At 39.5% G+C, this 72,089-nt stretch overlaps 1 protein-coding gene across 1 annotated transcript; it reads left to right on the top strand.

Annotated features, from left to right (window-relative positions):
• The first annotated feature begins 31,656 nt into the window (after positions 1-31,656).
• LOC140746711 (uncharacterized) lies at positions 31,657-40,637 on the top strand. Its single transcript, XM_073078808.1, has 2 exons — positions 31,657-36,481; positions 40,531-40,637. The coding sequence occupies exons 1-2, from the start codon at positions 31,657-31,659 to the stop codon at positions 40,635-40,637; spliced, it is 4,932 nt and encodes a 1,643-aa protein (XP_072934909.1).
• The last annotated feature ends 31,452 nt before the right edge of the window (positions 40,638-72,089 follow it).

Here is a 72,089-nt window from a genome sequence, read left to right as displayed (position 1 = left end):
CCAAAGACTGCATTTCGCCGTTATTAGTAGCTTAAATCCGAATAAATCAGCTGGTATAGACGGTATAAGATGTATAGATTTAAAATCTTTTAGCGACACAATATCAAACGTTATAGTAAAATTAATAAATACAAGTATAGAATTAGGCAAATACCCAACAGAACTGAAAACAGGAGTTGTGAGACCTATTTATAAGAAAGGTGCACACGACAAATATGAGAATTATAGACCAATCACAATATTACCAATTATAGACAAGATCATTGAAAAACACATATGCAGTCAAGTACAAAATTATTATAAAAAAATACGAAGTTCTATCTAATGCTCAATTTGGATTTCAGGCTAATAAGTCAACATCAATATTGCTCTCAAACTTTACTGAAGAAATTAATCAGCAAATTAATGATAGAAAACACGTGTTACTATTATTCGTTGATTTCAGTAGGGCATTCGACACATTAAGGCACAATACACTAATAACAAAACTTGGCAACACGGGAGTGAGAGGACCCTTACTAAAATGGTTTGAAGACTACCTTAGAGACAGACAATATCGGGTTAGGATAGAAAATGAATTCAGCGATGATATAAGAGTGACATCAGGTACAGCACAAGGATCAGTGCTTGGACCCTTGCTTTACTTAGCATACGTTAACGACATGCAAAATATTATTAATAGATGTTCAATTTTCCAATACGCTGACGATACATGTCTAATTGCAGCCGATAGAGATGCTAAAAAAGCTGCGAGGTGGTTACAAGACAATTTTACAAAACTTTGTAGATGGTCACATAATGTAGGACTTCTAATTAATACCAGTAAAACAAAAGTTATGCATGTACGTTCAAGTTATTTACTAAATTACAAAGAATCAATCAAAATACAAGCACATGAACATGACTGCTTACATAAACCTGTTTCAGCTCCTTGTAAATGTGAATTGTTGGAACAAGTGTCTAACTACAAGTATCTAGGTTTAATCGTGGATGATAGATTTTGCTGGAGTCATAACATTAATTATGTGTGTGACAAATTAAGAATAATATTAATTAAATTCAATATCATAAAATATAAAGTACCTATGAAAGTCCTCCTTAATATGTACAACGCCTTAGCTGAATCAATAATATCCTACGGTCTTACAAGTTACGGTCGGACGTTCAAAACTTATCTAGATAAGATATATAGGCTCCAACTAAGACTTCTTAAAACTATATTACCTAATAAAATAAAAAGCACTTTGGGCGGTAATGAAAACTCAATTTGTGTATTTAAATATTTTAAAATATTGCCGGTACATATGAAGGTAGACTTGCTTCTTCTAATCGAACATTTTAGCAATAAAGAAATACAACATGAAATAAAGCATAACAAATTAACAAGAAAGATTGTACAAAATAAGCTTCACGTACCGACAGTGAATAATTATTACGGAAAAAGGACAATCAAATACATTTTACCTACCCTAATAAATAAAATCAATCATGAAACTAGGAGAGAAATAACAGTGGATAATTATAAGTTGAAATATAAAAAACATTTTCTTTAAATCTTAGAACAAAGTACGTAATATAAACATAATAAAGGAATATATATATAATATATGTAAATAAAAAAAAATATACATATAAATTACATAAAGTAAAAAACATACATGCATATACCTATATGTATATTTTATAAATGATACAGACATACATATTATATATATATATATATATATATATAGAAATTTAATATGATTACATACTTAGTCAACTTTTCATTTACACCTGAACTAAATCGGAATGCCGAATGTACCCGTGTATATAAATAGATTGATACCTACCAATGTGTATCTCAAGTATCAGTAAATATTGGTAAATAGATATTATAAGCTAACTAATACTAAATTGGAATGTTTTATGTCCCAGTCGTTTATGTTTTTATGTCCATGTCGCTACATACAGGAACAGTAGTGATCACAAAAATAAACGAGTATTTTTTTATAATTATTTTTCTTATATAGAAAATACTCGTGTCACAATGTTAGTTACCGTACTCCTCCGAAACGGCTTTACCGATTTTCACCAAATTTTAAATGCATATTCAGTACGTCTAAGAATCGGCTACTATCTATTTTTCATACCCCTAAGTGATAAGGGTTGTTCACCCTTAACATTTTGTTATTTATATAACATATTATGTGCTTGTGAGGGCTTTAACGCTTTCTTCGAAAGTGTTTTCCAAAAACCTGCTTCATCATATAATAGTTTACCGTGCGTAGACACCATATCAGGCGACACTATTTGTAATTTAAATATTTCTGAAAAATCAGTTCTCAAACAGTTAATATCACTTGATATAAATAAAGGGCCGGGTGGTGATGGGATACCACCCATATTTATTAAAAAATGTGCAGCAACCTTGGCGAAGCCTCTGCAAATAATTTTTTCACTTTCCGTCAACACATTTAGGTGCTTTCCGGACACTTGGAAGGAAGCAAAGATTGTGCCTATACATAAAGCTGGTTCCCGGAGCCACATCGACCTTTATCGTCCTATATCAATCTTAAATACCTTTAGTAAGATCTTTGAAAAAATTATACACCAGGCAGTCAGTGCGCAAATTCTTAAATCGATCCCAGATCAGCAACACGGTTTTATAGGCAAACGTTCTACTACTACCAACTTAATATATTTCACTAATTACATCCTGGATAATATGGACCAAAGTACACAGGTTGATGTGATTTATACAGACTTCGAAAAAGCCTTTGATAGGGTAGATCACGTCATCCTCCTTCAAAAGCTGCATCTGTTAGGAATTCGTGGTGACCTGCATAGATGGTTTACCTCATATATAAGTAACCGAAGACAGGCAGTAGTAATTGGTAGTGCACGTAGTAATTATGTCACAATCAGTTCCGGAGTTCCTCAAGGATCCGTCCTTGCGCCCTTGCTGTACAATGCGTACCTTTACGACATTAACACCTGTTTTACTAACTCAAATTATATTATGTTTGCGGACGATAAAAAAGTATTCTTAAAAGTTAATAGTATTGCAGATTGCCGTAAGATGCAGCAAGATCTAGACAAACTAAATGATTACTATAGGAACAATAGAATATCTGTAAACCTTACTAAATGTGTACATATAACTTTCACTCGAACGCAGAAGCCTATAGAATATACCTACAACATAAATGATCACCCTATTGCAAAAGTTAGCTCTGTACGCGATCTAGGAGTTACATTGGATTCAAAAATGTTATACTCAGAACATATTAACATAATTGTCAATAAAGCTTACAAACAACTAGGGTTTATAAGACGTGTCTGCAACCATTTTACAAACATCGATTGCATCAAAGTCTTATATTTTTCCTTTGTAAGAAGTCTGTTAGAATACGCTTGTACAGTCTGGTCACCATGTTATGTTACCCATATACAAAGAATAGAATCAATACAAAGAAAATTTTTAAAATTCTTAGGTTTTAAAGAACATAGATCATTTGATTCATACTCAGAAGCGTGCAAATATTATCGTATAGACTCATTGGAGCGGAGGCGCAAGCAATACGACATCATGCTATTGCACGACCTTTTGTCGGGTACAATAGATTGTCCTGACATACTGTCAAGTATTTCGTTCCGAGTGCCACCCTACCGCACACGACACACGGCCCTTCTTGACGTTTGTCAGGCAAAGACAAGGTATGCTGCAAACTCTGCTCTTCGTCGCGCGGCCCGCACATATAATCAATATTACTCGAATCTGGATATCTTCCATTTATCCAAGAACAAATGCAAAAATGAAATAAAAAAGTTACACTATAACGTTAACTAAATACACACCTTTTTATGTATACTATTAAAAAATGCATATACACAAACTACACACACACGCACACTCACTCACACACACACACACACACCCATATGCACGAACGTACGCATAAACGCACACCGTCAATTGTCTACCTATATCTACTAATTGTGTAATCCTGTTTTGGCTTAATTTAAAACATACTGTATATATTGTGAAAATATGATATGTATCGCTGTTGGATTACCTAATAAATAATAAATAAATAAATATATGGCAACACAACGTTTGCCGGGTCAGCTAGTAATTACGTTAAATTGAATTGATAGAATATGATTTTAGATAGTTAATTGTATCAGGCGTTACTTTGCGGAAATCCATGCTATTAAGTTAAGATTAAAACTACTTCGCAACAATCCGCTACAAATATGTATGATGGTATATATTTTAAACCATGCAGTATGTACCACCCTCCCTCCCTCAAAGGATGCATGCAGATGCAAAAATTAAAAATATACACCACCATACATACCACCACCAACACGTCCATCACCATCACCATCACCATCTCGGTCCTATTTCAGAGCGTATTGCTAAAACACTTCGCCGTCATAACATCAGCGTTGCCTTCAGAACAAACAATAATATTAAATCCATCTGTAACTGTAAAGAAAAAAGAGGTAGACATGAACAATCAGGCGTCTACAAAATTGTTTGTTCTGATTGCAATGGCGTTTACGTCGGTCAAACTGGGAGAAATTTTAATATTCGTTATCGCGAACATCTAGCCGCGTATACAAGTGGTCACGCAGACAAGTCAAATTTCGCTAAACATCTAATAGACGCGGGCCATAATGTGCCAAGTAACCATACGTATGAAATTTTACACACGGGTGACAAGGGCTGTAGACTTAATATATTAGAACAACGGGAGATTATTAAGCACAATAACAACAGTAGGATTACACTGCTGAATGAACAAATTAATGTGTCCAGCTCTCCTTTACTTCATATTTTTACCAACAATCAATAAACAGATGATTATTCGCAGATTTAATGCGAATAATTAATCTATAACCTTATTATCACACAACTGTCATCAGTTGTTTACATTTCATTGTGGAGGGGAGGGTTGGATACCATTATAAAAGGCATGCATTAGGTTGACAGCGTCACTTAGCGATTAACCGTCGTAGAGTCAACTTACCCTGATGATGCTCCGTTTTGGAGCGAAACACGTGTTGGTGGTGGTATGTATGGTGGTGTATATTTTTAATTTTTGCATCTGCATGCATCCTTTGAGGGAGGGAGGGTGGTACATACTGCATGGTTTAAAATATATACCATCATACATATTTGTAGCGGATTGTTGCGAAGTAGTTTTAATCTTAACTTAATAGAATATGATTTATTACAAGTACACTCAAACCCGTAAAGAAAACTCATTTACTCGCAAAGATAAAAATATCTACAAAAGTATAAAAACGATACCTTTTATTTGTTACCCCAGCATAGATTCCCCCTCATGGACTGCCCATGACAGCGTAAGGAATCCAAAATTTAGCTCCAAGGCAATAATTAAAATTAGAAGGGTTTGGTCATTTTCGTCACGTCATCGTAAAAGTATAAAATTTAATATTGTGGTACTGATATAAGTCTCAGTTTCACGTTGCTACATTTAATAAAATGTAGCTTGTTAGTAGTTTTATAGTCTAGATTAGTTTAGTTCAGTTTAGTAGTTTTAGTTTAGATTTACTTTTAAGCAATCATTTAGTGAACATTGTGTGACATGATTTCGTGATATTTAAATGTTATAATTTTTAGTACCCCTATCATAAGAGAACCAATCAAGTATTGCACTTAACTAAACTTGCCCAATAATATGTAAAATTTATACAATTAAATGGCTTCTCACTTTTTCCAACTGTTTTTGCATTTTATTATAGACTAGCTGACCCGGCAAACCGCCTTTGTACCGCCTCAAAATCTATTTATCAAATATATTTCATATAAAATATAGCCTATGTTACTCGTGAATAATGTAGCTTTCGAATGGTGAAAGAATTTTTAAAATCGGTCCAGTAGTTTTTGAGCCTATTCATTACAATCAAACAAACAAACAAAGTTTTCCTCTTTATAATATTAGTATAGAAAAGGGCATTGTTGTTGTTGGTCTATTCGATAACTGGTGGCATAGCACCATTTTAGCTTTACAATACTATTTATTGAGATATTTTTTTACCACAAACTAATTAATTTGAGCTAGAAAAGACGTAGACATTCATCGCACTGTCCAGGTTAAAGCGCGCATCCGGTTTCTCAATGTTGTACGCCAGTTAGAAACTCATATTATTCTAAGAAATGTCTTGTCTGCATTTTCATGTTATTGAGAAGACTAACAACCGTCGGTTGGCAAACACGATATTTACAGGTGGATTTCTATACAACTTTAGGCAGTAACTTTGAAATCTTTTAATGGTTTCGTCAGATGCAAAGTTTTGCCTTTTCATGTTCTGCGTGAATAACGATCATAACTTTACGAACAACTTTTCCAGTAAAAGTTATCTCGCGTTAAAGAAATTCGAAAATAAGGTGAGGCTTCCCATGCTTTTTAAATTCGAGCGATACTTCTATTTTGCTTAGCTTTTTCAGATCTTGTTAAGACTACCTTTGTCTGGTGCAGGGGTCGGCAACCATTTGGTTCAAAGCACACATTCTATAAAATAATAAAAATCTAAACCTGTTACTATTAACGTGCTTTTAACTTAGTGTATGTATACATACGAGTAAATAGGAAAAATCGATTGTAATCGCATAATATATTTTATGTTTATTTTATTAATTATATTTCCAATTATAGCAACAGTACAAATACTGTAACGACATTATAATATAATTTATAAACATAAAAAAATAATTTTAATACATATTTAATAATTTTAATAATTATTATTTATAGTTCAACAATGTAATAACTTTTTATAATTTCAAATTTTATTTAGGATAATAAATAATTCCACATATTATATAATGAACAGTAACATCAATTCGAATTTCTCGTATAAAATATCCCATCGATCAGAGACTTGTATGTATATCTAAAAATAGCCGGAGTTTTCTTTTGAGCCAAAGGTTACGAACGTCTGGCTTCGCGACTTTAATTATATTGAAAAAGTCGACATCCAGGGATTTTATTAAGAATACCAGTGTATTCTGAAACCAAGTTTAGTGCTTCATTTGATTAAGTTGATACGAAAGATATTACAATAAATGTGCTTATTTTATTTAATGTGATTAATATCTTGATTTATTATATTATCTATACAAATAAATAAAATTGGACTGTCTGTTTATAATGTCAAATAGCTTATAGTAAATGCATATAAAAGTATATACACTTATAATAAAAAAAAACAATTATTATTTTCTTCGTCTGTCTGTGTGTCTATTTCATCCAGCTAATGTGGTAGGTATATTCCAGAAACGTGGTACGTATATTACGAGATATTTTGATTATTAATTTATTTTTCGTTATAGTCACCTGAGTCTGAAGAGATACAATTAGGTGGTAGAACCCTTTGTGATTTGATTTCAGAGGCACCCGCCACCGACTAGTTCTGCCTAATAAAAGCAATTTTAAGCGTTTCTGTTTTCTGATTTAAAGGGTGTGGTAAAATATACTTTTCTGAGGCGTTCCAATTCAGTCTTCAGGAATAACAATTTCAGGTAGAATCCTAATCTTAAATTAATACCTACCTAATTATCCGGGGTCGGTAAAATATGTCCACAGGGGGCAGTAGCGACTTACTTCGCTACTTCAAGAACAAAATGATTACAGAATTCCACACAAACAGACAAAACTCAAAGGGAGTTTAAACAACGTGATAAAAAATCGTGGGGTTGTTAGAGGGTGGTGTAGCGGCGAAATCCGTAAATATAGCAAGGCCATAGACATGGAATACCACAACCAATAAACACAATTAGCCCAGCTAGTTGACAAAGGGCGGCTGATTGGGACGGAATTCATAGTAATTGGAGGTAATGAGAACAAATTGGGATACTGATTCGTTGTACAAATTATTATAAGGGTTATTGCAGTTTGTGGTGTGTGTGTGCGTTCAGGAAATGTTTGTTTTGAGGATCAGGTTCTACCGGTTAATATATTGCATTTAGAACCGTAATATAAATGGACACGCGTGGCCGAGCAGTCACTATACCGTCTGACGCGCAAAGGGTCCCGGGTTCGATACCCGGCCAGACAGAATGATGAATTTAGATTTCTGTCCCTGGGTGTGGGTGTTTGTGTATTTGTCTATGTGTGTGTCCATAGCACCCAGGACACAGGGTGCGCCGGCGCTAACAGAAATAGGTGTGGCGGTGTCGTGCCGTCGTCGTCGCAATGAAAGAGCTCAACTACATATTAACCTTATTTTCTCATGAGATATGCGTGTGACATGATACTACTTAGCTACTGCGTGCGTACAATATGTATTTCTTTCAAATAAAAACAATTACTCACATAAATCAATAGTCAATGTAGTTTCAAAGTTGAACAATACAGACATTAATATATCATGTGTGAATATGTAGAAGGGAAACTCTAGAGTCGGGTATATTGTGATATGCCTAGATAAGTTTAATATTGTAGAGAAATTTATTATTGTGTCATAAGCAAACTTGAAAATTGTGGGCAGATTTTAGCGTATTTGTGTTTTTAGAAAAGTTAAATATTTTTATATTTATTTATATTTTAGGTTGTCAATATCATATCATCATCATCATCATCAATCCATTACTGTCCCACAGTTGGGCAAGGGTCTCCTCTCAGAACGAAAATGAATTCTTAGTTTCCTCACGATGTTTTCCTTCACCGCTTAAGTAAGTGATAATTAATTAATATTATTACGCACATTTTTTTTTAATTAGAGGCCTGGGATTTATACCCTTCGATCAAGAGGCCGACTTTCTTAACCACTAGGCTATCACTGCTTTTTAATATTATGAATTTATTAGGAAAACCAAAAAGTAATCAAAATATTGTTTGCTTGCGAAAAATAGTAATTTATTAAAGAAATCTTAAAAGCTAATCAATAAAATAATTTCTATCAGTTTCCAACAGCGGTTAAATTGTGTTAGAAAATGACGAAATTTCTAGGAACTTTAAACGTTCCGTCAATAACAAAATATTCTTAAACAGGGCTTTTTATCAAATTAAAAAAACGTAAAATCGTAAAAGGAAGTGTAAAAAATGCTGTTTTTACTTTTATTTAAAAATCTGGATATTTTACAATATGACACAATATTCCACCTACCTCTTACACGACTGAACTATCTGAACACATCATTAGTGTGATATTGATGGTAAGAAACACCATTGTTTGGTTTTTAAGTTAATAGAGACTCCGTGGGATTTGATCCGGATTCTTAAACTAGGTTTGCAAACTGCTTTACTTACTTTTTACCCGCGAAGAGTAATGTTTTTCGAGGCATTTTCTAACACGCTTCTATTAGCTTGGGTTGTACGTTTGTATGTATGTATGTACGTAACAGTAACGGAATCTTTGAGCCCGATTTCTATTCACTTTGAATGTTCAGTTTAATTCAAAATTTTGAAGAATTATCAAAAACCGATGACAATACACGATTTAAATAATTTTGTACCATTGTCCTTATCAATATCCTCAGGATTAACGATTTTCGAGGCGAGAGAAAGCGCCTTATGGAGCGTTCAGGCAAAGTTACTAGATTGATTTTTAGCTTTGGAAAATAATAATGTTATTTCCCTATAATTCAAATTTACTGAAACATGTCTATAATGCCATCTTGTAGAATAATTTTTAGGATTCCGTACTCAAAGGATAAAACGAAACCCTCCGCTGTCTGTTCGTGAGTCACACGGCTTTATCTCTTAAACCGTAATAGATCAACCCCAGATAGGATTAGATACCTAACTGAGGTCGGCCCCAGATGCGCCGCTACCCCTGAGGACTAAGCTGGAACGCCTCGCAAAAGTCTGTCTCCCTTACCACACACTTCAAAACGGAACACAGCAGCGCCTAACACTACTGTTATTAGGCAGAAATAGGTGTGGCGTGGTGCCGCCGGAGTCGAACCACAAAGGGTTCACCTTAAAAAATGTTATATACGAGTACGACTATGTTAAATATGTATTTATTTACAGATGTTTAGTTAAATATGACAGCTGTACATCAGCTGGACAGCATATTCGGTACACCAATTGTACTAAAACACGCCAAAAATATTTAGATACTAGCTGACCCGGCAAACGTTGTGTTGCCATATAAATAAAAAAAATGTTTAGGGTGAACAAGCCTTATCACTTAGGGGTATGAAAAATAGATAGTAGCCGATTATCAGAACTGAATATGCATATAAAATTTGGTGAAAATCGGTAAAGCCGTTTCAGAGGAGTACGATAACTAACATTGTGACACGAGATTTTATATATAAGACTAATGGTGCCTGCGGCTTCGCCCGCAATCCAATGTGAAACATTCCAAAATCAACAACTACTTACGAATTAAAAATCAATTAAAAAAACCTTTTCCCACGGACTTAATTGTGAATCTAAACCATTCTCAAGTCCCCTTGAACACACACAACAAATTTCATCAAAATCAGTCAAGTCGTTTAGGAGGAGTTCAGTGACATACACACGCACATAAGAAATATATATATATAAAGATATTCAAATGATTGCATTTTTTGTAACTCCATACAATATGGATGAAAAACAAAAGTTTTCTAACGGTGTTGGCCCGTTTTGTCGGAATATTTACGACGGTATATTTAAATTGAAATAACATTGTTATTTTATGTTTATTACTTAAATATTTTAGTTATTAGCAGGTTATAAAAATGGATTCAACTTTTACAACGTATTATTTATTGTAACTGCTGTAGTTATATCTAGTTTTCTATAGTATTTATTTTAATAATGGTTGATGTAAATTTGATATGAATGTAATTTATTTCAAATGTTTTATACGTTAAAATTACTGTAGTCTTTGTACTCAATATATGTACATAAACAAAACATAAGTACCTAAATAAGTTTAGTCAGATATGACAAACAATTAATTGTTTACTTCAATTACCACATAAATAACCGAATAGTTCGGAATAATGTATGATGTAATCCTTTTTTTATTTTTTTAATATAAAGTGAAATATAAGAAATACTCTGAAACCATCACTACCCCATAACTAACCATAAACTTAAAAATAAATATAGTTCAAAAAATTAAAAAACACGCTTTTATGATAAAATTAACTAAAAAGTAGAAAATAATTTTCAATCTAGGAATCAATTAAGGAACAGTAAATTGTATAATTGTGAAAAAAGCGTGGGGTGCTCCACTTATCAATTTTCGAAAAGCACCCCACACTTTTTCCAACCCAAGGTAATAAAAGCGTGTAACAACTCCAAATACCAAAAAAATATCGTATATGATCTTTTATTTTCTGAATACGAATTAAAATATATTCTAGAAATCGCTATTTTTTAACAGAAAATCTGTACACCTTTACTACAATAGTAGAACCACGACAAGTTTCGCCTTTTATAACGTAATCCGTGGCAGAGGCAGAGGCGCGGCAGAGGTGGTCGCCATACCGGTCTGACGCGCAAAGGGATCCGCGTTCGATCTGAATGATGAATTTAGATATCACTTCTGGGTCTGGGTGTTTGTGTATTCGTCTTCGTGTGTCCATGGCATCCACGATATAAAGAATCCTAGTGTGGGGTTGTGAGTGTAGAAAGCGTTTATTTATATTTAGCGTAAAAAGCTTTGCCGTAACGGTCCAACACCACAATGACTACACGTGTAAAGAATTTTAATGTTTATTTTATGTTTTTGAGAGTTTAAAAGGAAAACGAGCGTGCAATTTATTTATTTAATTGGAAGTATTGTGAAAGTTTCACTATAATTGATTCAGTAATGTTATCTTACATCTGTTGATAACATTTTTGTGGACTTTCGCTTTTCTCTCAAATAAAATAATTTCTTAAAGATCTTTATGATACGTTCTAGTATAGAGGTCCTTAATTTTTTTGTTTTATTTTACTTGCTATATACATATTTCTGTTTTGGTTATTTTTTAGGTTTGAAATAAAATTAAATGAAATATTTATTTATTTTGTATATGCCAACGGCGGCACTTACAAATTGTCAGTTACAATATTTTCTTAAACTACTACCGGATCAGAACGCGACCTCTACTGAGAAGATCCGGTAAGAAACTCAGTGGGTTTTTTTTTTTAATAATAATTATTCTCTTTTTCCCTTTTTTTAAATGCCATCATTTTTACATATAACTAGCAAAAAGCGCAGCTTTATAAGGGCTCGCGTATCGTGAATGGTATATTCAGTTTAAGATCCTATATCAAAGATGATGTGGTCACTTATTAATTAACAATAAATTATTAAATCTATCTTTCGTCAGAAGACCTATGAAGAGCAAAGCTACCTTTGATCCAGAACCAGAACCACTTTAAATGCTTGTGGTGGATAACTTATATTAGATCCATTTTTTGGGATTGTAATTTTTTTTTTTTTGCGATTTATCCTTGGTATCTTTTTATTTACTCTTGAATTTAAACTCCGCCATACTTATAAAATTATTGCGTCTGATTTGCAAAAAAATATTTTTTAAGTATATATAGGTATAAGCTATTGTGGATGTCTGAAACGCAGTACATTATAATCTAATCTGGGGTCTGTTACCAATCAACAAGATGGTGAATGACCTTTATGACCTTTTGGTGTCTACGGATTCCTCTCGTTCAGACCATTCCAACGATACCTCATTTGTTTCTTTCCGAATAATAGTTTGTTAAATAATTCAATTCCTAGTTTTCGCATTTTTCACTTTCAGTTTTTCACCTATTTCTTCATGTCGATTTGGGTCATTTATCAGTGAATGTTGAATTCACCACGACTTCTTTAATTTACTAAAGCCCCGAGGGATACATTCCGTAAAGCTGTTCTATTAAATAACATTTTTATCAATTGTTAAATTAACTATTAAATTTATGAATTAAATTAATGAATTATGTGTGTGGCCTGCTCAATTAGTTTTGTATTTTCTTTTATATTTCTACCTAACATAACCAATTCTATACAAAACAGGAACGAATTTCCGTAAAACACAATGTGATAGTCGCTAAATTGTAAATTTGTCACTGGGCTTTTTGTCACAAACAAAGTATTTTTTGACAATGGAAAATGAAATTTGCGGATGGATTCTAAACGGGTAGTATTTAAGCGAGTGACTGCAAATAAAAGTTTTGAATGACAAAAATAATGAATTTTGGTTATAGTATTACTAAGGGAGCAACTGGCTGCGAGTGACGAGAAATCAACAGAACAGCAACTTACAAACATTAATTTGAGCGACCTAATATTTTTCTAAGTGTAAACTGAAATCTATCTCATCTTGTAGGTCTTGAAGTCATGTAATAATATAGTCACATAAACGGTACAGAGTAACGATATAACAATTATACGTAAGTAAGTTCACACTAGTGATTAGAAGTATTATAACTACACAAGTATCTCCGTTATTCGACTGCTCTTGCTGAAGTCTCCAACCAGAATGTCGCTCTCTGTTAATTCGAGCGCCGCCAAGGTGTCGTCCCCACTTCACCTACCCGCATCTGTTTTTAAACTGTAGTATCAAATGAGTCACTTATTACTTTAATGTAACGTTATAAAAATGTGATATCGTTAATATCCAAGCTTCTTATTAACGACGATAACATTCGGCCGTCCTGCTCACACGTTCGTCCTCGATCGTGTATGGTCTGATGCAAGAGCTGCAAAAGAAAACCAGTTGTTTAATGCCTAAGTCCAGAAGAGTTACACATTTTCTTGTAATACCGACTCGCACGTAAGAGGCCCGAACTGTTTATCAAAAACATGGCTTAAACTCTACGCATTTTCTTGCAATACCGACTCGCATGTAAAAAGCCCGAACTGTTGATCCGAACCAAGGCTTAAACTAGGTGATGTTCATATAGAATCACACTAGTTGTGTATTACCTAGGTTATAAATCTGCCCCAACAGTGTTCACCACGGATTTCTGTTGCAGGCATAGTTCATAAGGACTCTTTACATAAATGTCATATGCGCGACAGGTATTGAAGCGAATGCATTAGACCATTGTTAAATAATAAAACACACGGTTTAAACTAGGTGATGTTCATATAGGATCACTCTAGTCATGTATCACCGCAGTTTTTATACCTTGTTTACGATAACATTCGGCCAGTGCTCAACTCAAATTTACTCTAAAAATGCAATATTCACTCAATGTAATACATCCACCCAACATACATACATACATACACCCAACCATATGCATCACCAAGAGACACCCGCGAACATTACACTGCTCGAGGCATCTGCACTAATCCATCTTAACTACAGATAAATAAAAATCAAACTAAAAAAAGTTTCCTACACCTACAGTAATGACAACATCTAGCTGCCCACTTTACTTATGTCTGGATTCTAAGTCCAATAGTTAAATCTCCAACAACTATTGATTCGATAAAGTTACGCATCAGAATAACGACGTTTATCTTATTAGTCCATTTCGGAATGCTCAACAACCTGTTCAATAACTGTTATACTGATAGATAGATAGATCTATAGTTGGCCACTAAATGAATCTGTGCGACTCAAAATACTATTATAAAATTATTTTATTACTACTTAGTACTTCTTTTAATTATTACAATGTTATTTTATACAAATAGTTGCCTTTCCAATGTACGTCTTTTATCAACTGATGAAGCAGTATCAAAATAATAATATATCGTGAATATTTGAAATGAATGATATCAAAGTTAAAGACTAAATAATGGTAAACTAACCATGAATTTCACACAATATAACACGTATAAGTTGTATGAACCCAATTTTTTTACGTTATTTATCACAAATTCAAATTATTTCTTTCAAAGTAGGGCCACATAATCCACTTTTGAAAGTCAGAAAGAAATTTCATTACATTAAATTGAATTTATATTCAGTTATAATAATACATACTATTACATGAATTTCAAAATTTAATTAACAAAGCAAAGGACCCATGCGTTCACGTCAGCGACATACTTGTCAATTGTGTATGGCTTAACTACTTAACTTTTTTTTTTTTTTTTTTTATTTCACCAAAAGTTTTAAATTAAGATTCCCATAAGGAAGTTATAGTTTGGGCTATTTTACTGTAAAAGTTATGCATTATACTAAGGAAGATTTGCTAGACTTTACGCAAACGTCGTTTTTAAAAAAAAATCAAATAATGTTATGGAAAGAATAAACACATTAAAATGGTCCGTTAATCTAAACGGAGTTTAAACAGACCTTGTCTTACATTGAGTTCCTCGGAAGCGGATTTTTTTTTCCGTAGGTAGTTATCAAACGGATAGTGTTATTGAATACACACTCGTAAACTACCTACCAAGAAAAATGACTTCAGAAACCGGCCATTATTTAACTATACTTATTTGTGTCTACAACTGATAAAAGATTTTTTTTAAACACGCTTTTATTTTTGCCACGCTTTTATTAACTTGACCTGTATGTATGTAACGGAATATTTGAATTCGATTTTTACCTACTTTGAACGGTCAGATTTATTTAAAAATTTTGAAATACCTATGACATGACATGATTTTAATAATCTTGTCCGATTCTAATTTTGTCTCATCACGATCGTCAGATTTAAAACTATAACTGTTTTACATAACATGTGGCTCCTTATCAATCACAACCTAAAATTTCTATGACCTGAAAAAGGTCTATTAAAGTTGATCATGATTTTATACCAGCCAGCCAAACAAACAGTTAGTCAAACTATCTTATGATACACCTTATTACCGAACAATTCATATTTATTATATATATTTCAAACGCCTCGGCTTCACCTGACTTTTATATAGTTTGTAATAAAAATTATATTAGTGCGTAATATCTATATAGATTATATTAATATAATATGTATCATTTACAACCAACACTCTCAAGGAGATGCTCGATGTTTCTATAGAGAAAACCTAGACATGACGCAATTGTGAACCGTATGAAATTTATATGAAAAGTAAATTATTGTATAAGAAAATCCCATCGAAATGTACCTATGCTTTTATTTGATTACATTATTATTCATTTGGCTATGATATACATATAATAAGAATGAAATCTTCACGTGTTTACATCGAATATATTTGAAAAAGAAAAATTGTCTGTCGGTTTGTATATTTGAAAATGCATTAAAACCAAAACTACGAAGTCGATGTCAAAAGTATACATTTTTTTTAAAAAAACATTACATGACCAGGTAATGGACAATTCCAAATTACTAACGTACTCCGTGATCTTGACAGAGGGCATTGTATAATTCAAATTATATTTTGAATCCACATGAACAAAGTCGCAGGCAAGACTCGTTTTAAAAATGCAATTCAAATTATATTTTGAATCCACATGAACAAAGTCGCAGGCAAGACTCGTTTTAAAAATGCAATTCAAATTATATTCTGACTCCACATGAACAAAGTCGCAGGCAAGACTCATTTTAAATATGGTATACAAGAGACTATCTAAATTTATGTAGGCTTCAGTGACCGTTTCTCACTTAATACGTATAATAACTTAATTGCTGTAACTTGTAAATAGAACTAAGCTCAAGTTATAAAAGCATCAATTTATTATTATTATTATTATTATTTTACTTAAAATAATTTATTCTCAATCCCATACAAAGTGGATCCCGTTTATTATTTCGTAAATGGCTCACATAATTAATAATATCGATAGTCTAAGCGTCTCAACGTTTAAGGTACAAACTTCATTTACCAGTATTTGATAGTGCCCAATTTTCAAACCAAAAGGACGTGTAATGTGTCAAATTCAAATTGAAATTTAAAGATTTAAAATTACGAGATGTAAAGAAATATTAATACAAAACGAAACGTTGCATACTAAATTTAAACATTTAATATTATGTATAAGTGAGTCAGTCTGAAGTAGAATGGGAGATAAGAGAGATATTTTTATATATAATATTCCAAAGACCGCTGCGCATAAGTTTCTCAGTTTTCTTATAGATCATTAACTAATGTGCATTTATACTTTATGGGAGTCAAAACACAGTAGTACACAGTACTGCGTGAATTCGCCTAGAATTGATGGAAATCTAAATTTGGCAACGTACGTATGCTTCTTTCATAACAACTACGTATCAAGTATATGAAATCAAAAGGAAACTTTCATTGATTTATAAAATGAAAATGTGAACAATGTAGATGTGAATGCAAGTTTATTTTTAAATATAGTCAATTAATATCCAAAAAAAAAAAAAACAATAAACCTTAAACTCATTTACCATTTCCCTCCTGGGTACACTCAGCCACTCAATACCGTGGTCGTGATACTTTTTTGCAGGCAGTTAAATATGTACCACGTAGATATTATACATTTCTGTACAATTATGAATAATCAAAATTTTGCAACTTAATAAACGTGTCACTTATATCAAGTAGGTATACTGTACTCTGTAACTGCGTTTGTTGCTACCGCATAGTCCCTTCCATACAATAAAAACAAACGCATATACGTAAACCCCGTTTGAAACATTAAAAGTTATCAAAAATAAATTCAAATCTAACCTGTATGCAATTTCTGGCGTACATTAGCCTATATTAACAACCATTAGGTTCCCATATCTATAAAGCCTGACATTTAAGATTAAAGATCCTTAAAATATTTTCATAAGTACGTGTATTTCTATATATTTCAAAGTAGGTGTAACTTTAGAACAATTAGGATTTACTTTTTACACCACAGAATTTAACCAAATGGACAGATTTACCACAAGAACTGCCTTGCAAAATTACTTTTAGACACTTCTTCACAGAAAATGCACTTATTTTGAAGTAAACACCTCAGTTTACAATGTTAACAAGTAATTTGATAAGAGTAAAGTTTGTTCACAAAATTTAAGTATATCATTTTCAGAGGGTATTAACATTTCATTGAATTACTAGTCTCAATCTATCCATTTTCTTAATTCAAATGAGTTTTCCCTTACATCAACGACATTTATCTACCCCCATTTTTACTTATTCTACCAAGATGAATTCACATATGACATAATAATGTTTTAACTCACGGTTTTTATTCCTGTGTCAAGTATGTTCGTACTTACGAATCGCCGTCCATGATTGTGAGCTGGTTCTTGTACACTTCTGATGAAATCTATCTCATCTTGTAGGTCTTGAAGTCATGTAATAATATAGTCACATAAACGGTACAGAGTAATGAAATCAAACTCATCTTGTAGGTCTTGAAGTCATGTAATAATATAGTCACATAAACGGTACAGAGTAACGATATAACAATTATACGTAAGTAAGTTCACACTAGTGATTAGAAGTATTATAACTACACAAGTATCTCCGTTATTCGACTGCTCTTGCTGAAGTCTCCGACCAGAATGTCGCTCTCTGTTAATTCGAGCGCCTTTAAGGTGTCGTCCCCACTTCACCTACCCGCATCTGTTTTTAAACTGTAGTATCAAATGCGTCATCGTTAATATCCAAGCTTCTTATTAACGACGATAACATTCGGCCGTCCTGCTCACACGTTCGTCCTCGATCGTGTATGGTCTGATGCAAGAGCTGCAAAAGAAAACCAGTTGTTTAATGCCTAAGTCCAGAAGAGTTACACATTTTCTTGTAATACCGACTCGCACGTAAGAGGCCCGAACTGTTTATCAAAAACATGGCTTAAACTCTACGCATTTTCTTGCAATACCGACTCGCATGTAAAAAGCCCGAACTGTTGATCCGAACCAAGGCTTAAACTAGGTGATGTTCATATAGAATCACACTAGTTGTGTATTACCTAGGTTATAAATCTGCCCCAACAGTGTTCACCACGGATTTCTGTTGCAGGCATAGTTCATAAGGACTCTTTACATAAATGTCATATGCGCGACAGGTATTGAAGCGAATGCATTAGACCATTGTTAAATAATAAAACACACGGTTTAAACTAGGTGATGTTCATATAGGATCACTCTAGTCATGTATCACCGCAGTTTTTATACCTTGTTTACGATAACATTCGGCCAGTGCTCAACTCAAATTTACTCTAAAAATGCAATATTCACTCAATGTAATACATCCACCCAACATACATACATACATACACCCAACCATATGCATCACCAAGAGACACCCGCGAACATTACACTGCTCGAGGCATCTGCACTAATCCATCTTAACTACAGATAAATAAAAATCAAACTAAAAAAAATTTCCTACACCTACAGTAATGACAACATCTAGCTGCCCACTTTACTTATGTCTGGATTCTAAGTCCAATAGTTAAATCTCCAACAACTATTGATTCGATAAAGTTACGCATCAGAATAACGACGTTTATCTTATTAGTCCATTTCGGAATGCTCAACAACCTGTTCAATAACTGTTATACTGATAGATAGATAGATCTATAGTTGGCCACTAAATGAATCTGTGCGACTCAAAATACTATTATAAAATTATTTTATTACTACTTAGTACTTCTTTTAATTATTACAATGTTATTTTATACAAATAGTTGCCTTTCCAATGTACGTCTTTTATCAACTGATGAAGCAGTATCAAAATAATAATATATCGTGAATATTTGAAATGAATGATATCAAAGTTAAAGACTAAATAATGGTAAACTAACCATGAATTTCAAACAATATAACACGTATAAGTTGTATGAACCCAATTTTTTTAAGTTATTTATCACAAATTCAAATTATTTCTTTCAAAGTAGGGCCACATAACCCACTTTTGAAAGTCAGAAAGAAATTTCATTACATTAAATTGAATTTATATTCAGTTATAATAATACATACTATTACATGAATTTCAAAATTTAATTAACAAAGCAAAGGACCCATGCGTTCACGTCAGCGACATACTTGTCAATTGTGTATGGCTTAACTACTTAACTTTTTTTTTTTTATTTCACCAAAAGTTTTAAATTAAGATTCCCATAAGGAAGTTATAGTTTGGGCTATTTTACTGTAAAAGTTATGCATTATACTAAGGAAGATTTGCTAGACTTTACGCAAACGTCGTTTTTTTAAAAAAAAAATCAAATAATGTTATGGAAAGAATAAACACATTAAAATGGTCCGTTAATCTAAACGGAGTTTAAACAGACCTTGTCTTACATTGAGTTCCTCGGAAGCGGATTTTTTTTTCCGTAGGTAGTTATCAAACGGATAGTGTTATTGAATACACACTCGTAAACTACCTACCAAGAAAAATGACTTCAGAAACCGGCCATTATTTAACTATACTTATTTGTGTCTACAACTGATAAAAGATTTTTTTTAAACACGCTTTTATTTTTGCCACGCTTTTATTAACTTGACCTGTATGTATGTAACGGAATATTTGAATTCGATTTTTACCTACTTTGAACGGTCAGATTTATTTAAAAATTTTGAAATACCTATGACATGACATGATTTTAATAATCTTGTCCGATTCTAATTTTGTCTCATCACGATCGTCAGATTTAAAACTATAACTGTTTTACATAACATGTGGCTCCTTATCAATCACAACCTAAAATTTCTATGACCTGAAAAAGGTCTATTAAAGTTGATCATGATTTTATACCAGCCAGCCAAACAAACAGTTAGTCAAACTATCTTATGATACACCTTATTACCGAACAATTCATATTTATTATATATATTTCAAACGCCTCGGCTTCACCTGACTTTTATATAGTTTGTAATAAAAATTATATTAGTGCGTAATATCTATATAGATTATATTAATATAATATGTATCATTTACAACCAACACTCTCAAGGAGATGCTCGATGTTTCTATAGAGAAAACCTAGACATGACGCAATTGTGAACCGTATGAAATTTATATGAAAAGTAAATTATTGTATAAGAAAATCCCATCGAAATGTACCTATGCTTTTATTTGATTACATTATTATTCATTTGGCTATGATATACATATAATAAGAATGAAATCTTCACGTGTTTACATCGAATATATTTGAAAAAGAAAAATTGTCTGTCGGTTTGTATATTTGAAAATGCATTAAAACCAAAACTACGAAGTCGATGTCAAAAGTATACATTTTTTTTAAAAAACATTACATGACCAGGTAATGGACAATTCCAAATTACTAACGTACTCCGTGATCTTGACAGAGGGCATTGTATAATTCAAATTATATTTTGAATCCACATGAACAAAGTCGCAGGCAAGACTCGTTTTAAAAATGCAATTCAAATTATATTTTGAATCCACATGAACAAAGTCGCAGGCAAGACTCGTTTTAAAAATGCAATTCAAATTATATTCTGACTCCACATGAACAAAGTCGCAGGCAAGACTCATTTTAAATATGGTATACAAGAGACCAGGTATCTAAATTTATGTAGGCTTCAGTGACCGTTTCTCACTTAATACGTATAATAACTTAATTGCTGTAACTTGTAAATAGAACTAAGCTCAAGTTATAAAAGCATCAATTTATTATTATTATTATTATTATTTTACTTAAAATAATTTATTCTCAATCCCATACAAAGTGGATCCCGTTTATCATTTCGTAAATGGCTCACATAATTAATAATATCGATAGTCTAAGCGTCTCAACGTTTAAGGTACAAACTTCATTTACCAGTATTTGATAGTGCCCAATTTTCAAACCAAAAGGACGTGTAATGTGTCAAATTCAAATTGAAATTTAAAGATTTACAATTACGAGATGTAAAGAAATATTAATACAAAACGAAACGTTGCATACTAAATTTAAAACAGACATTTAATATTATGTATAAGTGAGTCAGTCTGAAGTAGAATGGGAGATAAGAGAGATATTTTTATATATAATATTCCAAAGACCGCTGCGCATAAGTTTCTCAGTTTTCTTATAGATCATTAACTAATGTGCATTTATACTTTATGGGAGTCAAAACACAGTAGTACACAGTACTGCGTGAATTCGCCTAGAATTGATGGAAATCTAAATTTGGCAACGTACGTATGCTTCTTTCATAACAATTACGTATCAAGTATATGAAATCAAAAGGAAACTTTCATTGATTTATAAAATGAAAATGTGAACAATGTAGATGTGAATGCAAGTTTATTTTTAAATATAGTCAATTAATATCCAAAAAAAAAAAAAAACAATAAACCTTAAACTCATTTACCATTTCCCTCCTGGGTACACTCAGCCACTCAATACCGTGGTCGTGATACTTTTTTGCAGGCAGTTAAATATGTACCACGTAGATATTATACATTTCTGTACAATTATGAATAATCAAAATTTTGCAACTTAATAAACGTGTCACTTATATCAAGTAGGTATACTGTACTCTGTAACTGCGTTTGTTGCTACCGCATAGTCCCTTCCATACAATGAAAACAAACGCATATACGTAAACCCCGTTTGAAACATTAAAAGTTATCAAAAATAAATTCAAATCTAACCTGTATGCAATTTCTGGCGTACATTAGCCTATATTAACAACCATTAGGTTCCCATATCTATAAAGCCTGACATTTAAGATTAAAGATCCTTAAAATATTTTCATAAGTACGTGTATTTCTATATATTTCAAAGTAGGTGTAACTTTAGAACAATTAGGATTTACTTTTTACACCACAGAATTTAACCAAATGGACAGATTTACCACAAGAACTGCCTTGCAAAATTACTTTTAGACACTTCTTCACAGAAAATGCACTTATTTTGAAGTAAACACCTCAGTTTACAATGTTAACAAGTAATTTGATAAGAGTAAAGTTTGTTCACAAAATTTAAGTATACCATTTTCAGAGGGTATTAACATTTCATTGAATTACTAGTCTCAATCTATCCATTTTCTTAATTCAAATGAGTTTTCCCTTACATCAACGACATTTATCTACCCCCATTTTTACTTATTCTACCAAGATGAATTCACATATGACATAATAATGTTTTAACTCACGGTTTTTATTCCTGTGTCAAGTATGTTCGTACTTACGAATCGCCGTCCATGATTGTGAGCTGGTTCTTGTACACTTCTGATGAAATCAAACTCATCTTGTAGGTCTTGAAGTCATGTAATAATATAGTCACATAAACGGTACAGAGTAACGATATAACAATTATACGTAAGTAAGTTCACACTAGTGATTAGAAGTATTATAACTACACAAGTATCTCCGTTATTCGACTGCTCTTGCTGAAGTCTCCGACCAGAATGTCGCTCTCTGTTAATTCGAGCGCCTTTAAGGTGTCGTCCCCACTTCACCTACCCGCATCTGTTTTTAAACTGTAGTATCAAATGCGTCATCGTTAATATCCAAGCTTCTTATTAACGACGATAACAGTAACGATATAACAATTATACGTAAGTAAGTTCACACTAGTGATTAGAAGTATTATAACTACACAAGTATCTCCGTTATTCGACTGCTCTTGCTGAAGTCTCCGACCAGAATGTCGCTCTCTGTTAATTCGAGCGCCGCCAAGGTGTCGTCCCCACTTCACCTACCCGCATCTGTTTTTAAACTGTAGTATCAAATGAGTCACTTATTACTTTAATGTAACGTTATAAAAATGTGATATCGTTAATATCCAAGCTTCTTATTAACGACGATAACAAAACATTACGTCCTGCGTTTTATTCAATATTTAGCAAATGTTTTTTTTAATACTGAGCAGCATTTTATTTTAAATGAAGTGTTTCGAATACAAAAATCACTTTGAAAAATACTATAATAAGTAGAATATTGTGTGCTCATGTCATTGATCATGAATAAAGGTAAGGTCTGAATTCATACAGATTGGGCCCACCCGCTCGCTGGGCGCTGTCGCGCCCTGCTCGCTTCGTTTTATATTGTCTTATATGTTCCAACCTAACCTAACGAATTCAATTACAAAAACTACTTAATACTAACTTACTACAAAAACTACCTAATCTATCTTAATACTAAAGTTGCCTCTCTATATTTCCAGTCGCTCACTTAGTAATGTAGTCGCACAAGTTATTAAAACAGTATGTCATTATCAGTCGCTAAGTTTTTTTTATTTGATTGTTTTATAATTTCCCACTGTAAACAAAAACTTAGATTAATCGGATATGTGGAGTTTTTGAAACTGCACTGCGTCAAAACATTTATAATATCCAACGAATATTATAAAGGCGAAAGTTTGTGAGTATGGATGGATGTTTGTGCCTTATATTAATCTGATTTGAATGAAACTTTACAGTATTACAGTCTATAAGTACACCAGTATAACCTGGAGAATACAATTCATAAAGATATGGCTATACTATACTTAGTTGTCAGAGCTATATTGATGTACCTACCATACGATGATACGTAAATTTTATATGAATGGATTAATAGTAATTAATTAGATACATTTTCGGTACGCATATTGTAAATACATTAACTTTTTCTTTGACACTAAATAAATCGGACGGATAGTTTAAATTAAGGTGGTAGAACCCTATGTGGTTCGACTCCGGCGGCACCACCGCCACACCTGGTTCTGCCTCATAACAGCAGCGCTGTGTTCTGGTTCGAAAAGTGTGGTAAGGGATACATGGTTTTTCGAGGCGTTCCAGCTTAGTCCAGTTTAGTCCAGGGGTAACGGCGCATCTGTGGCCGACCTCAAGTAGAAATATGTAATCCTCTCTGGGTTTGATTGCAGATGTCCATGGACAGCTGCAGCCACTTACTACAGGTGGACTGCATGCTCGTCTGCTACTCATATATTATTAAAAAAAAACTTATATGAGACGTTCCAGTTTAGTCCTCAGGGGAGCGGCGCTTCTGTGGCCGACCTCTGTTAATTACAGATGTCCATGGGCGGCAGTAGCCACTTACCATCATATGGACTGTATGCTCGTCGGCTACTCCTATATTATAAAACCAAGAAAAACTTGAAACAAAACGCTTTTAAAATACACCGGTGAAACCTCGGTGAAACGCTGCCACGTTAGCATTTTCATATTTTTGATTGACATAATTATGTCATAATTCATATTCAACATGACGTTTTCTTTTTATTCTGCCATTATTTAAACAAAAATAATCCAAGTCATACAGCCATCAATGTTACACTAAATTTAAATTTGATAAAAAAGTGTTTTTTTTTTGTGTACAAAACCTTATTTCAATCGTGTTGGTCCAATCTAGACATGACCTTAAGTAACTATGTTAAGTTTCAAATTTATAAGCCCTGTAGTTTTTTCAAAAAAGGGATGGAAAGCTTGCAAGATTTTCGAATTATAGAGGACTCGCTTCGCTCGCCCTAACAATAAATTATTAAATCTATCTTTCGTCAGAAGACCTATGAAGAGCAAAGCTACCTTTGATCCAGAACCAGAACCACTTTAAATGCTTGTGGTGGATAACTTATTGTAACGGACACTTAGTCTCTCAGTTTTATCTCTTTTAATTTTGTATAATTGCCTTATATTTTGAAGTGTTAGTATTAAGAATCTCTATTGGAATTTATATTAGTTTTTAATGTGTTTTGTTTATATTATAAGATGGTTGTATAAGCAATAAAGAATGATACTCCGTGTGTAGTAATTAAGTGAAAGAGATAGAAGTAAGATTAGAGCGAGAGGCCTATCGCTGTCTCCGTCCGATAGATAGTGCTGTCTCTATCGGACGGGCCCTCGCAAGGTCGCGCGCACCTGTGGCGCGCGCGAAACAAATATAAAGAGGCATTTTTTCTGTATAAATGGCACTCTGCGTTTGAACGCCAGACCGAGCAGCCCCGCCTGCTCGCGCTCTAAGTGTTCGCTAACCCAGATTTTTTGTCTGGCCTTTCGGCCGGTTCTCGCCTATCGATTCTTATCGGTAGCGGTCCGTGCTTTGTTTATTGCCAATTTATTGGGAATAAACAAAACTCACGTCCCGACGCGTTTGAGTTGGTGGATACCTAACGGTGCCAACGAAACCAGCTAGCGTTGACCCGGTGCGCTTCTCAGACCTCTCGGCCTGAGAGAAACCGGCAGACCCGATCCCACTGCACTTGGGCTATCCCAAGGGTGACGGTAGCAGTCACTTTCCCTTAGGGGTAATTGCATTTCCCTCCCCCTCCCCGTTAGCTCCCTGCCTCGGCAGGGAGGCATCTCAGGTTACCATGGCCTACGTGGTAACAGACAGGTTTTTCGAGGCTCTGTCCTCCCTCTTGAGCAAGGAGCTCAATCGCCCATTCGACTCAGTCAAACTCCGCTCCCTTTGCGAGCCCTTAAAAACCGTAACGGATCCCCTGTCCGTTACTGATTCACCCGCATCCCCTGATGCCACCCCGAGACACGAGATGGACTTCGATGCCATCTCGCTCAAACGCCCCGCCTCCTCCGACGAATCGTCGGAGAACACTCTTATCTCCGTCGCCTCCTCCGACGACGACCAGGGTTTCACCCCAGTCAAGTCGAAGAAGACGAAAAAACGACCGGTGAAACGCGTCGCTAAGGCGACAAGTGAAACCTCTTCCGAGGCCTCTATTGAAGCCACCCCAGCCCCAGCGGCCCCCGCTCTGGCCCCCGTGCCAAAAGCCTCCACTCTGGCCCCCGTGCCAAAAACCTCCACCGAGCCCCAGAGCTCAACCCCCGCGGCTAAGCCCGCCAAGCCAGCCACGCGCTGCGAACCGGCACTTGCCAAGTGCAAACCGCCCCCACACATTTTCTTCAGAGATAAGTCGAAATGGTCCGACTTCTCTAAAACCCTAGTGGAAAAACAGATCCACTACACCAAGGCACGTAACCTTCGCGACTCTATTCGCGTTTCATGCCCCACCACCGAGGACTTCAGGAGCCTCATTAGGCTCCTAACTCACCTTTAACTCCCGTACCACACGTACGCTTTAGAAGAGGACCGCAAAATCAAAGCGGTCCTTAGGGGTCTCCCCTACGAGCTTCCCACCGACGAAATCCTAACGGATCTAGCCAACCAAGGGTTCCCCGTGGAAGGTGTACACAAGCTGTACAACCGCAAAGGGGTGAAATACCCTCTAGCCCTGGCCATTCTAGCCAAAACTCCGTCCTCCAAGGACATCTTCAAGGAGAAGGAGCTCACAATCTGTGGCCTTTCTGAGATCAAGGTGGAACCACCTAACAAGCGTGGCTACCCTGCCCAGTGCCACCGCTGCCAGCTTTACGGCCATGCAGCGGCGAACTGCACTGCCCCCCCAAGGTGCGTCAAGTGCCTAGAACCCCACGCCACACGTGAGTGCAAGAGGACTCGTGAAGACGAGTCCCCTCCTGCCTGCGTGCTATGCACCACTTCAGGGCACCCGGCTAACTACCGTGGCTGCCCTAAAGCCCCCCGTCCCGCTCAAAAGAAGGTTGCTAAAAAGCAGCCCTCGAAAGCAGGCCCACCTCCGGTCAATTCGACCAATTTCCCGCGGCTAGGGGCCTCCAAAACCCCAACCGCTCCCATGAGTTGGAGGAAAGTCGCACCCGCGACCGCCCCACCAACCCCGGCCCCTAAGGCCACTCCCACTCCCCGTCCCACCCAAGACGCATCGGTAAGGGAACATATCATGTTCCTTAAGGACTGCGTTAAGGGTGTGAACCTCGACGAGATCATACTCGTCTCGCAAAAGATGCGTAACGCCAGCCAGGCGGAGCGCATCGCAATCTACTCTGAACACCTAGCGTTGTTCAAGTCCATTCAATGAGTAACGTTCATACTCAACCCCTTCATCCCGGTCGTCAAAAACCTAAAGGCGTCTCGCTTATCTCCTTCAATGCACGAGGTCTTAAGCCTTGCATTCCCGAACTCAAAGAGTTCGTCCGCAACAGGGATATCGACCTGTTGCTTGTTCAGGAAACTTTCCTCAAGCCCTCCCTTAAAGGCGTAAGTCTCCCCTCTTACGCGCTTGTACGTAATGACAGAGCCGACGACCGTCGTGGCGGAGGCACTGCCATCTACTACAAGAGATCCTTCCATTGCACCCCTCTGGAAACACCCAAGCTCACCAATATGGAAGCCACCATATGCAAATTAGGCATGACAGGACACCCGTCCCTGATCATAGCCTCAATTTACCTCCCCGCCAATAAAGCCCCTCTCCAAAGCGACTTGGAGGCCCTCCTCTCGCTCGGAGACTCTGTCGTACTATTTGGAGATTTCAATTGCAAACATACCGTTTGGAACAGTCGTCTGACTAACACCAACGGTAAGAAACTCTTAACCATTTCCCGCGCACTGGACTTTGATATCTTCTCTCCAACAGCGCCAACCCACTACCCCGATCGGGAAGACCAAGAACCCGACGTGCTGGATTTCGCCCTCCTTAAAGGCGTCGCGCTCAATACAAGAGCGATCGAAACACTGGACGATCTGGGCTCAGACCATCGTCCAGTCTCTCTACAGTTAGGTCCCTATGATCCAACTCCCCATACCTCCTCGAAAACCTTCACTAATTGGGAAGGGTACGAGAAATCTCTCACCTCGGCCATAGAGGCCCCCGATTCACCGTATACTATTCCCCCAGACTACCTTGTTAGCTCGGAGAAAATAGACAGTACGGTGAACTCACTCACCCAGCTAGTGTAGACTTCGCTTCATGACAACGCGAAGGTGGTAGAGGTCCCGAACCGCAAACTACCTCGTGAGGTCAGGAAGCTAATCCTAACTAAAAACGCAGCCCTCAGATGGGCCGCCAAGTATCCCACCCCTGTCCTTAGGAGGCGCGCTAACGCCCTCCAAAGGAAAGTCAGATCCCGGCTAGCCGAAATGAGGGACTCCAACTGGAACTCTCTCATGGAGGATATCCAACCTTCTCATAAGGCATTCTATAAAATCGCTAGACGATTTCGTACCGAAGCCTTCTCAAGCACTCCCCCTCTCACGCGTCCCGACGGCAGCATAGCCTTCGAAGACGCTGAGAAGGCCGAATGCTTCGCAGATAGCATCGCTGCGCAGTGCTCCCCCAGCACTCAACCGTGCGACCCTATCCACATTCACAAGGTGGAGGAGGAGGTCCTTAAAAAGATCTCTCTCCCTGTCACCTCTGCTCCCATTAAAATCACTACAGACGAGGTCCGGACCGTCATCCGCGGTTTGAAACCTCGTAAAGCCCCAGGTCCGGATGGTATCTCCAACCTGGCGCTCAAACACTTCCCCGAGCAGGCACTGACCCTTCTGGTCATTATCTTCAATGCCTGCCTCGATCTCAGCTTCTTTCCAACAGCCTGGAAGACAGCAACAGTTATCGGTATTCCCAAGCCTGGGAAACCGAAACATATTCCCTCCAACCACCGCCCCATTAGCCTCCTCAATGCAATGGGCAAGGTTTTCGAACGGGTGATCCTCGTCCACATAAGAGGGCACCTCTTCCCAATAGATGCTCCCCCACTTATCATTCCTCACCAATTTGGCTTTCGCCTCCAGCACTCGTGCCCCCAACAAGTCCACCGCATTGTCGAGTACATCACAAGCGGGTTTTATCCAAGACGTAACAAGACACTAGCAGTCTTCTTCGACGTCGCCAAGGCTTTTGACAAAGTCTGGCATGGAGGACTGGTATACAAACTATACCATTCTGGTCTTCCTGATCGCCTAGTCCGCATCGTGGCTTCCTACCTTCAGGACAGAACCTTCCGCTACAGGCACGAAGGTATCCTCTCTCCCCCACGCCCCGTAACAGCCGGAGTCCCTCAAGGCTCAGTGCTCGCTCCTACATTATTCATATCGTACTCCAACGATATTCCTATCCCCAAAAATGGGGTGCAGCTCTCACTCTTCGCCGATGACACCGCCCTTTACATCCAAGGGCAAAAGGAGTCATCTGTCCTCGCCAAACTCCAACGCTCGGTCAACGAGTTAGGAGATTGGTTTAGGAAATGGCGCATCGAAGTCAATGCGGAGAAAAGCTCCGCAATGCGCTTCGACCACAAACGCAGGCGCTTAAACAACCTGCCCTCCGTCAAATTACTTGGGGCCCCCATTCCATGGAGGCCCACAGTAAAATACCTAGGAGTTACCCTTGACCCGGGCCTCACCTTTAGACCCCACGTCTCTAAGGTCACCCATACCGCCCGCTCTTACATGAGCCGCCTTAACGCCATGATTGGCAGACACAGCAAGTTGTCAGCCAGGAATAAGCGAACGCTGTATAAGGTTTGCATTCGACCGGTGTTAACATACGCCTCCCCAGTCTTCGCTCACGCGAATCCCACCATCCTAGACAAACTCCAGGTCATACAAAATCTCTTTTGTCGTCGGGCACTTAATGCCCCCTGGTATGTCAGAAACGCTGACCTCCACCGCGACCTGGAGCTCGCTCCAATACAACAAGTCCTCAGACAATTCTCTGAAGCGTTCTTCGACCGCTCAGAAAACCATTCCAACCCCTTAATCAAGGGTGCAGCGGACTATGCTGCCCCTCTTCCTACCCGTTACAATTGCCGTCGGCCAAGAAATATCTTGACCGACGCTCCTAACAAACTCTCCACCGATGTGGAGAATCTTCTGGCCGCCCACAGGGGCGTACAACTCTCCATAGAGAATCGTCTTCCCGACGATTCTAATCTTATTCATGATACGTTGACACCTTCAGTGTCATCTATCCAGCGGTAGCTCTCTAGGGAGCGCCGCTAGCGCCTCTCGCTCCGCAAACGAGAGGTCGCTATCCGATGTCGGCTGTACGGTCCCCTAGGACGAATGCCTTTAAAGGAGTTTTTAGTGGGATGGTACTCCCTTCAGGAGAACCTTTCAGTCAGTCCCACACGACGCAGGCACCGGCCGTCGCGGCCTGTAAGTGCTTGGATGCATTTTTTCCTCCTCCCTCTCCGTAGAGGGTCAGCCCTTTTTCCACCTAATATCCGGGCGCCAAAAAAAAAAAAAAAAAACTGTATAAATTCATTCCCTCCGACGCCTCCGATGAAGAAACACGCTTGTAAAGAAAAATTTGTAAAGAAAGAAAATAAATACAGTCCACATATTGAAGCAAGAAAAATCTTTTATTTCGGCACCCTGGACCTCACAATTTCTGGTCCATCGAGTGCCGGATTTGGAAGCAGCGCTACAAGGCAACGAGGCAACGGGAATCCAGACACCGCTACGGGCAGCATAGCCAGGACGCCTCCTCGAGCAGCACAGCCAGGACGCCTCCTCGAGCAGCACAGCCAGGACGCCTCCTCGAGCAGCACAGCCAGGACGCCTCTCCGAGCAGCGTAGCCAGGACACCTCTGCGAGCAACGTAGCTTGGGCACTTCGTGTCAGCGACTACACAGCTCTACGGACCTCTGCGAGCAACGTAGCTTGGGCGCCTTAACGTCAGCGTCTACACAGCTCTACGGTCCACGAGTCCACGGGTCTGAACACGGTTTATCCGTGGCTCTGTCGTACAACCACCTAACGGTGTCAAACGGTTGTAAGGCACGAGTTAACGCCTCAGGGCGGTGTGGTGCATTGTGCGACACCACCGGTTAAAAAACGTCGACCGAACAGCACTTTCTCGCCAGTAAGGGATCTGTGGTGCGGGGGCCAGACTGTAGGCACTGCCGACAGCAACCGGACATTCCAGCCGGTTGCCGAGCACCCCGTTAACCACACATCCCCTCTGCTGGGAGAACCCCACCTATACCCAACCCCACCTATCCATCCCGGAAGGAGCGAACACTAGCTTGCGAGCTAGTACCTCCCGACGGACTGTTAGGGATTGTTAGGGATTGATAGGGATTGTTAGGAATTGTTAGGAATTAGGTATAGTGTTAGGGGCAAGCAAGAGCCGCTACGATGACGACGTGCAGCCCGCCAGTAACTAGAAGGAAGTTAGCCGAGGCGCGGGCATTTACGGATGCACCCGCATCACCTTCCGAGCCTACGCGAAACGTGCCACCATCTGGATCCGCGAGTGCTAGGGAACCGTTTCATACAACCGCGCAACCCGCGTTAGACGCACAATCGGTGTGCTCTCAACGTTCTACCGATATTAGGCGAAGCGAACTAGAAGCAGAAAAGCGTCTTCTAGAAATACGGTATAGACAGTTGCGTTTAGAAGCGGAAATAATGGAGAAGCAAATAGCGATAGATAAGGTAGTCACGTCCCGCGAGGAAACTGATAGGGAGAGCGTAGGCAACCAACGTAGGGCGAACGATAAGCGCGTCGAAACCTGGTTGAATGAGAGTCAACCACGGGGGGAGCGGCACGAGGTAGACACGGTCCGCGAAGTAATATTGGAGCCGGGCCAACCAGTACATAGTAGCGAGCCAATAGCTAAGGCGCCGACGGCGGCCAAAGACGATGTGGTAGACAGGCTAGTTTTCGCACTAGAAAATATGTCGCGAGGTCGTCCTTCATCGCGGCAAACGCAGGAATTGCCTATTTTCGACGGGGACCCGAGGGAGTGGTTACCCTTCAAGGCCGCGATGAGGGACTCAACGGCGCTCTACCACATGTCGCCATCAGAAAACTTAGCTAGGTTGAGGGCATGCCTACGGGGGGAGGCCAGGCAGGCCGTGTCGGCCTTATTGTATTCAGCCACGGAACCTACACGAATATTGCGTACACTCGAGCAGTGTTTCGGCCGACCGGGGGCAATAATAGACCAGGCGGTGAACGAGGTACTTAGGTTACCTAGCGTAGGTTCCACAGCTAACGAGTTAAACATGTTCGCGGTCAAAGTCCAAAATGTGGTGACAGTAATTGAAAGCATAGACCCACAAGGTAAGAATACGGATCCTAGACTGCCGCGAACAATTAGTGAGAAGTTAAGTCCCCATTTAAAAAGTAAGTGGTATGACTACGCATACGAAAGCAGGGAGGAATCGCAATCGGAGTTAGGTAGGTTAGCGAGCTTTCTTATGCGAGAAGCGGACAGGGCAATTCAATATTCGCACGATAGGGTTGCCATAACAAATACGCGTCCCGTGCAACGTATTGTACAACCGCGACCTATACAAAAACGGTCGGAAATTCGCAAGCCGGTGTATGCTACAGCAGAGGGCCCCAGTAAGACGGGGCGGATAGAATGCCTCTGCTGCGGAGCTGGACACCGGACGTATGTATGCGATAAAATAGCGGCTATGTCGGTACAACAAAGATGGGAATGGGCAAAGGACGCGCGTATTTGTTTTAGGTGTTTAGATAGTAGACACAGGAAGTTCGCATGTAGGAGTAAAAATTGCGGTGTAGACGAATGTAGGAGACCACACCACGCGTTGTTACACACTAGTCCGCGGAGCATAGGTTGTGAAGAGAGCGGGGTCGAGTCGGTCACGGCGGCATCGGCACATATGCCTACCGAAAAGATACAAGTCCTACTCAAAGTGTGCCCGGTTACCCTTAAAGGTAGTAACGGCCGGGAGGTGCACACACACGCGCTGTTAGACGAGGGTTCGACAATAACCTTAGTTGACGAGGAGATAGCGGCCTCCATAGGAGCTCGAGGCCCTATCAGAGCCCTTAACATCGTGGGAGCTACCTCCAGTCAACAGGAACCCGGTAGTCGCGTCGTGTGTATGAGAGTGAGAGGACAGAACGGCCACTCGCACGAAATTAAAGCTCGTACGGTTAGGAACCTCACATTAGGAAATCAGAGCATAGAAAGGGATTTCTTAAAGTATCCGCACTTAAAGAGAATACCTAGGGACGTAGTGTGTTACGCGAACGCAAAGCCTCGGGTATTGATAGGCGCAGATAATTGGCATCTGATAGTATCGCGTAAATTAGTAACTGGGAATAAAAAACAGCCGGCCGCGTCGTTGACTCAGTTAGGATGGGTGTTGCATGGGTCAGTTCCGCGCAGCGTCGTGGTGGAGAGGGCCATGGTCCTCCATGTGCGCACTCAACAACAGTGCATCAAGCACGCGCATACGGACGATCAGCTGAGCGATCTGGTCAAAGCCCACTACGACATTGACGCAATAGGCATTACGCCGAACCGCAAGCCCATACCTAGTGAGACGCGAGCTGTTAGCATTACTAAACAGACGGCCAAGCGCGTAAATGGACGATTCGAGGTGGGTCTACCTTGGGTCAGCGATGACGTGACCCTACCGCCGAGTTACAGTATGGCATGCAGGCGTTTACAAGGAATCGAGCGAAAGATGGACAAATCGCCCGCATTCAAGGAAGCCTATACGAGGCAGGTAAACGCGCTGTTAGATAAGGGTTACGCGGAACCCAATACGGGTCAGTATGTTAGTAGCGATAGGGAATGGTACTTACCCCACTTCGCCGTCACTAATCCGAACAAACCGGGGAAGCTAAGGCTAGTGTTCGACGCCGCGGCGCGAGCGAACGAGAAATGCCTTAACGATGTATTGCTAGATGGCCCGGATTTGTTACAATCTCTAAACGGGATTTTGTTCGGGTTTAGAGCGAGACGGGTAGCACTAACAGCTGACATACGCGAAATGTTCTTACAAGTTAAGATTAGGAAAGAGGACCGCGTAGCGCAGCAATTCCTGTGGCGGGGCGACGACCGTAAGAACCCCCCACAGAAGTATGTAATGTCGTCTATGATATTCGGAGCTCGTAGCTCACCCTTTTTAGCGCATAGTATTCGCGATATGAACGCGACGGAATTTAAAGACGCGTATCCGCTCGCGTACGACGCGATTACGAGTAGTACGTACATGGACGATTGGATCGATAGTTTCGACTCCGAAGAGGAAGCCGCGCGCACGATAAGCGAAGTGCGCCACGTGCACGCGCAAGCCGGTTTCGAGTTAGCCGGTTGGAGTTCGAATCGCGAGGCAATATTGTCGGACGTGCCCTCGGAGACCCGCGCGCACGCTCCGAAGGAGCTCGCCACGAACGCGCATTTGTGTGACAAAGCGTTGGGTGTTTTATGGTTGCCTAGGTACGACGAACTTGGCTTTAACACTGAAATGCATAGGGTACCGGAAGACGTAAAAAACCTAACGCGGACTCCCACAAAGCGCGAAGCATTAGGAGTGGTGATGTCGATTTTCGATCCACTAGGCTTATTAAGTCCATATACGATTACGGCGAAAATATTACTACAGGAGTTATGGCGCGAAAAAATAGGGTGGGACGAGTCCCTTCCGCACGAGCAGGCCACTGCATTCGCCGAATGGCAAGCTGACTTGAAATATATAGCCGACCTCAGAGTACCGAGATGTTATGACACGCGCGACTCGATAGTGGATAGGCAGTTGCACGTGTTCTGCGATGCGAGCGAACAAGCATACGCAGCGGTAGCTTATTGGCGTTTTAGGGATGCGTCGGGTAAGGTAAAGTTAGCATTAGTGGCGGGAAAGGCGAAGGTCGCCCCCTTGAAAGCTCAGAGTATACCCCGTATGGAGCTTCAGGCGGCGGTAATAGGTTCTAGGCTAGCTACAGACGTAATAAGTAAGCATCCATGGAAGGATGCGGTAGTATATTTGTGGTCTGACTCGAAGACGGTGCTGTCGTGGATTAGGAACGACGCAAATAGGTATACGCCTTACGTAGCTCACCGTCTGAGTGAAATAGCAGAGGCGACACGCACAGAACAATGGAAGTGGGTTCCCACCGCGTTGAACGTAGCCGATGACGCGACGCGGGCGGGTAACACTCAGTTAAGCAGCTCGTCAAGATGGTACACCGGCCCTCCGTTCCTGTGCGAGAGCGAGGAACGCTGGCCAGTTGAAAGCACATTGCCATTACAAGTGACGGAAGCTTTAGTGACGCATACAACGTCCCGGGATAGCTTAATTGAGATAGAAAGGTTCTCCTCATACGATCGGTTAGTGCGTGCGCTCTCTTATGTATTGCTATTCGTAGATAAGTGTAGAAAAAAGGCGGCTAGCTTAGGCATTAAGCATATTAGAGAGGCGGAACGCCTGATAATTATGCAGGCGCAATCTCACAGTTTTGAGAGTGAGATAACTAGATTAAGACAGGGAAAGCACGTCGACAGATCGAGTCGACTATTTAAGTTAGACCCCGTTTACGATGAAGACGGGATAGTTAGATTGAATGGTAGGATAGACGCGGCAAACATACCCGCGCAACGCAAGAACCCTCCAATTCTGGACGGTTCGAGCCACCTAGTCAGATTGTATATTAGACGCGAGCATGTTCATAGCAATCACTCGGGGAGAGAGCAGTTAGTAAATAACATTAGGCGGAAATTCTGGGTGTTACGGTTACGACCCGCGGTGCGAACTGTGATAAGCGATTGTGTAATGTGTAAGGCCCGCCGGGCGGCACCGTTAGACCCAGTCAAGGGAGATCTGCCGGCTCTGCGACTGCAGTCGTATACGCGACCGTTCTCATATTGCGGCGTCGATTGCTACGGACCTATGTGGGTGACAATAGGTAGGCGTAGGGAAAAGCGTTGGGGAATGTTATTTACCTGTTTAGTGACGCGCGGTATTCACATAGAATTGATAGCAAGCCTTAGTACGGAATCTGCGATAATGGCGATAAGGCGTATGGCCGCGCGACGAGGTATGCCGCATACCATGGTGTCAGATAACGGGACTAACTTTCACGGAGCGGATGTCGAACTTAGAAGGGCATATCGGGAGTGGCTTCCTGAGATAGAAAAGTTCGCACTTAGAAAACATATGGACTGGAGGTTCATTGACCCCGGAGCCCCTAACCAAGGTGGGGCCTGGGAACGTATGATTAGGAGCGTTAAAAGCGCAATGTTAGTAACACTTACTGATAGGGCACCTAGAGAAGAGATACTCGCGACGCTTAGTTTGTTCCAAATAGACATAGTGCTCATTTACGCTATATAAAGAACCTATTATGAAGGTGGTAGAACCCTTTGCGGTTCGACTCCGGCGGCACCACCGCCACACCTATTTCTACCTAATAACAGCAGTGTTAGGCGCTGCTGTGTTCCGGTTTGAAGGGTGTGGTAAGGGAGACAGACTTTTCGGAGGCGTTCCAGCTTAGTCCTCAGGGGTAGCGGCGCATCTGTGGCCGACCTCAGGTAGGAATATCTAATCCTATCTGGGGTTGATTACAAATGTCCATGGGCGGCAGTAGCCACTTACCATCAGGTGGACTGCATGCTCGTCTGCTACTCCTATATTATAAAAAAAAAAAAAAAAAAAAAAAACCTACGAGTATGTGTAAAATTCCAACACGCTTAAGTTCAGCGGTTTCCCTTTGCGTTGATCTCTGGCACAGCAACTCTCTCATTTAGTCAGACAGTCATCTCGATGTGTATATACGAGTATATATATACTAGCTAACGCGGCAAACATTGTGTTACCATATAAATAAAAAAATGTTAAGGGTGAACAACCCTTATCACTTAGGGGTAAAAAAATAGATAGTGGCCGATTCTAAGACCCACTGAATATGAATATAAAATTTGGTGAAAATCGGTGAAACCGTTTCGGAGGAGTACGGTAACTTAAACGAGAATTTTATACTAGCAAAAAGCGCAGCTTTATAAGGGCTCGCGTATCGTGAATGGTATATTCAGTTTAAGATCCTATATCAAAGATGATGTGGTCACTTATTAATTAACAATAAATTATTAAATCTATCTTTCGTCAGAAGACCTATGAAGAGCAAAGCTACCTTTGATCCAGAACCAGAACCACTTTAAATGCTTGTGGTGGATAACTTATATTAGATCCATTTTTTGGGATTGTAATTTTTTTTTTTGCGATTTATCCTTGGTATCTTTTTATTTACTCTTGAATTTAAACTCCGCCATACTTATAAAATTATTGCGTCTGATTTGCAAAAAAATATTTTTTAAGTATATATAGGTATAAGCTATTGTGGATGTCTGAAACGCAGTACATTATAATCTAATCTGGGGTCTGTTACCAATCAACAAGATGGTGAATGACCTTTATGACCTTTTGGTGTCTACGGATTCCTCTCGTTCAGACCATTCCAACGATACCTCATTTGTTTCTTTCCGAATAATAGTTTGTTAAATAATTCAATTCCTAGTTTTCGCATTTTTCACTTTCAGTTTTTCACCTATTTCTTCATGTCGATTTGGGTCATTTATCAGTGAATGTTGAATTCACCACGACTTCTTTAATTTACTAAAGCCCCGAGGGATACATTCCGTAAAGCTGTTCTATTAAATAACATTTTTATCAATTGTTAAATTAACTATTAAATTTATGAATTAAATTAATGAATTATGTGTGTGGCCTGCTCAATTAGTTTTGTATTTTCTTTTATATTTCTACCTAACATAACCAATTCTATACAAAACAGGAACGAATTTCCGTAAAACACAATGTGATAGTCGCTAAATTGTAAATTTGTCACTGGGCTTTTTGTCACAAACAAAGTATTTTTTGACAATGGAAATGAAATTTGCGGATGGATTCTAAACGGGTAGTATTTAAGCGAGTGACTGCAAATAAAAGTTTTGAATGACAAAAATAATGAATTTTGGTTATAGTATTACTAAGGGAGCAACTGGCTGCGAGTGACGAGAAATCAACAGAACAGCAACTTACAAACATTAATTTGAGCGACCTAATATTTTTCTAAGTGTAAACATTACGTCCTGCGTTTTATTCAATATTTAGCAAATGTTTTTTTTAATACTGAGCAGCATTTTATTTTAAATGAAGTGTTTCGAATACAAAAATCACTTTGAAAAATACTATAATAAGTAGAATATTGTGTGCTCATGTCATTGATCATGAATAAAGGTAAGGTCTGAATTCATACAGATTGGGCCCACCCGCTCGCTGGGCGCTGTCGCGCCCTGCTCGCTTCGTTTTATATTGTCTTATATGTTCCAACCTAACCTAACGAATTCAATTACAAAAACTACTTAATACTAACTTACTACAAAAACTACCTAATCTATCTTAATACTAAAGTTGCCTCTCTATATTTCCAGTCGCTCACTTAGTAATGTAGTCGCACAAGTTATTAAAACAGTATGTCATTATCAGTCGCTAAGTTTTTTTTATTTGATTGTTTTATAATTTCCCACTGTAAACAAAAACTTAGATTAATCGGATATGTGGAGTTTTTGAAACTGCACTGCGTCAAAACATTTATAATATCCAACGAATATTATAAAGGCGAAAGTTTGTGAGTATGGATGGATGTTTGTGCCTTATATTAATCTGATTTGAATGAAACTTTACAGTATTACAGTCTATAAGTACACCAGTATAACCTGGAGAATACAATTCATAAAGATATGGCTATACTATACTTAGTTGTCAGAGCTATATTTATGTACCTACCATACGATGATACGTAAATTTTATATGAATGGATTAATAGTAATTAATTAGATACATTTTCGGTACGCATATTGTAAATACATTAACTTTTTCTTTGACACTAAATAAATCGGACGGATAGTTTAAATTAAGGTGGTAGAACCCTATGTGGTTCGACTCCGGCGGCACCACCGCCACACCTGGTTCTGCCTCATAACAGCAGCGCTGTGTTCTGGTTCGAAAAGTGTGGTAAGGGATACATGGTTTTTCGAGGCGTTCCAGCTTAGTCCAGTTTAGTCCAGGGGTAACGGCGCATCTGTGGCCGACCTCAAGTAGGAATATGTAATCCTCTCTGGGTTTGATTGCAGATGTCCATGGACAGCTGCAGCCACTTACTACAGGTGGACTGCATGCTCGTCTGCTACTCATATATTATTAAAAAAAAACTTATATGAGACGTTCCAGTTTAGTCCTCAGGGGAGCGGCGCTTCTGTGGCCGACCTCTGTTAATTACAGATGTCCATGGGCGGCAGTAGCCACTTACCATCATATGGACTGTATGCTCGTCGGCTACTCCTATATTATAAAACCAAGAAAAACTTGAAACAAAACGCTTTTAAAATACACCGGTGAAACCTCGGTGAAACGCTGCCACGTTAGCATTTTCATATTTTTGATTGACATAATTATGTCATAATTCATATTCAACATGACGTTTTCTTTTTATTCTGCCATTATTTAAACAAAAATAATCCAAGTCATACAGCCATCAATGTTACACTAAATTTAAATTTGATAAAAAAGTGTTTTTTTTTTGTGTACAAAACCTTATTTCAATCGTGTTGGTCCAATCTAGACATGACCTTAAGTAACTATGTTAAGTTTCAAATTTATAAGCCCTGTAGTTTTTTCAAAAAAGGGATGGAAAGCTTGCAAGATTTTCGAATTATAGAGGACTCGCTTCGCTCGCCCTAATAAATGTTATTATGTCATCACTAAAAAGGGTGAAAAAATTTTTTAACAAAAAATACAACCGACTTCTATGTCACTACAAAGTAAAAAATAATTCAAATAAATGCTCATATTAGACACGCTGTTTACATCGTTATCTAACGAAATATATTGAGCGCCGCCTTTAGAAATATGTACTAAACCAACATTTATTTGAATTATTTTTTACTTTGTAGTGACATAGAAGTCGGTTGTATTTTTTGTTAATTTTTTTTATTATAATGTGTTGAGACTAAATTGAGTTATATGAACGTTTGTATTTATTTAGTATAATAAAATACTGTTTATATAGTAAATAGTAAATAAATATAAGCGTCTTTATAACTCTTAATTTTGTCTCCACACAGTATAAAATATTTGAATCTTCTTTTGAATCTACTCGAAACTCTATCAGGTATGTTAAGTTCACATCAAATTAATTTATTATATGCACAGCAATTCATATCTTCATTAATTTATTTGTATTTTCAGAAGATTCAAATAACGATATTCACGATGATGACGACTTGAATGCTGAAATCCAGGATTGGTTCAAGGATGAAAGTCGAAACTCATATGAAGCAAACAATGAAGATTAAGACTTAATTAAATAGAAATGAAGATCATATTTTTACTAAATTTCTATATTTTTGTATTAATATAATGATAATAATAAATCGTCATTTAACTAAATAATTTATTGTTGAAAACAAACCCTGTGTAGGAAAAAAAAAATACTGTTTCTGGGGTTTAATAAAAAAAATATTGTGTCTGGGAAAATGTTTGGCCCTTCGGATGGGTCTGGCTGTCCACAAAAGGTATTAAAATAGTCCCCCAAGCATCATATATAAAGTTGAAGACTTCGAATATAAAAAGTTCAGATATTTTTTTATGAGGTTTAAAGCGTCTGGGAGGAATTACCGCCCATAGGAACGGTCTGTCAATATGAAATATTTATTTTGAATAATATTCTATGTGACATATATAAAAATCAGTGCTTCGAATTTAACAAAAGTAAGTTATGTTTTTGTCTACCTTTTCTACCTGCTACTTGTGAACGGGCCGCCTAGCCAAACTAGTGAGTATGCATACACTCTTAAACACATATAAGAGCGTCTATACCGTAAAATTCGTTACTTCAAAAATAAGTAACGTCTGGGGGCCCTGGGATCTTAGACTATAGTATATACTTATTTTTGTCCCTGTAGTTTCGGGACCAGAATAGGGCTACGGTATCCCCTGCCTGTCGTAAGAGGCGACTAAAAGGGGGCTTCCGGGGTTGCGGGCGGCAAGAGTGGGTAGCTCGAACCGCCCGGTAAGCGACCCCGGGAAGGGCGGCGGTATGTGTGGTCGCATACCGTCGTACACACCAGACGGTGTGGCGAGCGTCAAGCTCACCTGGACAGAGCCCGACGGGGCAACGCGCTAAGAGGACTCCGGTTGCGTTCCTTTGGAGATCCCGGAGCCCTCTACGCAGCGCCGAGGACGGCCACCAGGGGGGTTTAAGTGCGGTAAAAATCCCACATAACCCTGCGTCGCTCCCACGGCGGTTCCCAAAAAAAAAAAAAAAATATATACTTATTTTATGGTTATGGAAGACCACTTGTGGGTTCACAGTTTTTTTTTTTTTCAAATTCCATCCAAATATTTTTCTAGTGAATGTCTGGCGCATAGAACACAGACTAACTGTTCCATAGGTTTTTATATAATTTATGAACGCAATATAAGAAATTAAGAAACGTGTACTGTATTGTCTTAAAAAAGATGTGAACTGTATTTCTTAAAACAGTACTTTAATTTCAATAAATTTTTGGAGCATATTTTAAAAATGTTTTATTTTACTTTCTTCCCATACCTATTTTAAATGTAAAGTAGGCACTTTTACCTGTAAAATATAAGCATTGTAAAACATTTTTGTTATGCTTATATTTTACGAGTAAAAGTGCCTACATTACGCAATAATTCAAAAAGTAATTTGAAATGTATTTTCAAATTTCCCGCTCATAATTATTCAAATTTCCCGCTCATAATTATTCAAATTCCCCACTCATAATTATTCAAATTTCCCGCCTAAATATTACGCTTGGTTTACTGTGGCGAACTCTAGATGGCGTTGCTAACTATGTTATCACGTTTTTTGTATGAAGTCGTCGTTCTTCTCAAAGAGTGTAGTAACCTATGTAGGAAAAGAGAGGCATCTTATGTGATAAAATTGACACGCTTGCGCACAAGCGCCGCCAAGTGAATTGGTGACCAAAACTCGGCACGCTATAGGTACATACGTATCTATATGATTCATATAAAATGCATCGTACCTATAATATCTCATATTTCATAAAGATGATTTTTTTTTTATACTGTGTGGAGACAAAATTAAGTGTTATAAAGACGCTTATATTTATTTACTATTTACTATATAAACAGTATTTTATAATAATAAATAAATACAAACGTCCATATAACTCAATTTAGTCTCAACACATTATACTAAAATTAATCACCTTTATGAAATATGAGATATTATAGGTACGATGCATTTGTACACATATTGAAGCGCCAGAATTGAAGGTGATATGAATAAAAAAAATAGATTAAATAAATATTTATTATATATCATGAAAACGCTCAGAAGGAATTCCAGAAATACAATATATTCTTCCATAATCATCAACATTTTTACAATAATACGTCTTTATCAACAAATTTATCACACTTCCATTATAAAAGACATTGCAAATCAGTTGACAGTAATTCATAACTCAAAGCAAGACTGATCATTCCAAAAATATAAAAATAGAAAAAGAATTTAATAAGTGTCATAAATTATTAATAATCAGCAATTAAGTCTGTCTGTAACAATAATAAAAACTTAGTATATATGCAATACTAACAAACTATTTCAATATGCGAAATTTTTAATTTTCACATTTTTATAATATTTTCATAAATATCTTCTATGCTTAATAAAATATTATTGTGCATGTTGCTTAAGATGGTCATCATTTTTTGTATAAATATACAGAAACCAGATAAAATACGATTTATTTGTCTGCACCAGCACCATAAATAAAAATGTTATTTGATACATCAATAAATACTATCTAGTTATGGAAACTACAGAACCCATTGCCTTAGATTAGCTATAATTATGTATAAGCCTATGGCGACAGCCTAGATAAGTATTAGCCAAGTCAGCGGTCTGGGCCACCGCATAACACCACCGTGTAACGTTGCAAAGTCAGCGGTCTGGGCCACCGGATGAGCCCACCATGTAATGTTTAACTTAGTCATTAAACCAGCCTCCAAATCGGCAGTACGTCTTTTATTTTAAAGATCCCTCAGTAAAAATCCTGAGATAGTTATAATAAACACGGTTTACACGCTCAAACCAAAAGTGGCGCAGCCAGGTGAGATTTTCTCGTAATTAACGCATTGTCTGGCGTCAAAATTCGTAAGAGAAAGTAAGCGTTAAATCAAGGAATAGTGAGAAAGTCCGACGAACCAAATAAATATTCTTTTGTGTCGTGGAGTGTAAAAACCATCGAGTATGGGATTCGTAAGCGGTCGGTGAGTACAACATTCCTCCTATATTTTTCATTAATTTAAAATTAAATGTTATATTTGAGATCAAACCTTGCTCATGTAACAGTGTTTTAATAAGATAAGTCTGTATGAAATTATGATATTGTATTATCGAGATTTAATTCTTAGAATAAGACACAGAGTAGAAAATGTCAGAGAGAAAATTTATTATCGCAATTTTTAATTGTTTAAAATAAATAATAAAAACTACTATCATATAAAACTCTATGATAATTGTAGAAGACTAATTTTAAAATATTCTTTACTCTTTTTGCAAATATTTCGTTTTATTTTTACTTTTATAAAACTTTTACAAAATATTGTTTTATTAATTTAGATATTATTATTGTGCTTCAATTGTGTGTTTTATTGTTTTATATATGTGTGTGTGAAATTTAAATTTTAATTCAAGTGAAGTTGCTGCCTCTAAATAGTTTACTACTCTATCATTATGACTACGACTATCGAACAAATACCAAAAGAAATTTTAGATTTAATTCCGTTATATAATGGTGATAAAAGATAGTTAAACCTTTATTTGCGAAAGTGTCAATATGTGATTGATCGGTTTAAAGGAAATGCAGAACAAAATCTTTATGTTTTTAATGCTATAACGAGTAGACTAAGAGAGGATGCAGCTGCGCTTTTTTCAGAACGCGAAGATATTGTTACATGGTCCGCGTTAAAAGAAGTGCTGATTCAACATTTTGGAGACCCGCGTAGTGAAGCGTGTATTAATATCGAATCAGAATCTTTAAAAATTAAATCAGGTGAAAGTTTTTTAGACTTTTCTAACAGAATTCAAGGTGTTCGTTCGTTATTAATGTCAAAAGTGAATACAATTAATGATCAGGAGTTGAAACGCGCTAAATTAGTTATTTACAACAATACGGCTTTGAATGTATTTTTATACAACCTTCCTGAAAATATGGTGCGTATCGTGAGGCTCAAATCGCCCACAACCCTAGAAGCAGCCTTAAGCATTGTCCTTGAGGAACTTAATTTCTTAGAACAATATAATACTACTTGTATTCATGGTAGGAACCAAATTTCGGAATCCGGTTCAAGGTCATCGGTACGCTATCCAAATGGAAAACAACCGTTTTTACCTTTTCAGTATAAATTTAATTTTAGTAGTCCCCAAGATGCACAAAAATGGGTACCTCGAGTTATGAACCAAGGTGTATTCGGGTGCCACAAGTGCCACAACCTGTATTCGGGTATCGACCTCAAAAGGGCTTACCGTTAGGTTATAGACCACCTCAACCATTTGGTTATAGACCACCTCAACCATTTGGTTATAGACAACCGCAACAATTTGGTTATAAGCCACCTTTGCAGTTCGGATATAAGCCACCGCAACAATTTGGCTATAGACCACCTTTACAGTTTGGTTATAAGCCACCGCAACAATTAGGGTACAAGCCACTACAACAAGCTCAATCGAATACCCCTGTAGTATTAGAACCCCAAAACCAAGATGTATCTATGAGAAGGGGCCCCTTCGAAGTCTAAACCACAAGGTTTCATGTTAAATGAACTCAATATAAATGATTATGAATATGAATACGATCCGTACGGTTATGATTATTATGATGAAGGTTACAATTATAGTACAACTAATGAGTATGGTAACGATTTTGACACGGACAATTTTAACGTAGCTTACGGTGAATCAGAATCAACAAATTATAGTCAGGATGTGGATTTTCAGGAAAAAGCCTCGATCAAGGAAAAGAAATCTTAGAATTAAATTGTGAACCCAATCTAAAGCTTCCCTACATATATTTAGAAGAAATAGATGCAAAAATGATGACTGATACAGGTAGCATGAGGTCTTTTATAAGTCCAAGAAAGGCTAACGAATATTTTAGTGAACATATTAGGAATGAACATTTTGTAGTAGTAAGCACGCATGCTACTAGTGCACACGACAAGGTTATAGACATACCTCTTTTACCAACTTTTGCGACAGACAAATGGCATACTTTTTATATATATGATGTTGATGCGCGATATGATGGGCTTATTGGTAATGATCTTCTACAACAATTAGATGCAGTAATTGATTTAAAAAATCAAATATTAAAAACGAGTACCACTTATATCCCTATAATAAATAATAATTTAAATTATATAATAAATATACCTTCAAGAATAGAACAACGAGTTAAACTGCCTGTCGATCAACATTCGGGAGATGCCATACTTGATTTTCATGAATTTGAGAAGGAGCTGCGTATGCCTAGCGCTATAGTTAACTGTGTTAATGGATACGCATATACAGTAATTCAAAATAGTTCAGATAGTTCAAAGCAACTAAACATAAAACACCCATTTTCCGTTACCAAATATGAAAATAATGACTGCAATGTAAATTTTATACACAACTAGCAGAACCCGCGGCTTCGCCCGCGTAAAAAAATATGATGTGACATACAAATAACTGTAATCGTAAATTTGTACCTTTAACAATTTTAACGACAAAGTTGCATTAATATTTAATTAATAAAAGCTTCTTTTTCGTCACTGTGTACCTAAATTGGTCAAGCTTTCTACAGACACATACACTAAAACTCTAATTAGTGGACTGTAATGAAACTTTCTTTAAAATATAAGTTTCATGTAGGATACAATAATTATTATTTACACTATTCCATAGGAACCGTCCATGTTATATGGGGCCTTACATATAATGGTTCTTTCCAGGGTCTCTGGCTGGGCGGCTAGAGCTCCCATTCTTGCCGCCCGCAACTCCAGAAGTCCTCCTTTAGTCTCGTAAGACAGGCAGGGGATACCCTGCTAGGGGTAGCCCTGTTTTAGCCCAAAATTTTAATCCAAGGTCTATGTGTCTACCACATCACCGTCACTAATCCACGTATAACCACAACCATACCCCACGGCAGGACAAAATGTTGGCACGCAGTATGTTCAAAATAGTTGCGATGTATCTAATCAGTATACCAAAATGTAGGCCAATTTGAATAAACTTACGCATTATCATATATGAAATTTGCACCCGTCCACGTTGTCGTGTATTTGTCTGAATAGACGTTATCTGAAATTTCACGTTTCTAACTTCGAACCTAAAAGATTCCCGTATACATACATATGACACTTCTTTTACCTCCTTAGTAGAATTTCAAAATCATTCCTATGTACATATGCATCAATAAACACTTTATCAGCAAATTTCTGAAAGCTAATATTCAACACCAGCGGTCGGCGACCCGACACCCACGGGTGGTGTGTGGCCCGCGACTTTCCCATGTGGCCCGCGGGTCTGCGCGTTACTAATAATTGGCCAAGTGCAAGTCAAACCCGCACCTGCAGGGTTCCGTGCAACCAAAATTTTCATTTTTTTTTTATTCTAGTATTTAATATTGCAGCAGCCATTAAAGTACACCCATTGTGACAATTTGAACTGTCTACCTCTAACGGTTCAAAAGTTAGTTGAAAAAATATCGACTGGAGTTTGTTGTATGGGGACCCCTATTTGTTTTCAACTTATGTTTATTTTTAGTATTTGTTGTTATAGCGGCCACCGTTATGCACCCTCTGTAAGAATTTCAAATGTCTATCTATTACGGTTCCAGAAATAGAGCCCTGTGACACACGGACAGACGGACAGACAGCGAAGTCTTAGTAATAGGGTTCCGTTTTAATCCCTTAGGTACGGAACCCTAAAAAATCGCTGTTCTGCACTTCAGCACGCGCAATACATTCCCATGTTAAAAATATATGTTACGAGTACGACGGCCCGTGGAATTTCGCCCTACACTAAACTTCTCTGCACTCTGTTCTTTTTCCAGACACGCCAAAGGAAGTCACTTCAATAACGGTTTTTAAAGAAACTTTCTTTACTTATAGTACCCTTATGGTGTTGATTGTTGAGTTCCTAATAATGCTGAAACAGATGTGTAAACAGAAAGGCATAATGCATACACCCTTTTATAGCCGTCTTAAGGGTTGATCGAAACAAAACAGTGACTCAGATGCTTCATTGAGTCGAATGATAATTTTTCATAGTGGTTGCTTCCAAATTAACGGATTGTAAAATAAAGTTCCAATCCTTATTTAACGACCTTAAGGGTTGATTTTTAAAAAATGGAAATATAAGTGATATATTATTTACAACCAGAAAGCAAAATACCAATTTTCATAGACTTTGCTTCAAAATCTTCGGACTTCTAAACGAAGTTTCTACCCCTATTTTACCTTCTTAAGGGTAGATTTTCCATAAACGATATTAAAGAAGCTCTATTATTTCAAACCAGAAAGCTAAATACTATTTTTACAATTCTTGTTTCAGAATTAACGGAATTTCAAATAAAGTTCCATCCCCTATTAAACGTCCTTAAGGGATAATTTTTCAAAAACGGTGAAATAGGTGTCCTATTATTTTCAATCAGAAAGCAGAATACTTAATTACATAGACTTTGCTCTAGAATCTGCGAACTGCTAAACAAAGTTTCTACCCCTATTTTATCCGCTTATAATAATAATAATAATAATAATATACTTTATTCACCACAATTGCAGTACACAGTACAATTTTTAAAACTAAATATACTAAAATAAAAATTAAAAAAATAAATTTAAGAAAAAAAAACAAAATCACAAAAAAACAAAAATAATAACAAGAAAAAAATAAAGAAATAAAAACTTGAACAAAACAAACAAAAGGCAATAACAAAGCAAAGGTTATAATTATCTAGTGCCGTTAAAGTACTATGCGCTGCAACAATCGCGAAAGGGAGCAAACTCAGAATTGTGCCATGAGCGGTTAAAAACACCTACCCACAGCTCTGGTTTTCAGTTTGCCCCATGATACGAGGCGGCTACATATTCCATAGGGTACATATTCCATAAACGTTGTTAAAGAGGATCTATTATTTCGTACCAGAAAGCTAAATCCTATTTTTGCAGTCCTTGTTTTCCTAATAAACGGACTTTAAAATAAAATTCCATCCCCTATTAAACAACCTTAAGGGTTGATTTTCCAAAAACTGTGAAATAGGTGTCCTATTATTTTCAATCATAAAGCCAAATAAGAAATTTCACAGACTTTGCTTAAAAGCTGCGGACTTCTAAACGAAGTTTCCACCCCTATTTTACCTTCTTAAGGATAGATTTTCCATAAACGATGTTAAAGAAGCCATATTATTTCGAACCAGAAAGCTAAATACTATTTTTACAATTCTTGTTTCAGAATTAACGGAATTTAAAATAAAGTTCTATTCCCTATTAATCGAACTTAAGGGTTGATTTTCCAAAAAATGGTAAAATAGGTGTTCTCTTATTTTCAATCAGACAGCTGACTACCAATTTTCATAGACATCGTTTCAAAATCTGCGGACTTCCCAACAAACTTTCAACCCCTATTTTACCCTCTTAAGGGTAGGTTTTCCATAAACGATGTTAAAAAAGTTCTATTATTTCCAACAGGAAAGCCAAATGCAAATTTTTATAGTCCTTTCTTCTGAATTAACGGACTTTGAAATAAAATTCCAACCCCCATTTAACGACCTTAAGGGATGATTTTCCGAAAAAACAATGAAATAGGTGATTAATTATTTTCTATAGAAAACCCAAATACCGATTTTCGTACAGCTTACATTAAAACTGGGGGACTTTCATACAAACTTACAACCGTTATTTAACCCACATAAGGGTTGATTTTCCAAAAACGGTAGAACTCAAGTTCTATTATATCTAACCAGTAAAGCAATGGCTAACTTTCATAATGCTGGCTTTCAAAATGGCAAAATTTAAAATAAGCTGTCAACTCCTATTTAACCACCTTAAGGGTTGATTTTGGAAAAACCCTTAGATTACATTTTTATTAATTTAAATCAGAAAGCTAAATACCAATTTTCATCCAGTTTGCTTTAAAACTGACGGACTTTCATACTAACTTTCAACCCCCATTTAACCACCTTAACGGTGGAATACCAAAAAATCCGTTCTTAGTGCGCATCTACATTATAAAATGAAGCTATATTTCAAATTTCATGATTGTAGCTTCAGCAGTTTAGTCAAAACCTTGATTAATACGTTTTGAACGTGAGTATCTTTTCGCTTTTATATATATAGATATAACTGACATAGAGACAGACAAATTACTTGACGACAATTTAGACACTAAACTCATACTTGACCATACAAATGAAGAAGAATGTGAAAAGATTTATAGACTCTGCAAAGAATATAAGGATATTTTCTATTGTGACCAAATTCCCTTGACATTTACTAATTCGGTAAAACATCACATAAGAATTAAAAACGAAGATCCCGTATACGTGAAACCCTACAGACAGGCCCCGTATGTACAAAACGATATTAATAGACAAGTTGACCAGTTATTAAAGGACAATGTCGTTCAAGAATCGCATTCTCCCTGGAATGCTCCAGTTCACCTGGTACCGAAAAAATAGACGCATCCGGTGAAAAAAAATACAGAATGGTAATCGACTTTAGAAGACTTAATGACATTACAGTAGACGACAAATACCCACTACCGAATATTAATGACCTTTTTGACAAGTTAGGAAAAAGCACGTACTATACTACACTTGATTTAGCTAGCGGATACCACCAAATAGAGTTAGACGAGAATGACAGATCGAAAACAGCTTTTTCCACACAAAATGGACATTTAGAGTTCCTCTGAATGCCGTTTGGGTTAAAAACTGCCCCAGCGACATTCCAGAGGACAATGGACAACATTTTGCGTGGATTACAAGGAATTAACTGTATGGTATATTTAGATGACATTATTGTGTATGGAAGTAGCCTTGATAATATGATAAAAAATTTACGGACCGTTTTTGACAGACTAAGAGCCACTAACATGAAAATTCAATTAGATAAGTCAGAGTTTCTGCGCAAGGAAGTACTGTATCTCGGGCATAAAATTACTAAAGATGGACTCAGACGAAAATCAGACTAGATGTTGGGCATCATTGTCTGATCTACAACATCCAAAGCATTAATTACAGGTTAATATTGATTCATTTTGTAGCAAAAACCTATAAATATTTTATAACGCCATCAGGATTACCAATGCTGATTTGGATTGTATCTCGACTTGGAGCAAAACCTTTGGCCTAAAATTAAATGCTACTAAGTCTCAGGCTATTATCATAGGGAGTTCGCGTCTGATCTCTAGGATCGATTGGCACCAGTTACCACCAATCGTACTGGATGATGTGCGTATTCCTTATAGCAATAAGGTCAAAAATCTGGGTATCTACATGGACCAACACCTTTCATGGATACCTCAGATCTCGGAGGTCAGTAGGAAGCTCTTTGCTGCAGTGAGCTCGCTATGTAGGCTAAAAAATGTTTTACCCATTCCAACTAAAATTACGCTTGCACAGTCCCTCCTCTTACCAATACTTGACTATGCTGATGTGTGTTATCCTGACATTACCGAGGAGCAATTAAATAAGCTTGAGCGTCTCCAAAACTTATGTATACGGTTTATATTTGGCCTAAGAAAATATGACCATGTTTCAGAATATCGTGCTAAACTCAAGTGGCTCCCAATTCGCCTTCGCCGGAATGCTCACATTCTATCTCTTCTCTATTGTTTACTATTTAATCCAACTGCTCCTCCTTACCTCAAACAACGCTTCCAGTTCCTCCACATGTCCCATGACCGAACCCTTCGTTCCTCAGAAAATCTTGCTCTCTGTACTCCCTCTCACTCAACTTCTTTTTACAAAAAATCCTACACTGTATCCGCTATCCGTCTTTGGAACTCCCTCCCTGTATCTATTCGTTACTCCCAATCCTTATACTCCTTCAAAAATCTTGTCAAATCTCACTACCTTCAACTCTAACTGTTTTTCCTCCCAAAATTTGTGCTCTTGCTATTCTCTTATAAAAATGTGTTAACTTTCTTTTAGTAATTTTACATTCTTAGCTTCTTTCCCCTTTATTTATTATTTGTTCTATTGTATGCTTTCTCTAAATTTACACTTAATTTTATATATTAGTCCTGCATCTATCATTTAATTGCACCCACCCTATTATTTTAAGTCATCCCTTCGTTAACTCCTCATCCTAAGGTTGTCTGGAGAAGATCGCTGTTTTAGCGATAAGACCGCCTTTTGTATCGTCCAAAATTGTATGTTTTTGTTTTTAACCGACTTCAAAAAAGGAGGAGGTTTCTCAATTCGACCGTATATTTTTTTTTTTTTTTTTTATGTTTGTTCGGCGATTTTTTCACGATGCCGCGACCGATCGACATGATTCATACACCATTGTATGTGGCTAGTTTCACAGGGGGTCCCATTTCGAGGAAATTTGAAAATTTCCGCCAGTTTTCCCGGAAAATTGGAAAAACCCGATTTAATATAAACTTGAATAAGTCGAGTATTTCTTAACCAATTTTAATTTTATTTTTTTTATATGAAAGGGAGTTTCGTCGCGGTACTTTCCTACTGTAACATTAGTATGCTCTGATGATTAGAATTTAAGTTATGGGGTGGAACTCATCATCACTACCCCTGCTTTTTACATATTTTATGACAACTTACCTTCTGCCCACTCAATTCTCATGAAACTTAAAATGAACATTGAGTATCTAGGTTAACATGATATGATGGAAAATTTGACCTTCAACTCTTCAACCCTGGTAATGCAGAAGTGCCTCCTGCCTCAACCATACAAGTTAGGCATTTGGAACTTGTGGATATTTAATAAAATCGATAAGTTGAGATATATGATGGAAAATTTGACCTTCTACTCTTCAACTCTGATAATGCAGAGGTGCCTCCTGCCTCAACCATACAAGTTAGCCATTTGATGCTTATGAATATTCAATAAGGTTGATAGGTAGAGATATATGATGGAAAATTTGACCTTCTACTCTTCAACTCTGATAATGCAGAAGTGCCTCCTGCCTCAATCATACAAGTTAGGCATTTGGAGCTTACGAATATATGATGAGGTCATGAGTAGAGACATATGATGGAAGATATGACCTTCAATTCTTCAATCCTGATGATGCAGATGTGCCTCCCATGTTAAGTATATAGAATATACATTTGTTGTAATGAAGTTGCTAAACAGAGACATATGATGAAAAATTTGACCTTCAACTCCTTTTTCTTTTCTTAACTATTGAATTAAGGTAAATTGGACCGGTTCACTCGCAGAGTTTTACCACCTAGTTTGATTTATTTACTTATCTGTTCCTACCTAACCTAGCCAATAATTAGTATCTCATAAAGCCTCGCCTATAGTGTTTCGTATTGAATTGGTTAGGTTAGGTTGGAACATATAAGACAATATAAAACTAAGCGAGAAGGGCGCGGCAGCGCCCTGCGAGCGGGTGGGATCAATCCGTATGAATTCAGACCTTACCTTTATTCATGATCACCTTTATACAATTTTACATAATATTAATACAAACGTTAGCATATCATCACTAAAAAGGGTAAAAAAAAAATTTTTAACAAAAAAATAAAACCGACTTCTATGTCACTACAAAGTAAAAAATAATTGAAATAAATGTTGGTTTAGTACATATTTCTGAAGTCGGCGCTCATATTGGACACGCTGTTTACGCTGTTATCAAACGAAATATATTGAGCGCCGACATCAAAAATATGTACTAAACCAACATTTATTTCAATTATTTTTTACTTTGTAGTGACATAGAAGTCGGTTTTATTTTTTTGTTAAAAATTTTTTTTGTGTTCTTCTTTTGGGTACAATAAAGAATATTATTATTATTATTATTATTTTACAGTACAGAAAAAGGGGCCATAGGGCTTTTATGATTGGAAAATACGAAACCATTCAAAAAGAAAACAAAAATCACAAATGGAAAACCTAAAATGTTTAATTGTAATATCCACAAAACTGAGTTACTTTTGGTTTGAGCGTGTAAACCGTGTTTATTATAACTATCTCAGGATTTTTACTGAGCGATCTTTAAAATAAAAGACGTACTGCCGATTTGGACGCTGGTTTAATGACTAAGTTAAACATTACATGGTGGGCTCATCCGGTGGCCCAGACCGCTGACTTTGCAACGTTACACGGTGGTGTTATGCGGTGGCCCAGACCGCTGACTTGGCTAATACTTATCTAGGCTGTCGCCATAGGCTTATACATAATTATAGCTAATCCAAGGCAGAGGGTTCTGTAGTTTCCATAACTCCTCCGACCTTAAGAGGAAAATTATCGGAGGCTTCGAGTTTAGAATCATTCCGATAATTTTTCTTACATTTTAAACATTTCGGCGATTTTAGCCAAATTATATAAATCAAGATACAAGGAAAATGCAAATAACTAAACCTAAACTTACGTATCCTAAAATGTCACTGAAGCTAATGTCCACCTTTTTATTTAAAACACTTTCTATCACTTCACTATGTTTTAATGAAAAGGCCATGTATTTCACTTCGTCTAGACTAATTCCTTTCATATTAATTACACTTCGTTCGGGTAGAGTCATATTGACGTGCAATTGAGACAACTCTACAACAGGAATCCTTTCTATAACTTGAGTTTCCACAAAAATACGATGACGAAGGTGAATTCCGTGGACTTGTAGGTCACAGGGTTCATCTAGTGTAACCAGGTAAGTACCAAATACAAGCTGTTTACTGATCTCTTCACCACATTGCTTAGTAAGGGTCGTTCTCAATCTACTATAAAGGAGCCAGCTATCTGCGTTGACTTCCTGGACTCTAACTTCCTCAATTTGTATTTCACGCTGTTCACAGGGTGTATGATCTATGTCATATTTCATCAGCTGCTCGACGCAGGTAAGTTCGTTGTATAAGGCTTGATTTTCTGCAGTGCAGAGATAGTGATCGCCAGCAGACAATGGACGACAGGGTTTTATCAGCGGTAAGTACTTTATCCCTTTCGCCAGAAGGTAAGGAAATTTAGGAATTATAGCTAAGGTTTTGTTTTTAGATTCATGGAAAATTGGTAAGGAATATATCTTAAAATAATTATACCTTGACTTATCAGTAAGTGGAATTTCCATTATAAATGTAATCTGGTTATCTCTAATAAAGGATTTTACACAAATGGTTTCCTCGATATTTAGTAAATTTGCCTCTACTGGTGGATATACCAAACTCCCATAGTCAGAAATTAACTTTAGATGATACAGTAATTCTGTGGAATTAACAATCGATTGATGTAATACTGAAATTTTACTTAATGCTAATAATAATAAATATTCGAACATACTGTCGGCAGCGAAGAAGTATAACAACCATAATAAATCAAATAAACTGAATACATACCATCTGGGATTAAAGTGTAATAATATACCAATTTACATAACTGAGCATTTAACACCAAACGGTAACAGGCTGTACTACCTGGCGAGAGAAATGTCGAAAGCATTGAAGTATAAGTTCTGCTGGACCTCTTTGGGTGATGTTCTTGTAAGAAAGGATGAAAATTCTCCTATTATTAAATTGGTAAATGAGTCTCAAATTCAGAGTATGTATGATGCTATAAAGTGACTATATTTAGTTAAGACCCCTTTGTTAATTTTTGCTACACTGATACTGTGCAAATCTTGTCTGTTATATTTTATTGTTGAGTTTATTTCTTACTTACTTTTTGCCGTATATTTTTTGTTTAACCTTAAGCGAATCCACTCACCACCTACACCCACGACATTACACTTGCACCTTACACTCATCTACACTACTTACACACAATCATATTATACATACAATACATTAAATTACAGATATACTAAACATTCACTCATATTCACAAATGTATTCCATGATAATAATAATATGTATACCTCGCCTTATAATCAATTTACAATTCGATTTAGATTCAGTAGGTTTAATAAATATTTACAAATGTCCTTAAAAAATATATACAATTATGTTGTTAGTTATAAGTTGCATATAGTTATTTCTTGCTATGCCTTAGAACTAAATCATGTTTATAATTTATTAACCCCGGTTTACTACTTAATAAGAGTCAGTAACCAAAGTAATATTTGTGGCACCGTTCCTCTTTCAGCTCATTATGGATAGTTTATTACAAACAAATTCAGATATAGATAATACCCACATCGCTCAGGCTTTATATTGCGAGCCTGAGGACTGCCACACACATATTTTAACATCAAACCACTTAACGATTCTTACTCAAAACATACGTAGTATTTATAAAAATATTGACGCATTCATTGTAACGCTTAAATCTCTTAAATTTGACTGTGACGTGCTAGTTATGACTGAGTGCCACCTATCTTATAATAAATCTGTACCCCCGCTTAGTAATAATTATAACACTCATTATACAAAAAACAATATAAATCAATGTGATGGAGTCACATGCTACATAAAGAAAAATCTTGTATATACAGTTTCGGAGCCTCCTATAAAAAATGCATCTTGTCTTCCAGTTACATTGGATCTTCTGACCATTGCTTGGTAAGTTCTTCTGTGCCCTTGTCGCGTCCCACGGGGGCTCGACCACCGGGGAAGCGACAAGTTTGGCACTACAGGTCAGCAGATTGGGACGGGCTCCGGGAATTCCTGGCCTCGTACCCGTGGAGGCAGCTATGCTTCGTCTCGGGTGATCCTAGCACGTGCGCTGACTCTGTGGCCGACGTCATACGGCAGGGTATGGAATGCTTCATTCCAAACTCTGTCGTGTCCGTCGGTGGGCGGAGTCAGCCCTGGTTTGATGGGCCTTGCGCTAAGGCTTCACGTCATAAGCAAGAGGCCTACCAAGCCTGGGCATCAGCACACGCGTGCAAGGATCCGAAGACCCCCGAGTTACGAACCGCACTTAACGCTGCCTCCCGTTCAGTAAAGAAGTATATGGCCAAGGCGAAGTCTAGGCACATTGGCAGAATTGGCGAGCGACTACTTGGTTACCCCTCCGGGAGTCGAGCCTTCTGGTCGCTGGCCAAAGCTGTCGTGGGTAATTTCTGTCACTCCTCACTACCGCCCCTGCGGAAATCAGACGATTCTCTGGCCCACACGGCAAAGGGGAAAGCCGATCTTCTGGGCAACCTCTTTGCCTCAAACTCGACTCTTGATGACAAGGGGGCCACACCGCCTACCATCCCGCGGTGTGAGGGTTCTATGCCTGATATACGCTTTACGCAGAAAGCTGTCAGGCGAGCTCTATTGTCCCTTGATGTCAAGAAGTCGAGTGGGCCGGACGAAATCCCCGCAGTGGTGCTGAGGACGTGTGCTCCCGAGTTGACTCCCATCTTAACGCGTTTATTCTCGCTTTCCTATACCACAGGTGAAGTACCGTCTTCGTGGAAGGTAGCCCTCGTTCACCCGATTCCTAAAAAGGGTGACCGCAGTGACCCGGCTAATTACAGGCCTATTGCGATAACCTCCTTGCTCTCAAAGGTAATGGAGCGTGTGGTTAATACCCAGCTTCTGAGGTACCTCGAGGATCGCCAGCTGATCAGCGATCACCAATATGGTTTCCGCAAGGGCCGTTCAGCTGGTGATCTTCTGGTGTACCTCACACACCGATGGGCGCAAGCCGTTGAGAGTAATGGTGAGGCGTTGGCGGTTAGCCTGGATATCGCAAAGGCCTTTGACCGGGTCTGGCATAGGGCCCTTCTCGCGAAGCTTCCATCTTACGGTCTTCCCGAGAGGTTGTGCACATGGACAGCCAGTTTTCTGTCTGAGCGGCAAATCAAAGTCGTAGTTGACGGGTGCTGCTCAGACACGAAGCCTGTTAATGCTGGCGTGCCCCAGGGCTCTGTCCTCTCTCCCACGCTATTCATTCTGCATATCAATGACATGTTGCAAAAATCTAGCAGCATTCATTGCTATGCGGATGATAGTACGGGAGATGCTGTGTACACAGGCCGTGCAAACACCTCTCGGACTCTCGTGGAGGAAAGCAGAATCCGACTTGTGTCTGAAATCGAGAACTCTCTGGAGCAGGTCTCGACATGGGGTCGACTTAACCTTGTTGAGTTCAACCCCACGAAGACGCAAGTCTGCGCGTTCACCGCTAAAAAAACCCCATTCGTCATAGCGCCACGGTTCCAGGGAATTCCACTCACCATTGATAAAAGTATAGGGATCCTAGGAGTTGACATATCGTGTGATGTGCAATACCGGGGTCATTTGGACGTTAAGGCGAAGTTGGCATCAAGGAAGCTGGGCGTTCTGAACAGAGCGAAGCGGTACTTCACTGCGGGGCAACTCCTTCTGCTTTATAAGGCGCAAGTGAGACCCCACATGGAGTACTGCTCGCATCTCTGGGCAGGAGCACCCCAATACCAACTTAACCCACTTGACTCCGTACAGAAACGCGCAGTACGAATCGTCAACGATCCGAGGATTTCCGATCGGCTAGAACCTTTAAGTTTACGGAGGGACATAGGTTCCCTCTGCGTGTTCTACCGGCTTTACAATGGTGAGTGTTCCCAGGAACTATTTGACCTGGTGCCTACATCACCGTTCCTCCATCGCACCACTCGCCGAAGGATGAAGTTCCATCCACACCAACTGGACTCGTGGCGGTCCTCCACGGTTCGATTTGCGCGGACGTTCTTGCCACGGACGTGCAAAATGTGGAATGAACTTCCTTCTGAGGTATTCCCGGAGCGCTATGACATGGGGCTCTTCAAAAAAGGTGCAAAAAGAGCTCTCCTTCAAAGCCGGCGATGCATTGGCGACTCCTCTGGTGTTGCAAATGTCCATAGGCGACGTTGACTACTTTCCATCAGGTAGCACGTCTGCTTTATCGTCAGGTTCAAATATAAAAAAAAAAAAAAAAAAAAAAAAAAAAAAAAAAAAAAAAAAAAAAAAAAAAACACTCAAAGACACGGTCATAATTGGGATATATCGTACACCTTCTATACGAAACACCGATGAATTCATTTCTTCCTTGCAGTCACTCCTTTATAAATATAAAAAATTTAAAAATATTATTTTAACCGGCGACATAAATATCGATATCAAATTCAATACTAATGACACTAACTGTGATAACTACCTAACTACATTAGCTTACCATGGCTTATTACCAGCACACAGGCTACCAACCAGGGATAAAATGTGTTACGATCATATAATGTTAAAAAGTACTTTCTCTGCCAAATCTGTTGTACTTTCAAATGCCCCAACGGACCATTCTACTGTTATATTAAACCTTATGCTTAACTATGCACGTATTTCCATGCACAAAACCAAAATTTCGCACAACTACCCCGCAATACTACAAGAAATAAAATGTAACTTAACAGAAATCCTAAACATTACAGACCCCAGTATAGCTGCCGAAACTTTGGTAACTCGTTTCACTTCTGCAATAAATAATAATAAAACAATAATTGTTATTCCTAACCGTAAACGTTGTATCCAGCCGTGGATTACGCCTGGTGTGCTTCGATGTATACGCAACCGTGATAAGCTTCACATTAAGGTTAAAAAGAACCCCCACGACAAAATTTTAAAATTAACCTACACACGTTACAGAAATTATTGCCAAAAACTTGTCCGTAAACTTAAAAATAACTATGAAAGTATTAAATTAGATAATGCGAGTAACAGCCCTAAACAATTGTGGAAAACTATTAAATCTATATGTCACACTAATAATGATAAAAATAATGCTACTCATAAACTTGCAACAATTAAAGCTACCCCACTGGAATCTGCTAACTACATTAACAATCACTTTTCGAATGCTGGCAAAAATTTAGCTGAAAAAATTATTATTCCCTCTCAGTCTCCAACTAATAACTTTTCTCAGAATGTGACTCCACTCAATTCCTTTGTAATTTTAAATACCGATCCAGCTGAAATATATATGGGTATAAATAATCTCTCAAGTAACTCCGCACCAGGATGGGGTGGTCGATCGTGTAGGGGCGCGAACCCCTTTAAATGGGAGTATGGTCCGGCCTCCGCCCGCTCATACATTGAGCGTGCGAGGCGGACCACAAACTCCTCAATCGTCTCGATCTTAAGGTCGCGCCTCACCACGTCGTTCCTGACGTAGCGTCCCGCCCCCACGATTGCTCGCAAGGCCAGGTTCTGCTGCGCCTGGAGACGCTGTCGGTTCGACCTGTAAACCAACGCGTACCATGCCGGTGCCGCGTAGGTAAGTCGTGAACGAACATAGGTCTTGTAGATCCCTAGTTTCGTCCTTAGCGGTAACCTGGATGGAAGCACCGGTCGGAGCATCGCTCGGACCGCTCGGGCCTGGCGGAGCGCTTGCTCCACCTGCGGGACCATATGCAACGAGCGATCGATGTTACATCCTAGGTATTTAACTAAAGGCTGCCAAGCTATCTCCGTGTCACGGAGCCTCAGCGGAGCCGGCATGATACGCTTGCGGCTGAAAAGTATTGCGACTGTCTTTCCGACATTGACAGCCATGCGCCACTTATCCAGCCACATAGGTAACAGGTCTAGCAGACGTTGCATCTTCCGTGCAGCAATGTCCGCCCGACGGGACGACGCGAAGTACGCACTATCATCTGCGAACAACGCGAGCATAACGTCTCGTTCCCAGTCTTCCAGGTGACCGTGTAGAGTGGGAGCGTCGTTGGTGTAGAGTGCGTAGAGCCACGGAGAGAGGCAGCTGCCCTGCGGCACCCCCGCAAGGATGGGCCTAGGGTCTGAGGCGACGCCCTCAACCGAAATAAAGAACTGCCGCTCACTTAAAAACGATGCTATCAACCGTATCAGCGTCGCCGGGGCAGGTGTATCCATCATTTTGTATATGAGCCCCTCGTGCCATACGCGGTCGAACGCCTTCTCGATATCGAGAAAGACGCCGACCGTGTGACGCCCGTAATTGAGCTCAGATGATAAATGATGGATAACCCGCGTGAGCTGCAGCGTTGTAGAGTGACCGGCGCGGAAACCGAACTGCTCGTCCCTTATATTAAGGAACGGGCGCAGTCGTTTCAACGCCAGTCTCTCAAACAGCTTAGCTGTGGTTGATAACAGGGTTATGGGGCGGTAGCTAGCCGGGAGACGTCGGTCTTTCCCCGGTTTCGGGAGGACGATTACCTTCAACAACAACAACAAATACTCTTTATTTGTACACCATATAAGATACATATAACACAATAAATGAGATAGCGTACAAAAAGGCGGCCTTATCGCTTAGAAGCGATTTCTTCCAGACAACCTTTGGGATGGAGTTAAAGAAATATGAGATCGTAAGAAGGTAGGGTGTACACATATAGTATATAATAAATAGAAATAAGAAAGTATATACATAAATACATATCAGAAAGGTCCTGTGTCAATGGCGTAACATAGGTAAGAAGGGAAACATAAGAAGGAAATATGTTATGAGGAAGAAAGGATAAAAGTAAGAAGGAAACCAAGTCAAAGCTGCAAGTAATGAGCCTTGACTTGGTTCTTAAAAATATACAAAGAACTGGATAGACGGATAGACTTAGGAAGGGAATTCCAGAGGCGGACAGCAACAACAGTAAAGGATTTTTGTAGAAGGAGGAGGAGTGTATAGGAGTGCTGAGGATAAGGTTATTTGTGGAACGTAAGGAGCGGTCATGGGTTAAGTGGAGGTAATTGAATCGACTTTTAAGGTAAGGAGGAGAATTGGGATCAAATAGCACGCAGTAGAGAAGTGACAGAATATGAGCATTCCGACGAAGACGAATGGGGAGCCACTTGAGTTTAGTGCGGTACTCTGAAATGTGGTCATATTTACGAAGACCGAATATGAACCGTATACATAAATTTTGAAGGCGCTCAAGCTTATTAAGTTGCTCTTCGGTAATGTCAGCGTAGCACACATCGGCATAGTCAAGTATAGGAAGAAGCAAGGAATGCGCAAGCATAATTTTAGTAGGAACGGGTAGTAAATTTTTTAGTCTCCGCAGTGACCCAACCGCGGCAAATAGTTTCCTACTTACCTCGGCAATTTGCGGCACCCAGGACAAGCATTGATCTATATGCAGGCCTAAGTTTTTTACCTGGCTGCTGAAGGGAATAGCCACATTGTCCAAGGTGAGAGATGGAAGCTCAGACCAATTAATTTTAGCTACCAGCCTTGAACTACCGACAATTATAGCTTGAAATTTCTCGGCATTTAATTTTAAACCAAATGACCTACTCCAATTCGCAATACAAGTAAGATCCGCATTGATAGAATGTATCGTATGATGTAAATTATTTAAAGATGTTTTCTGATAAATTTGTAGATCGTCTGCATACAGATGGTAGAGAGAAGAGAGATTGAGGTTTATAGAATTTATGAAGATGGCAAAGAGCAAAGGGGACAACACGCCACCTTGTGGGACACCGGCTCCAGTACTAGTCCAATTAGAGAAAGAATCTTTAACTTGGACACGTTGCCGGCGTCCAAACAAGTAACTACGAAACCATTCAATCGCTGTCGGAGATACGTTAAGAGAACGAAGAACTCCCAACAAGATGTCGAAGTCCACGGTGTTAAACGCATTACTGAAATCCAGCAGCGTCAACACCGTGAGCTGTTGGTTGTCCATCCCCTCCCGTATGTCATCAGTGATTTTCAGTAAAGCAGTAGCCGTACTATGACCACTACGGAATCCGGATTGCATGGGATTTAAAAGGGCATGATTGGAGAGATAGGAATGTAGTTGTTGGTGGATAAGGCGCTCAAGGACTTTGGAAAGGAAAGGAAGTATAGAAATAGGTCTATAATCAGAACAGGAAGTAGGTTTCAATTTTTTGGGAATAGGAATAATTTGAGCGTCTTTCCAGGGAGAGGGAAACGAGTTCTTTAGGATAGATTGGTTGAGGATAAATGATATAATGGGGACGAGTAGATCAAGGAGGGGAGTGATCATCTTACGGCTAATGCTGTCACTTCCGACTGCGTCCGAGGAAATGGAGAGTAGAGCCCTCTCAACGTCACGATCGGCAAATTGACTAAAAGAAAAAGACGGAGAATTAAGATTGGGAAAAACTGACAGCTGATTTAAGGTATCTTTTTTAATTCTGCTTTCCATGCAAGAAGAGTTAGAGAAATGACGATTTAAATTGTCTAAGTCCAGGTCATGTGGGAGAGAGTTCTGTGTTTTCCCAACTCCTAATTTTTTAAGAAACTTCCAGACGCGGCTGGGATCTTTGTTTTGCACTGATTTATGGACATGGCGTCGTTGTAAGTCTCTACACATCATGTTGCACCGATTTCTAATTGTCTTGTATTTTTCAAAACTATCATCGCTGGAATCCAACTTATATTTCGCTTTTGCGGTGTTTTTTTTATTTATAATTGCCCTCAGTTCATCGGTCAGCCATGGAGCTGGTGGATGTCTTATTCGAACAGGACGGACAGGTGCATGCAGATCATATAAATTGATTAGAAGAGAATTGAAAATTGCCACCTGTTCGTCAATATCGCTAGCTTCCTTTATGGCACTCCAATCAATTTTGGCAGCATCTTCACGGAGCTTTACTAAATCCATTCCACTGAAATTTCGCTGAAATAGAACTTTTGACTTTGCCTTTGGAGGTCGAATTTTATATGACATGTAGAGGAGGTCATGATAGGAGAACCCCTCAGCAGCACACTGACCATGTTTGCTAACATAATCAGGGGAAGAGACAATGATAAGGTCAAAGATGGGTTACTGTTAGGAAAAAAGTGTGTTGCATTAAGGGGTAGTAAATGTAAGTTAGCGGCATCGACTATATTTCTTAATTTAACTGATCGGACATCCTGTTTGATTAAACAAGTATTGAAATCTCCCATAACAATTGTATGGTGAAAGAGAGGACATAAATCTTCAAACAGTTTGTCCAGGCAGGTGAAATAATCGATGCTGAGAGAAGGGCTGTAAAATACACCAAGAAGCAATTTAATATGAGAGAGCTGAACTTCAATAAAAAGATGTTCAGCTGCGTTCCCAGACAAGTCCTGCGGTGACATACTTATTATTGTGAAAGGGATATGGGAACGCAGATAAATTGCAACGCCGCCACCGCCCCGAGCAGTGCGATCGTTTCGAATTAAATGAAATCCGGGAAGAGAATAAGTAGTTGAAGGAAGACATGGCTTAAGCCATGACTCTGAAATTAGGATGGCGTGTATGTGCTGGCTATCGAATGTTGACAACATATCGGGGTAATGTGCCGGAATGCTCTGAGCGTTTATGTGAACTACATTAAAATTCTTCAGAACATCTGAGAAGTGAGAATCTAGAGTCTTATTTAGGGGAGGAATACTTTCAAAGCTGTCGTCACTATTTGAGCCATCAGAGGCAGAAGAAAAGGAAAAATAATGTTCGCCACAGTCCTCTAATACCATTTTAGTAGGTACAAACTAACCTAGTACTAATTTAAAGTATGTATGTATATAACAATAATTATAAGTTAAGTTTATAAAATAATTATCTCTTTAACCCCTACCCACCAGCTGTATGAAAAGAAAGATAAAAAGAAAAAATAAGTAAATAGAATAACAAATCAAATTATCAACAATAAACTATTAAAACACACAATAAGCTGTATAAGAAACGATAATATATAACAATGGAGATTTAAAATAATCAAACAACAGAAAACAGATCAATAAAAATAAAAAAAAGCGACATTTAATTGATGTTATTAAAAATTGACACGTCAATGGCACAATTATACGTTGATCTTTGCCTCAATGTCAGTCTGACGTGCGACGTCACATCAAACACTATGACATGACAGATTGCAATCCCTAATCCCTAGTTTCCAGGTGGTCGGGAAATAGCCTGTGCGGAGGATGCCGTTAAAGACCCGAGTCACTGCGACCAGGGCCCCTCTGGACAGCATACCTAACGCCATGTTGGGGATCCCGTCGTGGCCTGGGGCCTTACGCCTGGGTAGACGTAGTGCCGCCTTCCTTACCTCAGTGGGAGAGATAAACTCGATCCCTTCGAGTGCCGGTGTCGGACCCCTAAGGAGGTCCCCTACTCTACGTTCCACATACTCGTGATGCGCGGAGACTGACTGTGCGGGTGGATGGGGCGAGAACTGCTCTTCCATGTACCCCGCAAGGATCTCCGCGCGGTCCTTCGCGGCATGGACCCGTCTCCCCGCTCCATCTAGGAGGGGGGTGACGGGGACCTTGGCTCGTGTCAGCTGTCTGCTAAGATGGTGAAGCGACGTCTGCGACTCGCCCGCCTGGTCGATTCGCATCTCCCAGGTGGCCCCTCGCAACTCAGCCATCTCACCAGACAGCCGCTCGGCCAGCGCGTTCAGGTCGCGCTTGACCCGGGGACAGCGCGTGCGCGCCCAGAGCTCGCGCAGCTTGCGTTTCTTAGCGAGCATGTCGCTAAGACGGACTGGGAGTGGTGTTCTATAGCGGCCCGTCTCCACAGGGGACTGCGAAGTCGAAGCCGCTAGGGCTTTAACAATGGAGGTCTGTACTGCCTCGGTGGCGGCTTCGACCCCCTCGGCGGAGGAGAGCGAGCCGCTAAACTTTACTGTGGGTAATAAATTCTTAAATTTATCCCAGTCCGTCTTATTGCGGAGTCTGGGGGGTTCGACACACGCTGCCCCGAGGCCAAGAACGACCAATATGGGCAGGTGTTGTGTGTCCAGGTCATACAACACCTCCACATGGACTGGACACGGGAGATCCTTGTGAAGCACAATGTCCAGGACATCTGGGCGGTGGGACTCGGTCGAGGGGATATGGGTCGGTGCCTCGGGCCCCTGTACCTCATACCCTTTAACCTCGGCGTCATCGTACAGCTTCCGTCCCGCGGTGGTTGTGACTCTGGATCCCCAAGCCAAGTGCTTGGCGTTGAGGTCGCCAGCCACCAAGGTCGGAGCACCACTGTCCATGATGTTCTTGATGTCCTGCGGGTCAAATTGGGGACCAGGCGGGCGGTAGGCCGCGTATATCCGCAGGTCCTTCCCGGCCGCGCTCAGCGCTACCCCTATGGAGCGCGTCTGGGCGAAGGCCGGGAGTGGCAACTCCTCGTGTACCAAGTCGTGGCGCACCGCAACCGCGGTTCCCCTGTAAGGAAATCCCGCGGGCGATATTTCGTCACGTCGGTACACGTGGTAGTTAGGCAGTCTAAAATCGAGGCCTGCGCGTAGCTTAGTCTCGCCCAGGAGCACGACGTGAATGTCCTGCTCCCGGACGAGGCCACGCAACGCATGCAGGTGGGATTTAACGCCTCCCGGATTCCAGTACAGCACCCTGAGGGATGCCACACTGGATGCCGAGGAGGTCGCGGATAATGCGTTGAACGGCCGCAATGAGGTCCGGGTGCTGGGCCACGACCTCGCTGATTGCCTGGGCGGCTGTGACGAGCACGTCAGCGGGCGTGTCCAGCCCGAGGGCCCGAAAGGGCCGCTCAACGGGGACGGGTGTAATGGAACTGCGGGGGCGGGGAGTCGGGTGATCTTGGGGTACCTCGATTCTAATCCGCCTCTGCGGTCTTACACGTCCTGTGCCCTCCTCGGCGACAGACTGGGCCGGGACTGGGGCACGGGTGGGTCTTGGGGCGGGCTGCCGCGGCGGCCGCGCCGGCGCGGGCTCTGGGCGTGCCCTCGCCCGCACCGGCGCCGCCGTCGGGGTGGGGGTCGCCTCCACGGCCGGATGCGTCTTTTTTTTTTTTTTTTTTTTTTATAATATAAGAGTAGCAGACGAGCATGCAGTCCACCTGATGGTAAGTGGCTACTGCCGCCCATGGACATCTGTAATCAACCCCAGATAGGATTAGATATTCCTACCTGAGGTCGGCCACAGATGCGCCGCTACCCCTGAGGACTAAGCTGGAACGCCTCGGAAAAGTCTGTCTCCCTTACCACACCCTTCAAACCGGAACACAGCAGCGCTTAACACTGCTGTTATTAGGTAGAAATAGGTGTGGCGGTGGTGCCGCCGGAGTCGAACCACAAAGGGTTCTACCACCTTTAAACCTTTTTACCTCTGGAGCTGGATGGTCTGTCTCCATGGGCTGTGGAGTTGACTCGGCGAGTGGTGCTCTCCGAGCCTCCTCGCGCCTCCGCTTGGCTTGGTTCCGACGCCTGTTCTGCTTTTTACGGCGTTCAGACGTCGGAGGCCTCGCCGGGGCCATAAGAGACGCACCGGCCGTGGGTGCGTACTCCTCCACTTGCCGCACTTCGGATCCCATTGCTGTGGGCGGCGCACGACCTCTGGCAGGGGGTGCCTGGGGAGGGGGCGCGGCTCCACGCACTTGGCGAGGGCCGGGGATCGGTGGGGGTAGCGTGACGCTTTTGGCGCGCGCCACACGCCTTAGGACCGCACAACGTCTATCACTAGCCATGTGCGGCCCCTGGCAGTTAGCGCACTTCGCCGGTGCGTCACGCGGGAGGGGGCAGTCCCGGGTGGCATGTCCCTGTGCACATCGAACACACTTGGGCCTCCTGAAGCAGTTATACGAGGCGTGGCCGAAGCCTTGGCAGCGGTGGCACTGGGCCAGGCCGCCGCGGCCCCTCCACGCCTCGATAACTACCCCTGGCATATAGAGCAGCTCACTTACCCTATAAAGGCGCGCGAGCTGCTCCTGGTCCATGTGGTCGAGTTGCACATGGAATGTACAACCAGGACGTCCTCTTCTGGGCGGGATGTAGGTTGCGAAGCGTACAGGAAACCCAAGGCTCCTGAGCGCCCCGCACACCCTCTCTGGATTGGTATCCCCCGGGAGTCCCCGCACAGCTACCTTAGTAGGGCGGTTCTCCCGTGGGGTATAGCAATACCAGGATAGGTCCGGCTCTGTGTCGGACAGGGTGGTCAGGAAGCCTTGGATCACCCTGTACTCTTCCGGGGTTTGAGGGATAAAGCGAATCCCCCTTCCATAGGGTCGCGCGCTTGGCGCACGGCCCAGTCGGGTATGCAGCACCTCAAAGTGCTGCGTCCAATTGGGCATACGCTCCACAACAATGGGAGGGTAGCCCTTAGGTCTGTCGCCGTCACGAGGACCCTGGGAGGGTCCACCGACGACGGGTGAGCGCGGCGCTTGTGCAGCAGCCGATGTCGTGGGTATGGATGGTGGTGAGGCGCTCTGGGGCGCCTGAGTCACCACTGCCTCAGCGTATGAGAGGCCCTGCCTTACGCCATGAGGCGAGGCTGGGCCGCCACTAACCCTGTCCCTACCTACTGCAACCGGTCTAATATCGTCGCGGGTGGGAGAGGGTGGGGGCTGTGCGGGAATGGTTGGGTACGCGGTCGCCTCCGCCCGGCCGGACGGTGACGACATCGATGCTATGTTTGCATACGATGTGCTGTCGAGGCCGGCCTCGACGGAGGTTGCCCTCGGGGGCGGAGGGGATGGGGAGGGGGATCGCGGGGGAGATCGGTGCGCGATTACCTTACGCAATACAGCAGCAGCAACCTCTACCTCAGCGTCCGGTTCCTCCCTGCTCTCCTCATATTCAGACGAGCTTCCGGTGGTACTAGTTTCCCGTGTCTGAATCTTGGCTGGTCTCTCCTCTTGAGGGTCTGAGGGCGAGACCCTTCGTGGGATTTTACTCGCCCTCCGTGGTGTAAATGTGGCCTCAGACACGGGTTGGCTCGGGAGCTGGAGCGGTTCCAAGCTCGGCATGCTCTGGCCGGGGCCTTCCTCCTCCTCGGGAGTCTCTTCTTCCTGGGTCTCATGGGGGTCAAGGGGCTCAGTTCCGGGTTGGTGTTGTCCGGATGGTTGGGCGACACGGCGGGTCGGGCCACCACTCCGAGCACCCCTTCGGCCTCTGCTCACCACAAACATAGTGTGCAGTGGCCCCTCCGCGGGGGGTGGTAGGACGTTCCGGGGCGCGAACAGGTCGCGCACCATCACTCTCCTACCCTCATCCCCTTCTGCTGCAGGGCGGGTCGCGTCGGACAGCCGACGCGTCTCCTCCTCCTGCTTCTTCTGTCGCCGCGCGGCCATCCCACACCGGGTTAATCACGCTTCTGTGAAGCCGGGCGAGGGTGCCAGCGACGGACGACGGAACTCAGTTACGCGCGGACTGTCCAACACAACGCCCTTTTCGCAGAAAAGGGATACGTGAGTGGATACACACGATGGTGCTATCCTGCTCGCTCCCCGAAATGAAGCTTTGCGGAGGGTAGGCCGAAAAAGTTGGAAATAGAGCTCGGAGTGGTACCTTTCAGTCGCAGCGGTGGTTCCGGCGGTTGCTTGTAGCCTCCTACGGGATCCTCTCGCTGGTCTGGGTTCCTTCCTTGCACTGTAATCCTTGACACTGTGATCCGATAACACTGCAATCCTGTGAGTGGAAACACTGCAATCCAGTTTTGCGGTTTGGGCACTGTGACTTTTCGCGGCGGTATTTGCAAATTGCGGGGGCGTTCAAGATACGCGTTGTCAAATAATCACTTACTTTATAGTACGCTTTTTTTACATAGCGTTACTTTAACGACATGTTTGAACTTTTTTTCTGTGAGATTCAAAATGTGGTCGGGTATTTTATTGTAGTAGCGAATACAGTTGCCCATGAAAGATCTGGCCACCTTAAATAATCTATGTTTAGGAATTGCTAATTTATTTTTTATTTCTGGTATTAAAGTAATGGTGGTTACTATTTTTTTCAAACATATCAGTGTGTTTTCTTACATACATAATATTTTCATAAATGTATTGACTATGCACCGTCAATATATTAATAGTGGGAAACAGTTCTCTTAGGGACTCACCACGCCGCAGACTATATATTGACCTTATTGCTCTTTTTTGAATAGTAAATATAGAGTCTATGTCAGCAGCACTACCCCACAATAGAATGCCATAATGCTATGAAAGTAACTGAAATAGACAAGTCTGGCAGTGGGGATATCTGTTAACTGTCTAATTCTTCTGACTGCAAAAGCTGCAGTACTAAGTCTGCTGGACAAAGCAGAGATGTGGGGACCCCACTGGAGTTTAGAATCAATGGTTATCCCCAAGAAAACAGTTTCATTGACGAATTGCAAAGTCTCACCATTTAGAGCGACATTCATCCCCGTACTCCTTACATTTGGTAGCATAAATTTAATACATTTAGTTTTATTAGAATTCAAGAGTAGGTTGTTTGCATCAAACCAGTTCTGAATCAAGCAAAGAGTTTTATTAATATCGTTCGTATCCTGTGATTGTCGTTTTACTCTAAACACTAAGGAAGTGTCATCAGCAAACAAAACAACATCAGATAACTTTTTCCTCTGATAACCAAATTTACTACATTTGGCAAATCATTTATATAAACTAAAAATAGAAACGGACCTAGGATGGAGTACACCTATTTTAATATTAGAACCTGCTGATAATGGTCCGTTTACTTGCACTCGTTGGACTCTATTGTTTAAATAAGAATTTATCAACTTTAGAGAATTTCCCTGAATACCATAATATTGTAATTTTGACAATAAGGTTTTATGATCAACACAATCAAAAGCTTTAGACAAGTCACAAAAAATACCTATAGCATCATGTGCTTGTTCCCAACAATCGAAAATATGTCACAGCAATTGAACACCAGCATCTGTGGTAGAACGGCCTTTAGTAAAGCCAAATTGCTTTTGGTGTAAAAGATTATTTAGTTTAAAATGAAGCAACATTTGGTGTAAAAGGATCTTTTCAAAAATTTTACTTAGAACAGGCAGTACTGAGATGGGTCTATAATTGTTGGGATCTTTAGTATCACCTGCCTTAAACAATGGAATTATTTTGCTATGTTTCATTAAATCAGGGAAACAGCCCTGATCAACACACATATTAAAAATAGTGACTAAGTAGGGAGCTAAAGTTTTAATGATTGATATACAAACTTTTACTGACATTCCCCAAATGTCCTCTGTATTTTTAACAGTTAATTCTTTAAAAGCTTTTAATATGTCATTAATTAAAATATGTCTAAATTTAAATTTAATGTGACACTGACTTAAATTCTCTTTAAGGACGGTTACTGCTTTAATTGGGGATGATTTTAAAAATTTAGTAGTATTAAATGGTATATTCGAGAAAAAAGTTTCAAATTCTTGTGCAATTGCACGACTCATGATGCGAAGCATCAGAGAGTGCTTTACGATCGAAAAATTTTTTTCGCTTCATTTTGGCGGCTATTTTTATTATTATAGCCTTGATAGTTCACGGAATCAAGATATTTTGCATACTATTGTCGAGATAATTTAATGGAGATTAATTCCATAGTTTTTAAAAATTGATTTACTGCAATAGAATTGGAATAAAACACCAAAATAGGTCAAAAAATTTTCCTGTCCGTCATGTGTGAAACCTGAAAACACTGTAACTTGTGAAAAAATCCATCATTTGAGTTATTTTTTTTTTTTTTAATTCTAATCGACGATTGTAGGTCACTGAATGCGAATGATTAATTAATTCAGTGTCGTTTAATTGCAATTAATAAAAAACGAAAACTACAAGACTGTATATCTATAGATATTATGTACATTTATTCCACCAGAGGCGCTCGTGCAGTACCTTCTTCCTACTACAGCTGTTTTTTCGGCAATTAATTTTGAACGACTTAAGTTTTTTTTTTTTTTTATATTTCATAATTAAATGAGCATTATGAGTCGTGCACTTTTGGATTTTCCAAACTTTTTCTTTATCTGAGGTAATCTGACCACGTTCAGTAGTAAGAGATTCTTTACTGATACTTAATCTGCAAGTTCGTGTTTCGGCAGCAATTATTTTCCAGATTGTTTTAATTTTATTATCAGCATTTTTTATTTTATTATGTATGAACTTAGATTTAGCCGTCATACAAACTGATTTAAATATTTTTGAATATTTACGAACATATTCATTGAAGTGAGGGCTACAGTTATTCTCTCTTTCACTATAAAGCTCGAAAAGTTTACTTCTACTTAGACGAATACCTTTAGTAGCCCATTCACAAAAATTAAGTCTAGAACTCTTTTCATACCTTACTTCAGAAAATATTTTTTTTAAATTCTGTGTGCACCGTGGAGAAAAATGCAGAATATAAATTATTAACACAAGTGCTATGATTCAGAACTGACAACTTATTTAGTAGCACTTTATTATATTTTAATAAACGGTGACTTGTAATTGGTCTATGAAGAAACTTTATGTTCCCTTCCTTGGATATGTTATATTGGATATGGATAGACTGCCCCTTGTGATCAGATTTAATATGATTTATTATAGATTTTTCAACTACAGAGCAGTTATAGAAAATGTTATCAATGCAAGTAGCAGAGGATGAAGTCACCCTGGATGGCTCAAAAAAAGTATATTCTAAGTTATATGATCTAAATAAGGAAAGTAATTTTACTTTCAATGTGGTGTTTTCTAAAATATTTACATTAAAATCACCACAAACAACAACATATTTCTTACATTTGCAAATAATATCCAAAACATTTTCCATTACACCTTCAAATTTATAAAATGTTTCTATGTTAGGGGGCCTACACACGCTAACGACAATAAGGCTATCCAGCTCGACACATGATAATTCAATAACACGTTCAACCGAGAGCCCCACTATATCCAAGCGTTCTCTTGATTTTAAACCTTTACGAGTTATTAT

The sequence above is a fragment of the Epargyreus clarus genome, unplaced genomic scaffold (assembly GCF_041222505.1).
Source record: "Epargyreus clarus isolate Ecla_fem2 unplaced genomic scaffold, WU_Ecla_fem_2.2 ptg000013l, whole genome shotgun sequence".
In the NCBI taxonomy this organism is placed as follows: Eukaryota; Metazoa; Arthropoda; class Insecta; order Lepidoptera; family Hesperiidae; genus Epargyreus; species Epargyreus clarus.
Note: the sequence above shows the minus strand (reverse complement) of the source record. Positions and strands in the feature narration are given on the sequence as shown.

Excerpts from the sequence above, each read along its gene's own strand:
- LOC140746711 (XM_073078808.1), top strand. The coding sequence starts at position 31,657 with ATGACGACGTGCAGCCCGCCAGTAACTAGAAGGAAGTTAGCCGAGGCG. Across the intron at positions 36,482-40,530 it reads CCCCGGAGCCCCTAACCAAG|AAGATTCAAATAACGATATT; the intron begins GTGGGGCCTGGG and ends TTGTATTTTCAG.